General features: G+C 43.1%; 1 long non-coding RNA gene across 1 annotated transcript; it reads left to right on the forward strand.

The window, feature by feature from the left end:
• The first annotated feature begins 2,612 nt into the window (after positions 1–2,612).
• LOC137308148 (uncharacterized) lies at positions 2,613–58,930 on the forward strand. Its single transcript, XR_010959427.1, has 3 exons — positions 2,613–3,129; positions 11,485–11,580; positions 57,879–58,930. It is a non-coding gene; the product is annotated as an uncharacterized lncRNA (long non-coding RNA).
• Positions 58,931–72,089: the final 13,159 nt, after the last annotated feature.

A 72,089-nucleotide genomic window follows, 5' to 3' on the forward strand; every position in this document is an offset into this window, starting at 1 on the left:
AACAGCGTATTTAATGATATATTAACCCACCATTTAACCAGAATGTCCATTTAACAGTGTATGTAATGATATATAAACCCACCATTTACCCACACTGTCCATTTAACAGTGTGTTTAATGATATATAAACCCACCATTTACCCATACTGTCCATTTAACGGTGTAATTATTGATATATAAACCCACCAATAACACACACTTTCCATTTAAAAGTGTATAGCATGATATATCAACCCACCAATTACACACACTGTCCATTTAAGACTGTTTTAATGATATATGAACCAACCATTCAACCACACTGTCCATTTAACATGTATTTAATGATATATAAACCCACCATTTGCACACCCTGTCCATTTAACAGTGTATTTAATGATATATGAACCCACCATTTACCCACACTGTCCATTTAACATTGTATTTAATGATAAACAAACCCACAATCTATTGACATTGTCCATTTAACAGTGTATTTAATGATTTATAAAGTATCCATTTACCCGCACTGTCCATTTAACATTGTATTTCATGATATATGAACCTACCATTTACACACACTGTCAATTTAAAAATGTATTTAATGATGTATGAACCCACCATTTTACCAGACTGTCCATACAACAGTGTATTTAATGATATATGAACCAACCATTTAACCATACAGTCCATCTAACATGGTATTTAATGATATATAAACCCACCATTTAACCAGACTGTCCATTTAACAGTGTATTTAATGATATATGAACCCACCATTTAACCAGACTGTCCATTTAACAGTGTATTTAATGATATATGAAACCACCATTTAAGCAGACTGTCCATTTAACAGTGTAATTAATGATATATGAACCCACCATTTGTTCGCACTGTCCATTTAATAGTGTATTTAATGATATATGAACCATCCAATTAACCACACTGTCCATTTAACAGTGTATTTAATGATATTTCAACCCAAAATTTACCCACACTGTCCATTTAAAAGTCTATTTCATGACATATAAACCCACCATTTAACCAGACTGTCCATTTAACAGTGTAATTATTGATATAAAACCCACCAATAACACACACTTTCCTTTTAAAAGTGTTTATAATGATATATGAACCCACCAATTACACACACTGTCCATTTAACAATGTATTTAATGATAAATCAACCAACAATCCATTGACATTGTCCATTTAACAGTTTATGTCCAATTAACAGTTGATTTAATGATATATAACCCACCATTTACACACACTGTCCGCTTAACGGTGTATTTAATGATTTATAAAGTGACCATTTCCCCGCACTGTCAATTTAGCAGAGTATTTAATGATATATGAACTCAACATTTAACCAGACCGTCCATATCACAGTGTATTTAATGATATATAAACATACCATTTACACACACTGTCCATTTAACAGTGTATTTAATGATATATAAACCCACCATTTAACCAGACTGTCCATTTAACAGTGTATTTAATGATATATAAACCCACCATTTACACACCCTGTCCATTTAACAGTGTATTTAATGATATATGAACCCACCTTTTACCCACACTGTCCATTTAACATTGTATTTAATGATAAATAAACCCACAATCTATTGACATTGTCCATTTCACAGTGTATTTAATGATATATAAACCCACCATTGACACGCACTGACCATTTAATAGTGTATTTCATGATTTATAAAGTGTCCATTTCCAAGCACTGTCCATTTTACATTGTATTTCATGATATATGATCCTACCATTTGCACACACTGTCAATTTAAAAATGTATTTAATGATGTATGAACCCACCATTTTACCAGACTGTCCATATGACAGTGTATTTAATGAAATATAAATCAACCATTTACACACACTGTCCATTTAACAGTGTATTTAATGATATATAAACCTACCATTTACACACACTGTCCATTTAACAGTGCATTTAATGATATATAAACCTACCATTTACACACACTGTCCATTTAACAGTGTATTTAATGATATATGAACCAACCATTTAACCACACAGTCCATCTAACATGGTATTTAATGATATATAAACCCACAAGTTATCGCCATTGTCCATTTAACAGTGTATTTAATGATATATGAACACACATTTTAACAACACTGTCCATTTAACAGTGTATTTAATGATATATGAACCCACCATTTAACCAGACTGTCCATTTAACAGTGTATTTAATGATATATGAACCCACCATTTGTTCGCACTGTCCATTTAATAGTGTATTTAATGATATATGAACCATCCAATTAACCAGACTGTCCGTTTAACAGTGTATTTAATGATTTATAAAGTGTCCATTTCCCCGCACTGTCCATTTAACAGTGTATTTAATGATATATGAACCCACCATTTACCCACACGGTCCATTTAACAGAGTATTTAATGATATATAAACACATCATTTACCCACACGGTCCATTTAACAGAGTATTTAATGATATATAAACCCATCATTTACCCACACTGTTCATTTAACAGTGTATTTAATGAAATATAAACCCATCATTTAGCCACTCTGTCCATTTAACAGCTTATTTAATGATATATAAACACATCATTTACCCATACTGTCCATTCCCCCAGTGATTGAGCTGATTGATGCTCAGACATAGTTTAATTCGGCGGTATAATGGTTAATATCCTCACTTTCAGAAACAGCCTCTCCTCAGCTCACTGACGAAACACTGGCTCTTGGCCGCAGGGTTGAAAGCGCCAACATCAGAAAATTGATGGGACTCAAGTAAACAATGTCCCTGATGCAAATGTAGCAATTTATTTCTGAACAATTATCTATTTTACTGAAATTCCCAGGAACAAGAAGAGAAAAAGTACATTTAGAACCAACTTTGTTCACAATTTCTGAAACAAATGAGGAACGTCTGTGTTGAAATGCACCCTGATGTCTGGCAGCAGCTTTCACAATGGGCGGTGCTCTGAGTCTCACATAACAAGGATCGGATCAAATTCCCAAGTTGTGAACTGCTGAAATAAAGCAAAGAACTTGTACTCGATTGATTACAATGAAATAACAAGGATATAATTGGCAAAATCTGCACGGACATTGAGAGACGGAAAATCCTTGCGGGATCAAGGTAAGCTTAATGTAGTGTCAATTTGTTTTATTAATTAACTTTTTCTGCCCCTTCCTCATTTGTAAAGCCGATTTCCTGCGGTCAGATATGTTCCCCGGCGTACGGAACTCTCTATTCCTCGCGGACGGAACAATTCACTGATTGTTCGCTCAGACACTGACTGAAGTCCGGCTATTTTACATTGGGAATTTCAGGGCTTCTCCCTTCATGGTCCCCACCAAACTCACCCAGACACAATTTAACGCGGTTCTGGGAAAGAAAGCAGGAACACGAACTCTGGAGATCTGCACCATCCTCGTCCAGCGGTGCCTCCTCCCCATGTTAGAATTTGATATTCGGTAGACAGGGGTGGGAAACTTTCCTTTCTCACTCTTTAAGCATTGATGTGTAACTGTAATACTTGCTCTTTTTACTCACTCAACAGTTTTGTGCCGGTTGCACTTTTATTGAACTGATCAAAGACTGATCGAACACACAGTTCAGCTCAGTAAAGGGTTAACTCTTTCGCAATGGCCGATTATCGCTCTCTGCCTGACACCTGGAAAATCAGCATATGGTTACCCGAGGGGTCGGAATGAACGCGATCCAATGACAGGATAGGAGCAACATCGGAGACAAAACGTATTCCTGATTAATTATAATCAATTAGTTTGATTCCAATTAATAGGAGAATGGAGCAGGGACGTCTGTTTTTGCTAAAATATGTTAGCGAGGGTGTTATTTGTTAAACTGGCTCAACTGAAGAAAGGCCGTTCCCTTCAGATAGAAACAAACTTCACGAATGTTTTAAAGGGATACCGGTTCAGGGCGGAAACCATCTTTCACACAGATGGGTGGTTTCTGATCGTTAATCATGGTAATTTGAGTAGTTACTTTTAATATCAACAGGGAGGAGGGCCACAGCACTGAGTGGAATAAATGAAACTTTTGCAGCAGGAACAGAAGATTTATGAAATAGTGAAAAGTTATGAGCAGGAAAACGGAAGGATGTTTTGAAGAAGTAACTCGATATTAAAAATTGAAAACGTGAAAGGGTCAACATTCCAATGAATTTGAGTTCAGATTGTGTGTTATGTCTGTGAATCTACAAAATATTCAAAACACGTTTGGAAAGTCAGAATCATGAGAGATGTGATCTAGTATCTATAAGTCAGGGCCTGGGTTTTCACAGAACACAGTGAAATGTTCCTGGTTATCACATTTTGAGGAGAGAGGACGCCAGTATGAATAAATGGTTCCATGACAGAGGTGGAAAAACATCAACAAACTTTCAGGGCCCCAGCACTAATCTTGATATAAACAGTAACGACTGAAATTACCAACAGGTAGGAGTGTCAATCACTAATCTTTATATAGAAAGGTAACTACTGAAATTACAAACAGGTCGGAGGGTCCATCACTAATCTTTATATAAAAAGTAACAACTCAAATTACCAACAGGCACGAAGGCCCAAAACAAATCTTTATATGAAAAATAATCACTCAAATTACCAACAGGGAGGGGGGTCCATCACTAAACTTTATATAAAAAGTAAATACAGAAATTACCAAAAGGCAGGAGGGTCCATCATTAATCTTTATACAAAAAGTAACATGCCAAATTACCAACAGGTATGAGGGTCCAAGCACTAATCTTCACATAAAATGTTACAAATCAAATTACCAACAAGGAGGAGGGTGCATCACTAATCTTTATATGAGAAGTAACCTCTGCAATTACCAACAGGCAGGAAACCCATCACAAATTTTATATAAATCACTAATTTTATATTAAAATGTAACCACTCAAATTACCAGCAGGTATGAGGGTCCAAGCACTAATGTTTCTATAAAAAGTAACTTCTGAAATTACTAACAGGTAGGAGGGTCCATCCCAAATCTTTACATGAACATTTACAACTCAAATTACCAACAGGTAGGATGCTCCGTCACTAATTTTAAATAAAGAAGTAACCACTGAAATTACCAACGGGTTGAAGGGTCCATCGCTAATCTTTATATAAAAAGTAACTCCTGAAATTACCACCAGGGAGGAGGGTCTATCATTAATCTTTATATAAAAAGTAACTACTGAAATTTCGAGGAGGTAGGAGGTTCCATCACTAAACTTTAACTAAAAAAAAACCTACTGAAATTACCACAAGGTAGGAGTGTCCATCACTCATCTTCATAAAAATGTAACAATTCAAATTACCAACAGGAAGGAGGGTCCAGCAATAATCTTTATATGAAAAGTAACTACTAAAATTACGTACAGTTCGGAGGGTCCATCACTAAAGCTTACAAAAATAAATAACTACTGAAATTACCAACAGGCAGATGGCCCCATCACTAATCTTTATATAAAAAGTAACAACTCAAATTACCAACCGAGAGGAGGGTCGATCACTAATCTTGAAATAATAATTAACTATTGAAATTACCACCCGGTAGGAGGGTGCATCACTAATCTTTATATCAAAAGTAACTACTGAAGTTACCAACAGAGAGGAGGCGCCATCACTAATTTTATATAAAAAATAACGACTGAAATAATCAATACGAAGGAGGGTCCATCACTAATCTTTACATGAAAAGTAACTAAAAAAATTATCAACAGGAAGAAGGGTCCATCACTAATCTTTAAAAAAAAAAAGAATCGTCTGAAATTGCCAACAGGTAGGATGGTCCATCACAAATTTTTATTCAAAAATAACTGCTGAAATTACCACCAGGTAGGAACGTCCATCATTAATCGTTATATAAAAAGTAACCACTGAAATGACCAGCGGGTATGAAGGTCCTATCACTCATCTTAACATAAAAAAAACTGCTGAATTTACCAACAGGCAGGATGTCCCATCACTAATCTTTAACTAATAAAAAAAATAACTATTGAAATTACCAGAAGGTAGGAGTGTCCATCACAAATCTTTATAAAAAAGTAACAATTCAAATTACCAACAGGGAGGAGGTTCCATCAATAATCTTTATATAAAAAGTAACCACTGAAATTACCGAGAGGCATGAGGCCCATCACTAATTTAACAGAGAAAAAGTGACAACTCAAATTAGCAACAGGTAGGAGGGTCCATCACAAATCGTTATCAAAAAAGGAACTGCTGAAATTACCAACAGGGAGGAGGGTACGTCACTTATGCTTACATAATAAGTAACTACTGTAATTACCACCAGGTGGGAAGGTCCATCACTAATCTTTACAAAAAGAACCACTGAAATTACCATCAGGTAGGAGTGTCCATCACTAATCTTTACATAAAAATATAGCGGCTGAAATTACCAAAAGGTAGGAGGAACCCATTACTAAACTTTATATAAAAAGTAACTACTGAAATTACCACCAAGCAGGAGGCCCATCACTAAATTTTTATAAAAATGTAACGACTGAAATTACCAACAGGTCGGAGGGTCCATCATTAATCTTTACATAAAAAAGTAACAACTGAAATCACTACCAGGAAGTAGTGTCCATCATTAATCTTTATAAAAGAAAAATAAACTACTGAATTTACCAACAGGTAGGAGGCCGCATCACGAATCTTGATTTTAAAAAAGTAAATCCTGAAATTACCAACAGGTCGGAGGGTCCATCACTCACCTTTACGTAAAAAAGTAACGACTGAAATTCCCAACAAGTCGGAGGTCCCATCCCTTATCCTCACCGAAAAAAATAACGACTGAAACTACCACCAGGTGGCAGTGTCCATCAGAAATCTTGACGTGAAAGGAAACTACTGAATTTACCATCAGGGTTGAGAGTCCATCACTAATGTTTTGTTCAAAAGTAACTACTTAAATTCACACCAGGCAGTCGGGTCCAACGCTATTTTTTATATAAAAAGCAGCTACTGAAATTACCAACAGGCAGGAGGGTCCATCAATAATCTTTACAAAAAAAGATAAACTACTGAAATTACCAACAGGTAGGAGGGTCCTCTCTAATCTTTGTATAAGAAGTAACAAGTGAAATCACGAAAAGGCAGTGGGCCCCATCACTAATTTTATGTAAATAAGTAACTAATGAAATTACCAACAGGGAGGTTGGTCCGTCAATAATCTTTATATAAAACGTAACAACTCAAATTACCAACAGGGAGGAGGGGCCATCATTTATCTTTATATAAAAAGTAAATACTGAAATTACCACCAGGTAGGAGGGTCCATCACTTATGATAATACAAAAAGTAACTACTGAAATTACCAGTAATTATGAGGGTTCCATCACTAATCTTTACCTTAAAAATGAACCACTGAAATCACCACCAGTTAGGATTGTCGGTCACTAATCTTGATATAGAAGTAACTACTGAAATGATCAACGGTTAGGAGGGTCCATCACTAATACTTACATGAAAATTAACCGCACAAATTATCTACAGGGAGAAGGGTCCATCACTAATCTTTATGTAAAAAGTAACCACTGAAGTTACCAACATGGAGGAGGGTCCATCACTAATTTCATTTGAAAAAGTAACGACTGAAATTACCCACAGGTGTGGGCGGGGGTTCATCATTAATCTTTATATAAAAAGAAACCACTGAAATTACAAAAGGGAGAAAGGTCCATCACGAATCTTAATATAAAAAGTAACAGCTCAAATTACCAACAGGAAGGAGTGTCCATCACTAATCTTTATATGAAAAGTAAACACTGAAATTACCAACAGGCAGGAGGGACCATCACGAATCTTTATATAAAAAGGAACGAGTCAAATTACCAGCAGGTATGAGGGTCCCATCACTAACCTTTATATAAAAAAGTAACCACTGAAATTACCAAAAGGCAGGAGGCCCCGTCACTAATCTTTACATAAAAACTAACCACTGAAATTACCAAAAGGCAGGAGGCCCCGTCACAAATCTTTACATAAAAACTAACCACTGAAATTACCAAAAGGCAGGAGGCCCCATCACTAATCTTCACATAAAAACTAACCACTGAAATTACCAAAAGGCAGGAGGCCCCGTCACAAATCTTTACATAAAAACTAACCACTGAAATTACCAAAAGGCAGGAGGCCCTGTCACTAATCTTTACATAAAAGTAACGACTGAAATTATCAAAAGGCAGGAGACCACATCACTAATATTTACCTAAAAAAGTAACTGTTGAAATTACCAACAGGTAAGAGGGTCCATCACTAATCTATATATAAAGAGTAAGCACTGAAATTCCCAACGGTCAGGACGCCCCATCACTAATTTTATATAAAAAGGTGACAACTGAAATTACCCGCAGGTAGGAAGGGTCATCACTACTCTTTATATAAAAAGTTACAACTCAAATTGCCAAAAGGGAAGAGGGTCCGTCACCAATGTTTATAAAAAAAGAAAGTACTGAAATTACCAACAAGTATGAGAGTCCATTTCCAATCTTTGTATAAAAAGTAATTACTTTTTTTTAATTCGTTCACGGGATGTGGGCGTCGCTGGCAAGGCCAGCATTTATTGCCCATCCCCAATTGCCCTCGAGAAGGTGGTGGTGAGCCGCCTTCTTGAACCGCTGCAGTCCGTGTGGTGACGGTTAACCCACAGTGCTGTTAGGAAGGGAGTTCCAGGATTTTGACCCAGCGACGATGAAGGAACGGCGATATATTTCCAAGTCGGGATGGTGTGTGACTTGGAGGGGAACGTGCAGGTGGTGTTGTACCCATGTGCCTGCTGCTCTTGTCCTTCTAGGTGGTAGAGGTCGCGGGTTTGGCAGGTGCTGTCGAAGAAGCCTTGGCGAGTTGCTGCAGTGCATCCTGTGGATGGTACACACTGCAGCCACAGTGCGCCGGTGGTGAAGGGAGTGAATGTTTAGGGTGATGGATGGGGTGCCAATCAAGCGGGCTGCTTTATCTTGGATGGTGAAATTACCAACGTAAAAAAGTAACGACTGAAATTACCAACCAACAGGAGGTCCCATCCCTTATCCTCACCGAAAAAATAACTACTGAAACTACCACCAGGTGGCAGTGTCCATCAGAAATCTTGACATGAAAGGAAACTACTGAATTTACCATCAGGGTTGAGAGTCCATCACTAATCTTTTGTTCAAAAGTAACTATTTAAATTCACACCAGGGAGTCGGGTCCAACGCTATTTTTTATATAAAAAGCAGCGACTGAAATTACCAACAGGCAGGAGGGTCCATCACTCATCTTGAGATAAAAACTAACCACTGAAATTACCAACAGGCAGGAGGGTCAACCACAAATCTTTATATGAAAAGCAACGACTGAATTTACAAAAGGGAGGAAGGTCCATCACTAATCTTTTTAAATAAAGTTATTACTGGAATTAGCAACAGGTAGGCGGGTCCATCAATTATATTTATAGAGAAAGTAACCACTGAAATTACGACCAGGTCGGAGGGTTCATCACTAATCTTTATATAAAAAGCAACTACTGAATTTACAACAGGTAGGAAGGTTCTTCACTAATCTTTTTTAAAAAAGTAATACTGGAATTTCCAACAGCTAGGGGGTCCATCACTAATCTTGGTAAAAGAAAAAAACTACTGAAATTTCCAACAGAGAGGAGGGTCCATCACTTATCTTCATATGAAAAGTAACTACTGAAATTACCACCAGGTGGGAGTGTCCATCGCGAATCTTTATATATAATGTAACTACTGAAATTACCACGAGGCAGGAGGAACAATCACTCATCTTTGTACCAAAAGTAACAACTGAAATTACCAACAGGCGGGAGGTCCCATTACAAAACTCCAGCCAAAAATATAACTACTGAAATTACCACCAATTAGGAGTGTCCATCACTAATCTCAATATAAAAAGAAACTACTGAAATTACCAACAGGTAGGAGGCTCCATCACTCATCTTTTTAAATAAAGTAACTGCTGGAATTACCAACAGCTCGGCGGGTCCATCATTAATCTTTGTAAAAGAAAAAAATACTAAAATTACCAAAAGGGAGGAGGGGCCATCACTGATTTTTATAAAATAAACGTAACTACTGAAATTAACACTAGTCAGGAGTGTCCATGACTAATCTTTATATAAAAAGTAACGATTGAAATTACCACCAAGCAGGATTGTCCATCACTAATCTTTATATAAAAAGTAACGACTGAAATTACCAATAGGGAGGAGGTCCCATCACTAATCTTTACATGAAAAGTAACTACACAAATTAGCAATAGGGAGGAGGGTCCAACATTAATCTTTAGATAAATGGTAAACACTGACATTACCAAAAGGGAGGAAGCTCCATCACTAATCTTTATATAAAAAGTAACTGCACAAGTTAATCTTGTGTTTGATTACACTAATGTAATTCGTGTAGGAGTAAATGTAATTTTTGTTTCTGTTGTCCGTTTATTACACGAGTGTCAGCGTGACTGACACAATCGATAACTGCATCTTACAAGGTATCAAACTAGGTTGCACATTTAAGCTAGAGAATAACTTCAACTATAGTTTGAAGAAATTACAGAACGAGTTTAATCTCTTTTACATTTCCACAGTGTGACTGATAGTTTGATTGGTTGCTCTTGCCTTTGCGCACACACAGCGAGGCACACACAATGTGGAATCATGATTGTAAAACAGCCGTCAAATCTACAACTTGTATATTTGTGGTGTTTTCTGAGATTGTAAGACCCCTAAAAATAATACAAAAATAAATGTGCAGCACCTGTTTAAAGTTACACGATTCATAACATTATACATTCGTGTTAATATTAGTAGAACGGTGTAAAATTCCTCACCTCCTACAGTGCTCATTATTCAGGTGCTGATACCATGAGAGATATGATAAATATATTCAAATAGAAGCACCAACCAAAACACATCTCCATGATCACACGGGCAATGTCACTACGCATAGAGAGCAGAGAAATCACACCCAGTTCGATATTGTGTATGTAGATAGATATCAGGTTCATAAAACACCAGAATTTAATATCAAAACTCAACAAACAAAAATATTCAAACAAATCTGTGAATAAGAAAATACAATAGCGCCAGACTGGGTAATACCGAGTGAAGGTAATTCATCACCTCGCTCTAGTTTGCCCTCCAGAATATTCACGACCTCAGGAATAAGTCGGGGTGCTGGCCTGCACTGTGAGTAAATCTTACCAATTGGTGCTCCCAGTGCAGAATCTCGGCCGTCTTGAACTGGGTTGTGGAGATCAGCGGGGCTCATTGGGTTTCACTGGGCAGCAGTCTGTGCCGCACCTGATGTGGAGAGTTGATCCGAACAGTCGGGAAATTCTCGATTCCAGAGCTAACAGCTGTTGTACTGTTGGGCGAGGAGGGATTTGGTATCACGTTTAACGAGGCGACGTTTTATCCCTCTCATTTTAATATTTCAGTCTAACCCTCCGATTAATATATTTATTACAGAGCATCAGAAACTTGGAACGCCTGTTACCACCATGGCTGAAGGTCCAAATAGGGGAGAAGATCCAACATCATCAAAAAGAATGAGAATAGACACCGGTAGGTTCAGAACAATCTTTAAATATCAATTGTGTCCTGAAAAAGGGTCCAAATCACGAGCAAGAACCTGCAGCTCACACAGGAAGAGGAAACCGAGCAGATACTATGTAGATGGAGGGAAGTGAGTGACCATCGAGAGGGGCAGTGCAGTCACAGGTGGAGTGACCTCATTATTGGAACTGTCCAATAGATACCTGGTGTTCGGGACGATAAGAGGGATAGAAAGAGTGACTCAGGATGGTCCTCCTGAGTAACAATGTGAAACCAGGGAGCAGTGCGGGGCAGCCCGAGTGGTGGAGGGGTGAGAGGCAGGTGGGGCACAGGAATTGGAGAGCGATAGTGCTGGGAGATTTTCTAGTCAGGGGTACAGGGAGACTCTTCTGAAGCCCTGAGCATGTCGCAAATGTTAAGCTGCCTCCCTAGTGCCATAAAGAACAACATTCTGGAACAGATGGGACCGTCTCTGGGGAGTAAAGAATAGCATAATATATTCATGGTAGGAAGTACAAACACGGATAGAACTAGGTTTATACAGGGAATATTAAGATTTAAGCTCTATACTGAAAAACAAGGCCACAATTTGGTGATCTCTGGATTGCTTTGCACTGGGACACTTAAGGAGGAAAATATGAGGCAGGTCAATGTGCGACTGCAGGGCTGGAGCAGGAGGGAAGGGTTCATGTTCTTGGGACACTCGGGTGAGTTCAGGACGAAGGAAAGGGACAAACAACAATGGTTTGACAGACTGGGTACATGGAGCAGTGGGAGGGTTTCACCTGATGGGACTGGAGTGTGTGAAATATCTCGATCTGAGACTAGAGAGTGGAAATAATAAAACTGTTGAAGCAGGAACAGAAAATTTATGAAATAGTGAAAAGTTATTAGCAGGAAAATTGAAGGAGGTTTTGAAGTAGTGACAAAAGAAGTAACTTGATATTAAAAGCGAAGAAAAACGATAACGGGTCAACATTCCAATGAATTGGAGTTCAGATTGTGTGTTATTTCTGTGAATCTACAAAACATTCAAAACACGTTTGGAAAATCAGAATCATGAGAGATGTGATGTAGTGTCTGTACAACAGGGCCTTGGTTTTCACAGGACAGGGTGAAATGTTTCTAGTTATAACGTTTTGAGGGGAGAGGAGGCCAGAATTAATAAATGTTTCTATGACAGAGCTGGAACAACAACATCAACAAATTTGCATTCATATAGCAACTAAACGGGGTAAAATGACCAAGGCACTCCAGAGGAGCGATTATCAATTTGACACCAAGTCGCATAATGAGGTATGAGGATGGGTGATCAATAGCTTGGTCAAAGAGGTAGGTTTTAAGGAGCGTCTTAAAGGAGACGAGAGAGGCGGAGAGGTTTAGAACAGAAGGAAGTTCCAGGGAGCTATTTGAAGGTAGAATCAATATGTACTCAGTTATGCAATAGGAAGGGAAATATCACAATTGTTGATGGGTTTTGCAGGCCAGCAAGCAGTGGAGATGAGATAGAGGAAACTGGGGGGAAATAGTTGTGGTGGAAGACGATTTGGGGAGATACAAAGTATTTCCCTTAGTTTCTAAAAATGTTGGCGGAAGTTACATTTTGTTGCAACAGAGGAGGCTGAAGATCCAACGTTGGAGATAACAGTAGAGAAGGATTTGGATCTGAATTTAATAGCCGAGGTGGATATGTCACTGGGCCCAGAGATAACGCACCCGAGGGTGTTAAAAGAAGTCAGTGAGGAGATTGGAGGGACTTTGATCATAATTTTTCAACCCGCAAAATTTTGATAACACAATTGTTATCAAAAATATCCAGATGGACTGAAGGAGACCAAGTAAAGTCTCTGTTAAAATAGGAAGGGAGGGGTCAACTCGTCAACGAGAGACCAATTAGTCCACTCAATTGTGGGCAAACTGCTCGAAGCAGTAATTTCAGTTCGTATTAGTGAACTTTTATGATTCGAGGAAGGCTGGAACGGATACATTTTAGACATTTAACATTTAATTAGACTAATTCGATACAGATTTGTTGAGACGTGACTATATAGGTCAATGGATTGTAACACATGCGGTATATATGGGTTTTCAGAAGGTATTTGATAGCGTGGCTCACAGGAGGCGTCAGCCGTTTGGTATTAGAGGAAATGGAGCCGCCCGGATGGAAGATCGATAATGTGTTTAGTTTTCTCCATTGTTGTTCACAGACCGAACACTGCGATCACTGAGTTCTTGACAAAGTGCGACGGTTACCAACTGATCCAGTTGACGCAATTCTAAATGAACGGAGTGAAAATAATGACAGTCACTCAGCTACATCCTGGAAATACTGACACTCACGCAGAATCTTCCTTTAAATACTGACACTCACACAGGAACATCCTGGAAATACTGACACTCACTCAGTAACAACGTGTATAAACTGACACTCGCGAAGGAACATCCGGTAAATACAGACACATTCAGGAACATCGTGTAAAAACTGACACTCACTCTGGAACACCCTGTAAATACTAACGCTCACCCAGGAACATCCTTTAAATACTGAAACTCGCTCAGGAACATCCTGTAAATACGAACATTCACTCAGGAACATCCTGTAAATACAAACATTCACTCAGGAACATCCTGTAAATACTGACACTCACTCAGGAACATCCTTCAATTACTGACACTCACTCAGGAACATCCTGTATTTACTGACACTGAATTGGCAAACCCGAAATGCCCACTTACATATGAAGAGTTACTCGGAGGCCCCCTAATTGCATCTCCCACCCGGAATACCCTGTGTAGCTGTACATGCTTAGCAGGCGACCCCGTGATCCCATCTCCCATCCTGCAAAACCCACATTAATATACAGACTTACTCGGAGACCGGTAATTATATCCTCCATCTCAGAAATTTCACCTAGATGTAAAGACTTTCAAGGAGACCCTCTGATTATATTTTACAATCCGGAAGCCACGTATAGATGCAGACATGTACCAGGATACCCCGTAATTTCATCTCCCATCCAGGAAACCCAATGGGGTTATCGGAATTTTCCAGCAGAACCCGTAATTACATCTCCCATCCTGGAAACCCATCTAGATATGGAGACTTATGGGGGGTTCCTGCAATTACATTTACTATGCCGGAAAATCGTCTAGATATAAACACTTAACGGGAGATTCTATAATTGCATATCAATTCATGAAAATCCGATATAGATTTAGATAATTACCAAGAGAGCCCCGCAATTATATCTCATTTCCAGAAATCTCATATAAATATGGGTAAGTAACAGGAGCTCCCTTAATTGCACGCCCCAACTCCCATCCAGAAAACCCCTTCTGAATATCGAGACTTCCCAGTAAGCATCGTAATTAGATCTTACGTCCGTAAAATTCCATAAACACATGCAGGCTTATCAGGAACTCCAGGAGAAGTGAAGATGGGGCAATGAACGACGAGAACAGTAATACAGTGAAAGATAGTTCAAAAACTAATAGCTGGATATAGAGACTGATCAACAATAGCATCATCAGCGATGAGCAGACAGGAAGCGGGAACAACAGTCGTACAGTTAAACACCATAATTAATAACTGGATATAAAACTTACCAGGGACACCGAGAGCAGTTAGGCGGGCACAGTAAATGACTGGAACGTTCATAAAGTGCGTTATGGTGTGTAGAACTAATAGCTAGATATCGAGAATTTCCAGTGACACCGAGAGCAGTTAGGCGGGCACAATAAATGACTAGAAAAGTAATACATTGAATCATGGTTTATAGAATTAATAGCGAGATAAAGAGAATTACCAGCGACACCAATAGAAGGGGATGGAATGGTAAATGACAAGAACAGTAATTTGTGAAACACGCGTTATACAATTAATAGCTGGATATCGAGTCGGACCAGAAGCAGAAACAGCAGCGAGGAGGGGATGGTAAATTCCCAGAACAGTAATACAATGAAACATGATGTACGGAACCATTCTAGTAAATCTCTTCTGCATCCTCTTTAAGGCCTTTGCATTTTTCCTAAAGTGCCGTGCCCAGAATTGGGCACAATACTCCAGTAGTGGCCGAACCTGTGTTTTATGAAGGTACATCATGACTTCCATACTTTGTACTCTGTGTCTCTATTTATAAAGTCCAGGAGCCCGTATGCTTTTTAAAACGCATCTTCAACCTTCCCTGCCACCTTCAAAGATTTGTGCACATATACCCCCAGATCTCTCTGATCTGGAACGGCTTTTAGAATTGTGCCCTTCCATTCATACTGCCTCCCTTCGTTCTTTCCAAAAAATTGTATCACTTCGCACTTCTCTGCGTTAAATTCCAACTGTCCCGTGTCCGCACAGTCCACCAAGCTGTCTATATCCTCTTGAAGTCTATTACTATCCTCCTCACTGTTCACGACACCTCCAAGTTTTGTTTCATCTGCAAATTTTGAAATTCTGCCCGACACACCCAAGTGCAAGTCATTAACATATATCAAAAAAGCTGTGGTCCCAGTACCGACCACTGGGGAACACCACTGTACAGCCCTCCAGTCCAAAAAAAAATCGTTCACCATTATTCTCTTTCTGCTGTCACTTAGTGAATCCCTGCTGCCCCATTAATCCCATGGGGCTTCAACATTGATGACAGCCTATTATGCAACACTTTGTCAAACGCCTTTTGGAAGTCCATATACCCAACATCAACCGCATTGCCCTTATCAAACCTCTCGGTTACCTCATCAAATAACTCAATCAAGTTCGTTAAACACGATTGTCCTTTAACAATTCCGTGCTGGCTTTCCTTAATTAATCCCCACTTGATCAAGTGACGGTTAATATCGTCCCGGATTAGCTGCCAGTCTATTCTCTCTTTGCCCCTCTCATTTCCATTTCCACTTCCACTCTGAACTTTTAACATTCAGCCTGATTCTCACTTGCATTATCAACCTGACATCTGTCATACGCCCCCTTTTTTCCCTGCTTCATTTAACTCACTATTTCTTCGTCATCAAGGGAGATCTGGCCTTAGTTTCCCTACCTTTCCCCCTCGTGGGAATGTATCTAGACTGTACCTGATTCATCTCCACTTGAAAGGCTACCCATTATTCAATTACAGTTTTGCCTGCCACTCTTTGATTCCAATTTACCCGGGCAGAACCGTTCTCATCCCCCTGAAATTCGCCCTCCACCAATTGAGCATTTTGCTCTCGAGTACTCCTCTGAGTTACCCATTTATAAACAGGGCCGGACCCTGAACACGGCCGGACCCTGAACACGGCCGGACCCTGAACACGGGCCTCACTCTGAACACGGGCCGCACTCTGAACATGGGCTGCACTCTGAACCGGGCCGCACCCTGAACACAGACCCCACTCTGAACACAAAAACACTCAGAAGCAGAACACACTCTGAATAAAGTCTCCACACTGAACACATACCCCATTCTGAAAACAGACCCCACACGGATCGCAGATTCCACTCACAACACAGACCACATTCAGAACACAGACCACACTCCGAACACAAAGCCCTCTCTGAACACAGACCCAATTATGAACACAGACCCACTCTGAACACAGACCCGACTCTGAAGATTTCTCTGTTCGTATAGAAAGAGGTTTATTGTACATCTGGACGATGCTGTTCCTCTCTCCTCATTTTTCCTTCACCCCCGTGGCTCCACCCACCTTTTGAACATTACATATGTCATTTACATTCCCCTCTCCTCTTCATCCCCGAATTCTCCTCTCCTCCACTTTACTTCTTTCTGTAAATATTCATTAAATCTGCTTTTTATTTCCCCATTTCACCTGCCTGTCCCAGTAACTTAAACATTTTGGTCATTTTCCAATTCAATTCCTTCCTTTGTATCCCAAGCAACAAAGCCACCTCATCGACAGAACATTCAGCCCTGGGACTAAAGATTTCAGATAAAGTTGCTATGTGGAGCTCAGACCCGTGTATATTTCGCTTCAGTATTGAAAGATATCCTTAATAGTCCCTGAATTGATAAAGTTGCTCTAAGGTGCCTTTCGAGTGCCTTCAAAAACATGCTTAAAACCTGTTTAATACCTGTTCCCTCAAAATTATTTTCTCCGCCTATCTCCTTACCACGCACTGCCTCTGCATCACATTTTGCGAGATGTTGAATTCTTTGCAAAGTAATCTCCGATATCTATTTACAAACAAAGCCTGACACTGAGCACAGACCGAAACTGAACATTGTCCCCACTCTGAAAACTATCCCCACGCTGGGAACACAGGAAGCGGGGTGGGAGACGGTGTAATCAATGTAGCTATCACAGCCGGTGTTCTAAATAATTCCCTGAATTGGCAGCGTTGCTCTGTGGTGCCGATCATGTGCACGCAAAAGGAAGCCTATTTCTTCAAAAGGCTTTTCCTCCATTTTCTCTTTAACCCGCTCTCTCTCTCTCTCTCCCACATTCTGCGTGCAATCGAATTCCTCATAAAGTAATCTGAGGTATCTATTCATGAACAAAGCCTCACACTGAATACCGACCACCACTGCATTAGGGCCATAATCTGAACAGAGACACCTCTCTGAACACAGACTCCATTCTGAAGATGTCTTTGTTAGTGTACAGGGAACTTTTTTGTACATCTGGACGGTGCTGTTCCTCTCCCCTCATTTCTCCTTCATCCCCCGTGGCTTCACCCCGCTTTGTATCATTACTTATGTCCTTTAGATTTCCCCCTCCTCTTCTTCATCGAACCTTCCTCTCCTCCATTTTATTTCTTTCTCTGAGTATGCTGTAAATCTGCTTGTTATTTCCACCATTTTATTTGCTTTTCTCTGTAAATATGACACTTTGGTCAGTTTTTAACTTAATTCCTTAATCTGGTTCCTAATAACATCGAAAGAATATATCGAGATTGCTCAGGGGGAAGGAGGAATTCTGTTTAGTTCAAGGCGCAATTCTCACAAAATTGTATCCAGAACAAACTATAAGACACCGCCCTGTGTCACATGAGGGGAAAACAATGAACATTCAATCCTGGGGCGTAAATTGCTGAGATAAAACTATTGTGCGAAGATGAGGCCTAAAAATATTTAGTGCCAGTAATGTAAAGATGTCCTTCATATGTCCTGAATTGTAAAGTGGCTCGAACGTGTCAACAAGTGCCTTCAAAAGCTGTTTAAAACCAATTTCTTCAGACAGCTTTGCCTCCATCTTTCTCTTTAAGACGCACTTTCTCTCACTTTATGCAAGCAGATGAGTCCTTTATAAATTAGTCTGAGGTATCAATTTAAAAACAAAGCCTGACAATGAACACAGATCCGACACTGAACACAGACTCCTCTCAGAACAAAGAAAACAATCTGAACACAGACACCACTCTCAACACAGACAACACTGTACACAGGACACCACTCTGAACACATACACCCCACTCTGAACACAGACACCACTCTGAACACAGACACCACTCTGAACACAGGACACACTCTGAACACAGGCCGCACTTTGAACACAGACACCACTCTGAACACATACACCCCACTCTGAACACAGGACACCACTCTGAACACAGACACCACTCTGAACACAGGACATACTCTGAACACAGGCCGCACTTTGAACACAGACACCACTCTGAACACAGACAACACTCTGAACACAGACAACACTCTGAACACAGGACACACTCTGAACACAGACACCACTCTGAACACATACACCCCACTCTGAACACAGGACACCACTCTGAACACAGACACCACTCTGAACACAGACAACACTCTGAACACAGACAACACTCTGAACACAGAGACCACTCTGAACACATACACACCACTCTGAACACTGTCACCACTCAGAACACAGACCACACAATGAGCACGAACCCCACTCTGAGCACGGACCCAACTCTGAGCACGGACCCCAAACTAAACACAGACCCCACGGCGAACACATTCCCCACTCTGAACACAGAGACACTCTGAGGCAGATCCCACTCTGAATAAAGTCCCCACACTGAACACAGACCCCATTCTGAAAACAGACCCCACACTGATCGCAGATTCCACTCTGAAGACAGACCACACTCAGAAAACAGACCTCACTCTGAACACAGACACAATTCTGAACACAGACCCACTCTGAACACAGACCCCACTCTGAAGATTTCTGTGTTCGTATAGAAAGAACGTTATTGTACATCTGGACGACGCTGTTCCTCTCTCCTCATTTCTCCTTCACCCCCGTGGCTCCACCCACATTTGGAACATTACATAGGTCATTTTCATTCCTCCTTCCTCTTCATCCCCCAATTCTCCTCTCCTCCACTTTAGTTCTTTCTGTAAATCTTCGTTAAATCTGCTTTTTATTTTCCCCATTTTACCTGCCTGACTCAGTAACCGAACAATTTTGGTCATTTTCCAAATGAACTGCTTACTTTGCATTCAAAGAACAAAGCCACCTCATCGACAGAATATATTTTCATACGGGGCAGAGATTGCTCAGGGGGAAGGAGGAATTCCGTTTAGTTAAATGCTTAATTCTCACAAAATTATATCCAGAACAAACTATAAGACACCGCCCTGTGTCACATGGGGGAACACTTTGAACATTCACCCCGGGAACTAAATACCCGAGATAAAATTACTGTAAGGAGTTCAGGCCTTGAAATATTTAGTGCCACGAATGAAAAGATGCCCTTAATATATCCTGAATTGTAAAGAGGCTGTAAGGTGTCTGCAAGTGCCTTCAAAAGCTGCTTTAAAACCAATGTGTTCAGAGAGCTTTGCCTCCATCTATCTCTCTAAGCTGCACTCTCTCACACAGTATGCACGCAGTTGAATCCTTCATAAATTATTCTGAGTTATCGATTGATATACAAAGCCTGACACTGAACACAGACCCCACACGGAACACCTCAATCCTCTCACAACACAGACCACACTCTGAACACAGACCCCACTCTGCACACAGACCCCACTCTGAACACAGACCCCACTCTGAACAAAGACAGCACTCTGAACACAGGCCCAACTCTGAACACAGAGCTCACTCTGAAAAAAGACACCACTCTGAACACAGACCTCACTCTGAACAAAAACCCCACTCTGAACACAGACCCCACTCTGAACAGAGAGCTCACTCTGAACACAGGCCCCACTTTGAATACAGACCTCACTCTGAACACAGACCCCACGCTGAACACAGACCTCACTCTGAAAAAAGCCACCACTCTGAACACAGGCCCCACTCTGAACACAGACCCCACATTGGACACAGACCCCATTCTGAAGATTTCTGTGTTAGTGCAGACAGAGCTTTATTGTACATCTGGATGATGCTGTTCCTCTCTCCTCACTTCTCCTTCAATCCCGTGGCTCCACCCACCTTTGGAACATTCCAGATCTCATTTACATTCTCCTCTCCTTTTCATCCCCGAATTCTCCTCTCCTCCACTTTAGTTCTTTCTGTAAATCTTCTTTCAATCTGCTTTTTATTTTCCCCATTTTACCAGCCTGACCCAGTAACTGAAATATTTTGGTCATTTTACAAATTAATTGCTTGCTTTGCATATAATGGAACAAAGCCACGTCATCAACAGAATACGTTTTCATAAGGGACACAGATTGCTCAGGGGCAACGGAGGTATCTGTTTTGTAGAAGTTCGAATTCAAACAATGTTCTGTCCAAAACAAACTGTGAGACAGGACTTTGTGTCACACGAGGAGAAACGTTCCCAGCATTCAACCCTGGGATCTACAGATCTCAGGTAGAATTGTTATGTTTTGCTCAGACCCGAACATATTTCGTGCCAGTAATAAAATAAATCCTCAATAGTCCCTGAACTGATAACGTTGTTCGAAGGTGCCATTCAAGTGCCATCAAAAATCTATTTAAATCCTGTTTCTTCAAACTTATTTACTCTGCCTATCTCCTTACCCCGCACTGTCTGTCCCTCACATTCTCACATTCTTTGTAAAGCAATCTCCGATATCTATTTACAAGCAATGAATACAGACCGAAACTGTATAAGGGCCATATTCTGAACACAGGCCCCAAAGTGAAGATGTGTTTTGATAGTGCACAGGAAACTTTATTGCACATCTGGACGATGCTGTTCCTCTCCCCTCACTTCTCCTTCACCCCGCCCCACCGTCTTGGCTCGACCCATCTTTGTAACATTAGTTATGTCATTTACATTTCCCCTTCCTCTTCCTCATCGAATCTTCCTCTCCTCCACTTTACTTCTTTCTCTAAGTATGCTGTAAATTTGCTTTTATTTCCCCCATTTTAGTTGCTTTCCTCTATAAACATAACACTTTGGTCAGTTTTCAACTTAATTCCATACTTCGGATTACTAGCAACAAAGCCACTTGATGGAAAGAATATATTTCCATACGGGACAGAGATTACTCAGGGGGAAGGAGGAATTCTGTTCAGTTAAAGGCTTAATTCTCATAAAATTGTGTTGACAACAAATTATGAGACTCGGGCCTGTGTCACAGGAGGGGAACACTATTAACATTCACCCCTGGAAGCTAAATAAAGAGATAAAATTACAGTGCGGAGTTCAGGCCTCAACATATTTAGTGCCAGGAATGAAAATATGCCCTTAAAATGTCCTTAATTGTAAAGAGGGTCTAAGGTGTCTGCAAGTGCCTTCAAAAGCTGTTTTGAAACCCATTTGTTCAAAGAGCTTTGCCTCCATCTATCTCTTTAAGCCGCACTTGTTCACACATTCTGCAAGCAGTCGAATCCTTTTTAAATTAGTCTGAGGTATCTATTTATAAACAAAGCCTGACACTGAACACAGATCCGACACGGAACACAGACTCCTCTCAGAACAAAGACACCACTCTCTACACAGACCAAAGTCGGAACACAGACCCCACTCTGAACAAAGACACCAATCTGAACACAGGCCCCACTCTGAATACATACTGCCCACTCTGAACACAGACCCCACTCTGAATACATACTGCCCAGTCTGAACACAGGACCCACTCTGAACATAGAGTCTAATCAACACATCGTCATCAGACTGTACGCAAATCCCAGTCTGAACACAGGCCCCACTCTGAAGATTCCTGTGTTCGTGTCGACAGAGCTTTATTTTACATCTGGACGATACTTTCATCTCTCCCCACTTCTCCTTCAACCCCCGTGGCTCCACCCACGTTTGGAACATTACTTATGTCATTGACATTGCCCAGACCTCTTCATTCCGAATTCTCCTCTCCTTCATTTTAATTCTTTCTGCAAAACTTCTTTAAATCTGCTTTTTATTTTCCCCATTTTACCTGCCTGACTCAGTAACTGTAACATTTTGGTCAATTTCTAACTGAATTCTTTAAATTGCATACCAAGGAACAAAGCCACGTCATCGACAGAATATATTTTCATGCGGGACAGAGATTGCTCAGGGGGAACGGAGCTATCTGTCTTGTTGAATTTCGAATTCAATCAATATTCTGTCCGAAACTGTGAGGCAGGACCTTGTGTCACATGAGGAGAAACACTCTGAACATTCACCCCTGAGACCTACAGATCTCAGTTAGAATTGATGTGTTTTTCTCAGACCCGAACATGTCTCGTGCCAGTAATGAAAGACATCCTCAATAGACCTTGAACTGATAAAGTTGTTCTAAGATACATTCAAGTGCCGACAAAAACCTATTGAAAACCAGTTTCTTCCATGTTATTTTCTCCACCTATCTCCTTAACACGCACTATCCCTGCCACACACTCTGCGCGCTGTTGAATTCTTTGTAAAGCAATCCCCGATATCTATTCAAAATCAAATTCTGACACATGAATACAGATCGAAACTAAACATTGTCCCCACTCTGAAAACCATCCCCACTCTGGGAACACAAAGCCCACAGGAAGCGGGGTGGGAGACGGTGTAATCAAGGTCGCTGTGAGAGCCGGTGTTCTTTATAAGTCCCTGAATTGGCAGCGTTGCTCTGTGGTGCCGCTCACGTACAAGCAAATGAAAACCTATTTCTTCAAAACGCTTTTCCTGCATTTTCTCTTTAACCCGCAAACTCTCCCACGTTCTGCGTGCAGTCGAATTCTTTGTCAAGTAATCTGAGGTATCTATTTGTAAACAAAGTCTGACACTGAATACTGACCACCACTGCATAAGGGCCATACTGTGAATAGAGGCCCCTCTCTTAACACAGATTCCATTCTGAAGATGTCTTTGTTAGTGTACAGGATACTTTAGTGAAAATCTGGACGGTGCTGTTCCTCTCCTTCACCCCGCACCACCCCTTGGCTCGACCCATCTTTGTTTCATTACATATTTCATTTACATTTGCCCCTCGTCTTCGTCATTGATACTTCCTCTCCTCCTCTTTACTTCTTTCTCTAAGTATGTGGTAAACCTGCTTTTAATTTTCTCAATTTTAATTGCTTTTCTCTGTAAATATAATACTTTGGTCAGTTTTCAACTTAATTCCTTACTTTGGATTCCTTGCAACAAAGCCACCTCATCGACAGAATATATTTCCATACGGGACAAAGCTTGCTCAGGGGGAGGGAGGAATTCTGTTCAGTAAAAGGCGTAATTCTGACAAAATTGTATCGAGAACAATCTTTGAGACACTGCCCTGTGTCACAGGAGGGGAACACTGTGAACATTCACCCCTGGGAACTAAATACCCGAGATAATATTACTGTGCGGACTTCAGGCCTTGAACTCTTCAGTGCCATTAATGTAAAGGTGTCCTTAATATATGCTGAATTGGTAAAGAGGCTGTAAGTTGTCTGCAAGTGCCTTCAAAAGCTGCTTGCACACCAATTTGTTCAGAGAGCTTTGCCTCCATCTATCGCTTCAAGCTGCACTCTCTCACATAGTATGCAGGCAGTTGAATCCTTTATAAATTATTCTGAGTTGTTGATTGATAAACAAAAACTGACAGTGAACACAGATCACACACGGAACAGAGACTCCACTCAGAACACAGACTCCACTCTGAACACAGACCAAAGTCGGTACACAGGCCCATCTCTGAACACAGGCTCAACTCGGAACACAGACCCCACTCTGAACACAGACCTCACTCTGAACACAGACCGAACTCTGAACACAGACCCCACTCTGAACACAGGCACCACTCTGAACAAAGACACCACTCTGAACACAGACACCACTCTCAACACAGACACCACTCTGAACACAGACCTCACTCTGAACACAGACCGAACTCTGAACACAGACCCCACTCTGAACACAGGCGCCACTCTGAACAAAGACACCACTCTGAACACAGGCACCACTCTGAACAAAGACACCACTCTGAACAAAGACACCACTCTGAACAAAGACCCCACTCTGAACACAGGCACCACTCTGAACACAGACACCACTCTGAACACAGACACCACTCTGAACACAGACCGAACTCTGAACACAGACCGAACTCTGAACACAGACCTCACTCTGAACACAGACCGAACTCTGAACACAGACCCCACTCTGAACACAGACACCACTCTGAACACAGACCTCACTCTGAACACAGACCGAACTCTGAACACAGACCCCACTCTGAACACAGGCACCACTCTGAACACAGACACCACTCTGAACACAGACACCACTCTAAACACAGACCTCACTCTGAACACAGACCGAACTCTGAACACAGACCCCACTCTGAACACAGACACCACTCTGAACACAGACCTCACTCTGAACACAGACCGAACTCTGAACACAGACCCCACTCTGAACACAGGCACCACTCTGAACACAGGCCCCACTGTTAATATGGACCACACTCTGAACACATACACCCCACTGTGAACACAGACCACACTGTGAACACAGACCCCACTGTGAACACAGACACAACTCTGAAGAAAGACAGCTCTCTGAACACAGACCCCACTCTGAACACAGACCCCACTCTGAACACAGTCACCACTCTGAACACAGACCCCACTCTGAACGCAGGCACCACTCTGAACACAGACCTCACTCTGAACACAAATCCCACTCTGAACACAGACCCAACTCCGCACACAAACCCGACGCTGAACACTAACCCCACTCTGAACACATTCACCCCACTCTGGGGACTGTGTTCAGAGTGGGGCCTGTGTTCAGAGTGGGGTCTGTGCACAGACCCCACTCTGAACACAGGCCCCACTCTGAACACAGACACCACTCTGAACACTAGCCCCACTGTTAACATGGACCCCACTCTGAACATATACACCCCACTGTGAACACAGACCACACTGTGAACACAGACCACACTGTGAACACAGACCCCACTGTGAACACAGACACCACTCTGAATACAGACACCACTCTGAAGAAAGACAGCACTCTGAACACAGACCCCACTCTGAATACAGTCCCCACTCTGAACACAGACCCCACTCTGAAAAAAGATACAACTCTAAACAAAGAACACGCTGCACAAAGACCCCACTTTGAACACAAACCCCACTCCGGACACAGACCCCACTCTGAAGATTCCCGTTTTAATGTTGACGGAACTTTATTGTACATGTGGACGATGCTGTACCTCTCTCCTCACTTCTCCTTCACCCCCGTGGCTCCACCCAACTTTGGAACATTATGTATGTCAATTAAATTCCCCCTCCTCTTCATTCCGAATTCTCCTCTCCTCCACTTTCGTTATTTCTTCAAATCTTCTTTAAATCTGCTTTTTATTTTCTCCATTTCACCAGCCTGACTCAGTAATTGAAACAGTTTGGTCCTTTTCCAACTGAATTGCTTACATTGCATACCAAGGAACAAAGCCACCTCGTCAACAGAATACGTTTTCGTAAGGGACACAGTTTTCTCAGGGGCAACGGAGATATCTGTTTTGTTGAATTTCGAATTCAACCAATATTCTGTCCGAAACAAACTGTGAGGCAGGACCTTGTGTCACATGAGGAGAAACACTCTTAGCATTCAACCCTGAGACTTAAAGATCTCAGGTCAAATTGCTATTTGGAGTCCAGAGCCTAACATGTTTCGTGCCAGTAATGAAAGATGTCCTTATTAGTCCCGGAAATGGTAAAGTTGCTCTCAGGTGCCACTCAAGTGCCTTCAAAAAAACGGTTCAAACCATTTTTCTTCCAAGGTATTTCCCCATCTATCTCTTTCAGCCGCACTCTCTTTCTCTCTCTCTCTCTCTCTCTCACCTTCTGTACGCAGTTGAATTCTTTGTTTCGCAATCTGAGATATCTATTTACAGACAAAGCCTGACACTGAACACAGACCCCACTCTGAACACAATCCCCGCAAAAACAGAGACACCACTCTGAACACTGCCCCTACTCTGAACACTGCCCCCCTCTGAACACTGCCCCCACTCTGAACACTGCCCCCGCTCTGAACACTGCCCCCACTATGGACTCGGAACCCACTCTGGACACGGACCCCACTCTGGGCACGAACCCCACACTGAACACGGACGCCACTATGAACACGGACACCACTCTGCGCATGGAGCCCAATCTGAACACATATGCCACAGTGAACGCAGTCCCCACTCTGAACATAGAAATACTCTGGCATAGAACCCATTCTGAGACAGAACCCACTCTGACACAGAACACACACTGAAAACAGACCCACGCTGACACAGAACCCACTCTGAACAAAGACCCCACTCTGACACAGAACAAACTCTGAGACATAACCAAGTATGAGACAGACCCCACTCTGACCCAGAACACACTCAGAGACATAACCCACTCTTAGGCAGAACTCACTCTGACACAGAACACACTCTGAGACAGAAGCCACTCTGACACAGAAGCCACTCTGAAAACAGACCCACTCTGACACAGAACACAGTCTGAGACATAATCCACTCTGAGACATAATCCACTCTGAGACAGAACCCACTTTGACACAGAACCCACTCTGACATCGAACACACTCTGAAAACAGACCCACTCTGAGACAGAAGCCACTCTGACACAGAACCCACTCTGACACAGAACACATTCTGAAAACAGACCCACTCTGACACAGGTGCCACTATGAACAAAGACCCCACTCTGAAGATTCCTGTGTTAGTGTAGACAGAGCTTTATTGCACATCTGGACGATGCTGTTCCTCTCTCCTCACTTCTCCGTTACCCCCGTGGCTCCACCCACCTTTCGAACATTAAATATTTCTTTGACATTCTCCTCTCCTTTTCATCCCCGAATTCTCCTCTCCTCCACTTTAGTTCTTTCTGTAAATCTTTTAAAATCTGCTTTTCATTTCCCCCATTTTACCAGCCTGACCCAGTAAATGAAATATTTTGGTCATTTTCCAAATGAATTGATTACTTTGCATACAAAGGAACAAAGTCACCTCATCAACAGAATGAGTTTTCATAAGGGACACAGATTGCTCAGGGGCAACGGAGGTATCTGTTTTGTTGAAGTTTGAATTCAACCAATATTCTGTCCAAAACAAACTGTGAGACAAGACTTTGTGTCACATGAGGAGAAACATTCCGAACACTCACCCATGAGACCTACAGATCTCAGGTAGGATTGTTATGTTTTGCTCACACCCGAACATATTTCGTGCCAGTAATGAAAGACATCCTCAATAGTCCCTGAACTGATAAAGTTGTTCTAAGGTGCCATTCAAGTGCCGTCAAAAACCTATTTAAAACCTGTTTCTTAAATGTTATTTTCTCCACCTATCGCCTTACCCCGCACTGTCTCTCCCTCACACTCTGCGCGCTGTTGAATTCTTGGCATAGTAATCTCCGATATCTATTTAAAAACAAAGCCTGACACTGAACAGTGTCCCCACTCTGAAAAATGTCCCCACTCTGTGAACACAGAGCCCACAGGAAGCGGGGTGGTCGGCGGTGTTATCAATGTAGCTGTGAGAGCCGGTATTTTTAAAATTCCCTGAATTTTCAGCGTTGCTCTGTGGTGCCGATCATGTGGACGCAAAAGAAAACCTATTTCTTCAAAAGGCTTTTCCTCCATTTTCTCTTTAACCCGCACTCTCTCACACAATCTGCGTGCATTCGAATTCTTTGTAAAGTGATCTGAGGTCTCTATTTGCAAACAAAGCCTGACACTGAATACCAACCACCACTGCATAAGGACCAGACTCTGAACACAGACCACTCACTGAACACAGACCCCAATCTGAATACAGGCTCCACTCTGAGCACAGACCCCACTCTCTACACGGACCCGACTCAGAGCACAGACACCATTCTGAAGATGTCTTTGTTCGTGTACAGGAAACTTTATTGTACATCTGGACGATGCTGTTCCTCTCCCCTCACTTCTCCTTCACCCCCCATGGCTTCACACACTATTGTAACATGACATATTTCATTTACATTTCCCCTCATCTCCGTCATCGAATCTTCGTCTCCTCCACTTCATTTCTTTCTCTAAGTATGCTGTAAATCTGCTTTTTATTTTTACCATTTTAGTTTCTGTTCTCTATAAATATAAGACTTTGGTCAGTTTTTAACTTAATTCCTTATTTTGGATTCCGAGCATCAAAGCCACTTCATCGACAGAATATATTTTCATAAGGGACAGAAAGTAATGAGGGTGAAGGAAGAATTATGTTTTGTTGAAGGCGCAATTCTCACAAAATTGTATCCAGAACAAACAATGAGACACCGCCCTTTGTCACATGAGGGGAACACTATGAACATTCACCCCCGGGACCTCAATACCTGAGATAAAAGTAAAGTGCAGAGTTAAAATATTTAGTGCCGTTAATGTAAAGATGCCCTTAATAAGTCCTTAATTGGTAAAGAGTCTGTAAGTCCTGTATTGGTTCAGAGACCACACTCTGAACACAGGCCCCACTCCGAAAATTTCTATGTGAGTGTTGACGGAGCTTTATTGTACATCTGTTCGGTGCTGTTCCTCTCTCCTCACATCTCCTTCACCACCGTGGCTCAACTCACCTTTAATACATTACTTATGTCATTTACATTCCCCCTTCCTCTTCATTGCCCAAAACTCCTCTTCTCCACTTTAGTTCTTTCTGCAAATCATCTTTAAATCGACATTTTTATTTTTCCCATTTTACTTGCCTGACTCAGTATCTAAAATATTTTGTTCATTTTCCCCACTCTGGACACAGACCCCACTCTGGACACAGACCCCACTCTGGACACAGACCTCACTCTGCACACAGACCCCACTGTGAAAATTCTTGTGTTAGTGTTGATGTCGCTTTATTGTACATCTGGAAAATGCTGTTCTTCTCTCCTCTCTTCTCCTTCAACCCCCGTGCTTCACCCACCTTTGCTACACGACTTATGTCATTTACATTCACCCCTCCTCTTCATTCCGACATCTCCTCTCCTCCACTTTTGTTCTTTCTGCAAATCTTCTTTAAATCTGCGTTTTATTTTTCCCATTTTACCTGCCTGACTCAGTAACTGAAACATATTGGTCATTCTCCAACTGCATTCATTACTTTGCATACCAAGGAACAACGCCACGTCATCGACAGAGTATATTTTCATCGTGGACACAGACTGCTCAGGGGGAACGGAGCTATCTGTTTTGCTGAATTTCGAATTGAACCAATATTCTGTCCGAAACAAACTGTGAGGCAGGACGTTGTGTCACATGAGGAGAAACACTCTGAACATTCACCACTGAGACTTAACGATCTCAGGTCAAATTGCTATTTGTTGTTCAGAGTCTAACATATTTCATGCCAGTAATGAAAGATTTCCTTATTAGTCCCGGAACTGGTAAAGTTGCTCTGAGTGGCCAATCAAGAGCCGTCAAAAACTGTTCAAAACCTTTTTTCTTCCAAGGTGTTTCCTCCATCTTTCTCTTTAACCCGCACTCTCTCTCTCTCTCTCACCTTCTGCACGCATTTGAATTCATTGTAAAGCAATCTGAGAGATCTATTCACAAGCAAAACCTGACACTGTACACAGTCCCCACTCTGAACACAGACCTACTCTGACATAGAACCCACTCTGAGACAGAACACACACTGAGACAGACCCCGCTCTGACACAGATCCCACTCTGAGACATAACCCACTCTGAGACAGACCCCACTCTGACACAGAACCCACTGTGACACAGAACCCACTCTGAGACATAACCCACCATGATACTGAAACCACTCCGTCACAGAACACACTCTGAAAACAGACCCACTCCGACACAGAACCCACTCTAGCATCGAACCCACTCTGAAAACAGACCCACTCTGACACAGAACCCAATCTGACACAGAACCCACTCTGACACAGAAGCCACTCTGACATAGAACCCACTCTGAACAGAGACCCCACTCTGAACACAGTCCCCACTCTGAACACAGACCCCACTCTGAACAAAGACCCCACTCTGAACACAGACCCCACTCTGAACGCAGACTCCACTCTGAACAAAGACCCCACTCTGAACACAGAGCCCACTCTGAAAAAAGACCCCACTCTGAACACAGACCCCACTCTGAACACAGAGCCCACTCTGAACACAGACACCACTCTGAACACAGACACCACTCTAAACAAAGAACCCGCTCTGAAGATTTCTGTGTTAGTGTTGACGGAGCTTTATTGTACATCTGTTCCGAAGAAAAAAAAACTAGCATGCTCAATCTTTGCTCAGAGCTAAAATTCTCCAGCTCTGGCAACATCCTCGCAAATCTCTTCTGTCCCCTCTCTCGTGCAATCACATCTTTACTGTAATGTGGTGAGCAGAACTGTAGCAAGTACTCAAGCTGTGGCCTTACCAATGTTTTATGCTGTTCTAGCATAACCTCCCTGTTCTTGTATTCTATGCCTCGGCTAATAAAGGAAAGTATCCCGTATGCATTTTGAACCATCTGATCTACCTGCCCTGCTACCTTCAGGGATCTGTGGACATGCATTCCAAGGTCCGTTGGTTCCTCTCCTCCTCTCAGTACCCCTCCCCCCATTTATTGTGTAATCCCTTGCCTTGTTTGCCTTTCCCAAATGCATTTCCTCACACTTCTCTGCATTGAATTCCATTTGCCACTTTTCTGCCCACCTGACCAGTCCATTGATATCGTCCGGAAGTCTACAGCGTTCCTCCTCACGATCAACCACACGGCCAATGTTTGTATCATCTGCAAACTTCTTGGTCAAGCTTCCCACATTCAAGGCCAAATCAATAATATATACCACAAAAAGCAAGAGACCTGCTACTGAGCCTTGCGGGACCCGAATGGAAACAGCCTTCCAGTCGCAAAAACAACCGTCAACCACGGCATGAAAAACTCAGGTTAAATGCAGAGTAAAGCTCCTTCTACACTGTCCCTTCAACACTCCCAGTGCAGGTACAACAGAGGTTAGATACAGAGTAAAGCTCCATCAACACTCTCCCATGCTCTGTGTGTGGGTGTCAGTCCCACACCGGGTGAGATCAACGAACAGAGGCCGGGATGTGCCTGGGCCTTCCACAGAGATCACTGCCTCCCCCATTCTCGGTAATTCCACCTCCCTGTGATGCTGTGATCCTGATTCTCTATCTCTCTCTGTCATTCTACCCTCTCTCTGACCAATCTCTATCACTCGCTCTGTCTCCGTCTCTCCCTCGCTCTGTCTGTCTCTCCCCTGTTTCTCTATCTCTGACTTTCTCTCTCTCTCTCTCTCTTGTCCCTCTGTCGGTTTCTCTCACTCTCCCCCTTTTCTTTCTCTATCTTCTCCTCTTTTTTCGTTAGCTTCTTGTGCTCTCCTTCTCTTCCTCTTGTCTCTGTCTCATCCCCTCTTCCCTCTCCCAGTCTCTCTCTCTCTCTCTTTCTCACCTAACTGTTTCTCTCTCTCTCTCCCACTCTCTCTCCCTCTACATTCTATGTCTCCTTTTACTTTCTCTCTTTCTTTCTTTCTCACCCTACTCTCTGCCTGTCTGTCTGTCTCTCTCCCAATCGCCCTACCTCTACTCTGTCTGTCTCTCTCTACTCTCCCTATTTCTCTTGCCCTGTACTATCTCTCCCTGTACCTTCTCTACCTCCTTTTACTCTGTCTTTTTCTCTATTTCTCGCACTACTCTCTCTCCCTCTACCTTCTCTGTCTCCATTTAATCTCTTTCTTTCTCTCTTTATTACTCCACTCTATCACCCGCTACCTTCTCTGTCTCCTTTTACTCTCTCTCTCTTTCTCACCCGACTCTCTCTCTCTCTCTCTCGCTAGCTCTCCTAGTCGCTTACCTCTGCTCTCTCTCTCTCTCTACTCTCCCCATTTGTCTTGCCCTCTACTCTCTCTCTCTCTCTCTCTGCACCCTCCTCTCGGTGATAATAAACTAATTGGAAAAATATCTAGAGCGGAAATGAGGACACACTTTTCACTGAGGTTTATTATAATTTAGAATGATCTGAAAGAGCGGTGGAACCACATTCCATTGGAACTTTCAAAAGGCAATTGGACATGTCCTTGAAGAGGACTAATTTGCAGGGTTGTTGGGAAAAAGCTGGAGTGTGGGACTAAATTGGGCAGTTCTTTCAATGAGACAACACAGGTATTTAGGGCCGAATGTGTGGTAACATTCCAGGACTTCGTTGACTTTACAGCCCAGAAACAGGCCTTTCAGCCCAACAGTTCCATGCCAGTGTTTATGCTCCAAACGAGCCCCCTCCCCTCCTTCTTCGTCTAACCCTATCAACATGTCCTTCTATTCCTTTCCTATCTCATTGAAACATATAAAATAGAATATAAGATCTGAGGGGGCTTGACAGGATAGATGCTGAGAGATTGTTTTCCCTGGCTGGAGAGTGTAGAACGAGGGGGAAGAGTCTTCGGATCAGGGGTCGGCCATTCCGACTGAGATGAGGAGGAATTCCTTCACTCAGAGGTTTGCGAATCTTTGGAATTCTTTCCCCCAGAGAGCTGTGGATGCTCAGTCGTTGAGTATACTCAAGGCTGGGAATGATAGAATTTTGTACTCTAAGGGAATCAAGGGGTTTGGGGATCGAGAAGGAAAGTGGAGTTGAGGCAGAAGATCAGCCATGATCTGATTGAATGGCGGAGCAGGCTCGAGGGACCATGGACCTAATCCTGCTCCCATTTCTTATGTTCTTGTGATCTTACTCACCCATGTGTTTATCTCGCTTCCACTTAAATCCATCTTTGCTATTCGTCTCAACTATTTGTTGTGGTAGCAAGTTTCACGTTCTCAGCACCATCTGGGTAAAGAAATTTCTCCTGCATTCATCATTCGATTCAATTCGATTTATTAATGAATATCCTATAACAATGACCCTGAGTTCTGGTCTCCCGGCAAGTGGAAACATCTTATCTACGTCTACCCTATCAAGCATATCATTAATCTTAAAGACCTCTATCACGTCACTCCTCAGTCTTCTCTATTCTAGAGAAAAGAGCCCCAGCTTGTTCTCTCTTTCCTGACATGTGTAACCTCTCAGTTCTTTGAAATTGTTTCAGAAAACTGTCCGAGATGCACTCTAGAAATATATTGTCCTTATGTCCCAGTCTTGGTGAAAATTAAAATCTCCCTTCATAACTGCTTTGCCCTAGCTACAGGCTCCTCTGATCTCCATATCTCTGTGTCGGGTCAATACTCTCTGTTTGAAGTATTTGCTTCATTAATTGAATGCATTTCATGCCCCAGTTCACCTCAGTTGGTTGTGATCTCCAGTGTGATCGAGCCGTCTACGGGTTCAGGCTCTGAACAGCAACTTGATTCTCTGATCTGGGACTGACAGCACACCCATTTTAAACAGACACAGAATGATCAGGGACTGACAGCACATCCTTTTTAAACAGACACAGAATGATTCGGGACTGACAGCACATCCCTTTTAAACAGACACAGAATGATCTGGGACTGACAGCACATCCCTTTTAAACAGACACAGAATGATCTGAGACTGACAGCACACCCCTTTTTAAACAGACACAGAATGATCTGGGACTGATAGCACACATCTTTTAAACAGACACAGAATGATCAGGGACTGACAGCACACCCATTTTAAACAGACACAGAATGATCTGGGACTGACAGCACACCCCTTTTTAAACAGACACAGAATGATCTGGGACTGATAGCACACATCTTTTAAACAGACACAGAATGATCCGGGACTGACAGCACACCCCGTTTAAACAGACACAGAATGATCCGGGACTGACAGCACACCCCTTTTAAACAGACACAGAATGATCCGGGACTGACAGCACACCCCGTTTAAACAGACACAGAATGATCCGGGACTGACAGCACACCCCGTTTAAACAGACACAGAATGATCCGGGACTGACAGCACACCCATTTTAAACAGACACAGAATGATCCGGGACTGACAGCACACCCATTTTAAACAGACACAGAATGATCCGGGACTGACTGCACACCCATTTTAAACAGACACAGAATGATCCGGGACTGATAGCACACCTATTTTAAACAGACACAGAATGATCCGGGACTGATAGCACACCCATTTTAAACAGACACAGAATGATCCGGGACTGACAGCACCAACATAAAAATACTTTTTCAGTGCCCTAAGCAACTGAGCTAATCGACCACTTCCTAGATGAGCTGTTGGAAATTTCAGTTTACTTTGCAACGTTTGCGTTCCCGGGAAACAAATCCTCTGCAGCTGCCTATCAAAGGAACTGCTGGAGGGTCGTAATTTATGAAGATATACAACATAGGCATGAAACATCTGTACTCTCTGCAACAATGAATAACGTAGGGCTGAAACATGAGTAATCTCTGCAACAATGTATAACATAGGCATGAAACATCTGTACTCTGCAACAATGAATAACGGAGGGCTGAAACATTTGTTATCTCTGCAACAACGTGTAGCACAGGCCTGAAACATCTCCAATCTCTGTAACATTGTATAACTTAGGCCTGAAACATCTCTAAACTCTGTAACATTGTATAACATAGGCCTGAAACATCTCCAATCTCTGTAACATTATATAACTTAGGCCTGAAACATCTCTAAACTCTGTAACATTGTATAACATAGGCCTGAAACATCTCTGATATTGATGCAGCGCGAAATCTGACCTTTAATATCTCAACTAGTCTGGTCTCTCTTCCACCCGCCCCACTCGGGCAGTCAGCAGCATGATTACCGAGAGCAACACTTTCATCATACACAAACATATACAGTCACATGCACACACATACAAACACATATAGGCACATACATTCACATAAAGGCACATCCTCACACATAAAGTCGCAGATACACACACACATACACACGCACATGCAAATACACATCCATACAGGCACATACACACATATACATGCATATACATACATATAAAGGCACAGACACACACATAAGGGCACAAAACAAACATAACATTCATATATAAAGGCACATACATACATACACACACACACACATACAGGCACACTCACACAAATAAAGGCACATACACACACATACGAGAACATACACACATATATACACATACACACACATAAAGCAACATACACACATAGATATACACAAACAGAAAGGCACACACACACAAATACTCTTACATACTCATTCAGGCAAATACACACACATAAAGGCACATACACATACATACGCACATAGAGGCACATACACATACATCAAGGCACATACACAGACATACACATACACAAACATAAAGGCATAGAATCATAGAAAGTTAAAGCACAGAAGGAGGTCATTCGGCCCACTGCGTCCGCACCAGCCGATAAAGAGCTATCCAGCTTAATCCCACTTTACAGCACTTGGTCCGTAGCCCTGTAGGTTGCGGCACTTCAAGTGCTCATCCAAGAGCTTTTTAAATGAGTTGAGAGTTTCTGCCTCTACCACCCTTTCAGGCAGTGAGTTCCAGACCCCCACCCACCCTCTAGGTGAAATCTTTTGTCCTCAACTTCCCTATAGTCCTTCTACCAATTACTTTAAATTTATGTCCCCTGGCACTGATATCTCTGCTAGGAGAAACAGGTAATCTCTATCCACTCTATCCAGTCCCATCATTATATTATATACCTCAATTAAATCTCCCGTCAGCCTCCTTTGTTCCAAAGAAAACAACCCAACCTAGCCAATCTTTTCTCACAGCTAAAATTCTCCAGCCCTTGCAATGTCCTCGTAAATCTCCTCTGTACCCTCTGGAGTGCAATCACATCTTTCCTTTAATGTGAGACCAGAACTGTATGCAGTATTCAAGCTGTGGCCTAACCAATGATTTATACAGTTCTAGTATAACCACCCTGCTCTTATATTCTATGCCTCGGCTAATAAAGGAATGTATTCCATATGCCTTTTTAAGAACCTTATCTACCTGTCCTGCTCCATTCAGGGATGTGTGGATACGCACTCCAAGGTCCCTTTGTTTCCCTACACCTCTCAATATCCTCCCATTTATTGTTCATTCCCTTGCCTTGTTTGCCTTTCCCAAATGCATGATCTGCAGGGACTCAGGAGAGGTCCCGGCAGATTGGAAAACTGCTAATGTAACACCGTTATTTAAAAAGGGTAGTAGGCAGAAGGCTGGAAATTATAGGCCAGTTAGCTTAACATCTGTGGTGGGTAAAATTTTGGAGTCTATTATTAAGGAGACAGTAACGGAACATTTAGATAAGCATAATTTAATAGGACAAAGTCAGCATGGCTTTATGAAGGGAAAGTCATGTCTGACAAATTTGCTTGAGTTCGTTGAGGATATAACGTACAGGGTGGATAAAGGGGAACCAGTGGACGTAGTGTATTTAGACTTCCAGAAGGCATTCGACAAGGTGCCACATAAAAGATTATTACTTAAGATAAAAAATCACGGGATTGGGGGTAACATTCTGGCATGGGTGGAGGATTGGTTATCGAACAGGAAGCAGAGAGTTGGGATAAATGGTTCATTTTCGGACTGGCAACCAGTAACCAGTGGTGTTCCACAGAGGTCGGTGCTGGGTCCCCAACTCTTTACAATCTATATTAACGATTTGGAGGAGGGGACCGAGTGCAACATATCAAAATTTGCAGATGATACAAAGATGGGAGGGAAAGTAGAGAGTGAGGAGGACATAAAAAACCTGCAAGGGGATATAGACAGGCTGGGTGAGTGGGCGGAGATTTGGCAGATGCAATATAATATTGGAAAATGCGAGGTTATGCACTTTGGCAGGAAAAATCAGAGAGCAAGTTATTTTCTTAATGGCGAGAGACTGGAAAGTACTGCAGTACAAAGGGATCTGGGGGTCCTAGTGCAAGAAAATCAAAAAGTTGGTATGCAGGTGCAGCAGGTGATCAAGAAAGCCAACGGAATGTTGGCTTTTATTGCTAGGGGGATAGAATATAAAAACAAGGAGGTATTGCTGCAGTTATATAGGGTATTGGTGAGACCGCACCTGGAATACTGCATACAGTTTTGGTCTCCATACTTAAGAAAAGACATACTTGCTCTCGAGGCAGTACAAAGAAGGTTCACTCGGTTAATCCCGGGGATGAGGGGGCGGACATATGAGGAGAGGTTGAGTAGATTGGGACTCTACTCATTGGAGTTCAGAAGAATGAGAGGCGATCTTATTGAAACATATAAGATTGTGAAGGGTCTTGATCGGGTGGATGCAGTAAGGATGTTCCCAAAGATGGGTGAAACTAGAACTCGGGGGCATAATCTTAGAATAAGGGGCTGCTCTTTCAAAACTGAGATGAGGAGAAACTTCTTCACTCAGAGGGTAGTAGGTCTGTGGAATTTGCTGCCCCAGGAAGCTGTGGAAGCTACATCATTAGATAAATTTAAAACAGAAATAGACAGTTTTCTAGAAGTAAAGGGAATTAGGGGTTATGGGGAGCGGACAGGAAATTGGACATGAAGCTGAGTTCGGATCGGTCAATGCCCTGTGGGTGGCGGAGAGGGCCCAGGGGCTGTGTGGCCGGGTCCTGCTCCTACTTCTTGTGTTCTTTAGATTTGTGGTTGGGATCAGATCAGCCATGATCTTATTGAATGGCGGAGCAGGCTCGAGGGGCCGATTGGCCTACTCCTGCTCCAATTTCTTATGTTCTTATGTTCTTATGTTCTCACACTTCTCTGGATGGAATTCGATTCTCCACTTTTCTGCCCACCTGACCAGTCCATTAATATCTTCCTCCAGTCCACAGCTTTCCTCCTCACTGACAATTACACGGCCAATTTTTGTATCACATGTAAACTCCTTGATCAAGCCCCTCACATTCAAGTTCAAACCATTAATAGATACCACAAAAAGCAACGGTCCTGGTATTGAGCCTTGTGGAACCCCACTGAAAACAGCCTTCCGGTCGCAAAAACACCCGTCGACAATTACCCTTTACTTCCTGCGACTGAGCCAATTTTGGATCCAATCAATCACTCTCCCTTGCATCACATGGGCTTGTACTTTTTGACCAGTCTGCCATGTGGGACCTGGTCAAAAGCCTTGCTAAAATCCATGCACACGAGATCAAACGCGTTACCCTCATTGACCCTCCTTGTTACCTGCTCAAAAAATTCAGTCAAGTTAGTCAGGCACGAACCTCCCTTAACAAATCCATGCTGACTGTTCTTGATTAATCCGTGCCTTTCTGAATGACGGTTTACCTTATCCCTCAGAATCAATTCAAATAATTTGCCCACCACCGAGGTAAGACTGACTGGATATATTACTCTATCTATCTCTTTCTCCCTTTTTAAACAATGGTACAACGTTAGCAGTCCTCCAATCCTCCGGCACACACCTGTAGCTAGGGAGGGTTGGAAAATGATGGTCAGAACCTCCGCTATTGCCTTCCTTGTTTATCTTAACAGCCTGGGATACATTTCATACGGGCCTAGTGTTTTATCTAATATAAAAGATGCTGATCTCCTTAATATTTGCTCTATCACTATGTTTATCCCATCCAATATTTCACAATCCTCCTCCTTATCTTCAATTCCTGCATCATTCCTCTCCTTTGTGAAGACAGAAGCAAAGTATTCATTAAGAACCATACCCACATTTTCCACCTCCACACATCGGTTATCGAATAGCCCGTACCTTTTCTTTAGTTATCCTCTTGCTGTTTATGTATTCAAAAAATATTTTTCAGTTTTACCTAATTTTAATTGCCAGTATTTTATTTTGCTTTCCTAATTTCCTTTTTAATTTCACCTATTTAATTTAATTTTATTTTCTATACTCCACCTGGCTTTCTGCAGTATTGAGCTCTTGGTGTCTGTCATAAGCTTCTCTTTTTTGCTTTATCTTACCCTGGATGCTTCTTCTCATCCAGGAGGCTCAAGAGTTGACAGTCCCACGCTTTATCTTTGTGGCAACACGTTTACTCTGAAACCCTTGAATCTCCCCTTTTAATGGCTCCGACTGCTCTGACACTGATTTACCTTCAAGTAGCTGTTTCCATTCCACTTTTGCTCAATCACTTCTCAGCTTAGTAAAATTGGCCTTAACCCAATTTTGAACTTTAACTCCTGTTCTATCTCTCCTCCACCCTACTTCATCTCACCCTATCAGCATCCCCTTCTATTAATTTCTCCCTCGTGTGCTTATATAGAGATTTAAAAGGGTTTTTGGTGTCCTTGTAGATGAATCATAGAAAGTTAGCATGCAGGTACGACAATCAATTAGGAAGGCAAATGGCATGTTAGCCTTTATTGCAAGGGGGTTGGGTTAAAAAAGGAAGGAAGACTTGCTGCAATTATACACGGCACTGGTGAGATCACACCTGGAGTACTGTGTACAGTTTTGGTCTCCTTACCTAAGGAAAGACAACGTTGCCTGAGAGGAGGTGAAACGAAGGTTCACAAGGTTAATTCCTGCTCCCTAGATTCATCTCTGTTTGTGGAAATACGCTTGGCAGAATAGCAGGTATTGCTTGCCAGCTGTTCAAAAATTGCAGATCAAATTTGAAAATGAACAAACAGATTCAGTTACAGAGACGGACTGTCAAAAATAAGGAAAAACAAGGTCCAGAAGATTTAGAGAGAGAAGCAAAACAGAGGCATGGATAATTCCTGGATAAAGAAGATTGTGTATATGTCACTTAAAGATGGAAGGTAATAAAATGAGTTCAGGAATCGAGGCTGGGTGAGAAGTGGGGGCCGTGGTGCGGCACAACTTAGAACCAAAAGCAGGCTTCCCTCTCGAGCAATGGCAAAGTCTTCCAGGACTCCAGGCCACTGGTGGGCCTTGCACATCCTGAGCAGCTCATTTGCGAACTAAGGGTGCAGAAGATGTGATCAGCTCATGCAATGTGTTCAGAGTACAGGCTGGGTTCAGTGTGAAATTGCTTGTGTTGGGATAGTCCTGTTACATCAGGGATCTTAACTTACAACGAAGACACGGACAGAGAGAGAAAGTAAGTAAATGACAGACAGATAGGAAACAGTGACAGGTGGAAATAAGAGAGAGAGAGACTTAGAGAGAGCGAGAGAGAGAAGAGAGGTTAGGAGAGAGAGAATGAGGCAGAGAGATAGAAAGGAGGGAGGGAAGATATAGCAGCAGAGATGGAAAGGAAGAGAATGAGGCAGAGATAGAAAGAGGAGAGAGAGACAGGAAATCGACAGAAGTGGCGAGAAACAATGAGGCAGAGAGAAGAAAGAGGGACGACACAGATGGAGTGAGGGGGAATGAGAGCGAGGCATAGAATCATAGAATCATAAAAGTTTACAACATGGAAACAGGCCCTTCGGCCCAACATGTCCATGTCGCCCAGTTTATACCACTAAGCTGGTCCCAATTGCCTGCACTTGGCCCATATCCCTCTCTACCCATCTTACCCATGTAACTGTCCAAATGCTTTTTAAAGGACAAAATTGTACCTGCCTCTACTACTGCCTCTGGCAGCTCGTTCCAGACACTCACCACCCTTTGAGTGAAAAAATTGCCCCTCTGGACCCTTTTGTATCTCTCCCCTCTCACCTTAAATCTATGCCCCCTCGTTATAGACTCCCCTACCGTTGGGAAAAGATTTTGACTATCGACCTTATCTATGCCCCTCATTATTTTATCGACTTCGATAAGATCACCCCGAAACCTCCGACTCTCCAGGGAAAAAAGTCTCAGTCGATCCAACCTCTCCCAAATGTCAAACCATCAAGTCCCGGTAGCATCCTCGTAAATCTATTCTGCACTCTTTCGAGTTTAATAATATCCTTTCTATAATAGGGTGACCAGAACTGTACACAGTAAAATCACCGCGGTAGGATTCGAACCAACAATCGTCTGATCGTATTATAATTCACCCCGACGTCAGACGCCTTACCTATTAGGCCACACGGTCCGTTGAGGCAAGAAGAGGGAACGTGAGATAGATAAGAGAGGAAGGCAGGAAGTGTAAGAGAGACGAGGCAGAGTGAAATTAGCGAGAGGTCGAGAGAGAGGGATTGAGAGAAAGAAAAGAGAGTCCCCGTAAAGGTGAATGAAAGAGAGAGAATGAGGCAGTGAGTGACAGGGCCAGAGATAAAGAATCAGAGGCAGAGATAGATGAAGCATAGAGAGAAATAAAATAAGTCAAAGAGGGAAAAAGTGAGAGAAAACGAGACCGAGGGATTTGGCAGAGGCAGGGAGAGAGAGAGACAGAAGGTGGAACATATTTCATCCCTGCTTTCTTACACAGTTAAATATTTCTGATATTTTTATTCTTCTATATTAAGAGCATTGTTGGGTTATAATCACAGATTTTGAACCCATAACATTTTGTTCAGTAAGTATTGATTTTGAGACAGTTGCTGATGTCAGAGCAGGTTCATCCAGAAGCATCGAGTTAGACTGCCAGCGACACATGGGTCTCTGGTCAATCGCCCCCTGCATTAACACATCAAACTCTTCCAGGTCAGATAGAGAGTAAAGCTCCCTTTACACTGTCCCCATCAAATACTCCCACGGCAGGAACAGCACGAATTGGATAAAAAATAAAGATCCCTCTACACTGTCCCATCAAACATTCCCATGGCAGGTACAGCACGGGTTAGATTCAGAGTAAAGCTCCCGCTTCAATGTCCGATCAAGCAATCTGATGGGCCTGATGCAATGTGTGTCTCCTTCCAATCTGCCTGAAAAAACCCGTTCAAGTGAGATATCTTGAACCTTGAATGGTCAGAGTGCTGACACTTTGGGCCACCTGTCTTATCTCAGTAACTTTCTAAATGTGTTATGAGGCACTTTCAGAAATTCCCTGCTCTGGTCTCCGCTTCCCATTACCTCCTATTCCCACATCTTCCCCCAGCCTCATAAAACCACTGAACACCCCATCCTCGGACACAATGATCCTAAAGAGAAACAAGACACGGATATGAAGCTGTGATCAATGCAGTGAGATTTATTTCTGAGTAAAGCCCATTATTCAGACAGCAGTAATACAGGGTCAGGGGTTGTGGGACCTACACAATCAAACAGAGCCAGCTCCCCGTGAACGAAGGTTTCATTCAGTGAGAACTTGGAGAGCTCGGGCTGGTGAGAATCCATCACTGGATCTTTCACTCGTTCGGTCCACAGCATTGGAACCCAACGCCGCAGAATATCGGCAGTGTCTCCCCGTTTGTGTTACAGGGGCCTTCACGACACATTGCTCCAAACAAGCTGCAGGTGTCGACGTGACCTAAAATCCAAAATGAAGAGTTAATTAATTGACCGTTCTGGACATAGAGGGAAGGAGAACAATGAGAAAACATGAAGCTGAGTCTGTCCGTGTTACTGGGACTCACTCTGGACCACACATGAACCTCAGCTCATTTGTACTTCATTAAACCTCCCCGACCTGCAGAGACTCACTCTTTGTTCTCAAGGGCAGCCCAATCGTTTTTTCCACAGAATTGAGCCCACCGTTCGCGCTTTCTGAGACTAGAGACAAAGAAAAGAAAGATCTAACAATTCCATGGCGCCTTTCCCGTTAACACAAGGGCCCAAAGAGTTTCACAGACAAAGGATTATTTCTGAAGTACCGACACTGTTTTGTAACCAAATTGCTCACAGCAAAGTCCCACAAACAGCAAATGAGATTTGACAGTGTGGGGAGTTTCTGGTGATGTTAGTTGAGAGAGTGATGTTGGTCCAAGAAACCAGGAGAACTCCCAGCTCTTCAAATAATGTCACCAAGTGTTTCCTGACCCATGAACAGGTAGACAGGGTCTCCGTTTAACGATTCATTCAAAAGATGACACCTCCAACAGTGCTGCACTCCCCCAGTGCTGGGCTGTATGTACTGGAGTGGAACATCAGCCCATAACTTGTTCACTCAACTCCCAACTGAGGCAAACTGACACCCGGCTCCTGAAAATTGATAGTTTCACCCCTTGACTCGTCCACTTATTTAGTGTCCTCATATCCTGATCTCTATGAAGGCTGCAGAATTATTAGTATTTAAAAACCTATTTTGAAACCCTTTTGATCCAATCCCCTCCCCTCATGTTATGAAAATCTGACTCATGTCTTGGGATCGGTTCCTCAGACGCCTCCAGTATCACTCCCAATTCACCATTCTTTGTCTGTGGGTATGAGCAGTGAGTGTGGGGGAAAGGGGCTGAAATAGTTCCAGATCCCGTCCACATTCTCACCCTTTGTAGCAGGCAGCACTGATCGGGAGCAGGAGCTGTGAGATTCCCACTCCACAGTACCTGGGTACCGAGGCCAATTACAGTCTCCCAAACAGGTCAATGCCCCGGTTGAGATCCGGTGACTCGGCACTGGCCAGTAATTTGTGCTTTAATTCCTGGTCTGTTTGGATCCTCACACAACACCCACCATTCCCACTCCCCGCTCAGGTACCGACTAAACAATCGGGGGATTTACCTGTTGAACTGGTTCAGATTAAATTCTTCAGTCATTCTTAAAATTTTACAATCGTGATCATTTAACCAATCGAACAGTGAGATTCAGTCAGAGAATAAAATAGTTTAAACACAATGAAACTGTCTGAACACTTGGTGCTGAGATCGGAGAAATTTACCTCCGAAACCATTGTAACCATCACAAGATTGAGCAGTGATGGACTGAGTCAGCACCAGGACTACAAATGCCAAGAACAGAACTTTCATCATCTTCCGCTGAGTTCCTCAGCGTCAGGATCAGTCGGCAGGAGTACTCGCGTTCTGTATCTAGACTCAGAGAGTTTGCTGTATTTATAATCACGTATATGGGGAGTGACTCTCTGAAAATATCCAGGGAAAGGAATTTCCCTTCTGTGTGATGGTGGATCAGTTGGCAGCTTGCCTTAGTTGGCAGTTCTCTATCTTTCAGATCACAAGGTTGTGTTTTTGGTCCCACTTCAGGTTTTAAAACATGAGCTCATCTGACAGGATGTGCCAGGAACACAAGCAGGACATTTAACCCTTAACTCCACCCCAAGTATTGCATTCACATGAGCTCTAAATCAGACCCCTCCTTACTGCCCGCTCTCCGTGCACTTTAATATGCCAACTAGACTGATGTCTCTTGCGCCGAGCCCCTCTCGGGCAGTGATGGACTGAGTTAGAACCAGGACACCAACTACCGAGAGAAGCGCTTTTATCAGTTCTGGCACAGAGAGTTTGCTGCATTTTATCATCACACACACGGGGACTGACCGCTGTCTGATAATATCCTGAGAAATGTTATTTCCCTTCTCTATTACTGCTGATTAGTTGGCAGGTGGACTAAGTTGGCAGTTCTCGATCTTTCAGATAACAAGGTTGTGAGCTTGGGCCCACATAAAAGGCTTAACACGTGAGTTCAGGTGACAGGATGTGCCAGGTAGACGAACATGGCTTTTAACCCATCAACTCCAACCGCACTATTCTCTCCACATTAAACCGAACCCCTCGCTCCATCTCGCTCCACTTGCTGTTTAATATTTCGCAGTCTGATTTCACTTCCAAGGTTAAACAGACACAGAATGATCCGAGACTGACAGCACATCCCTTTTAACAGACACAGAATGATTCGAGACTGTCAGCACATCGCTTTTGAACAGACACAGAATGATCCGGGACTGACAACAACACCCTTTCAAATAGACACAGACCCAGAATGATCCGGGACTGACAACAAAACCCTTTCAAACAGACACAGATCCAGAATGATCCGGGACTGACAACAACACCCTTTTTAACAGACACAGACCCAGAATAATCCTGGACTGACATCACATACCTTTGAGAGAAAGCGAAACTGAATAAATACGGCATGAAACTCACGGGTATGAAAGAGACACACTGAATTAATACTGCGAGATATTGCAGGGTGTGTGCGATAGAGAGACAATGAATTAACACTGCAGGGTATTCCATAGTGTGCGCGGGAGATACACTGAATTGATGCTGTTGGATATTCCAGGGCTTGTGAGAGAAACACACTGTATCAATACTGCAGGATATTCCAGGGTGTGTGCGAGAGAGAGACACTGAATTAATACTGCACGATATTCCAGGGTGTGTGCGAGAGAGAGACACTGAATTAATACTGCACGATATTCCAGGGTGTGTGCGAGAGAGAGACACTGAATTAATACTGCACGATATTCCAGGGTGTGTGCGAGAGGGAGACACTGAATTAATACTGCACGATATTCCAGGGTGTGTGCGAGAGAGAGACACTGAATTAATACTGCACGATATTCCAGGGTGTGTGCGAGAGAGAGACACTGAATTAATACTGCACGATATTCCATGGTGTGTGCGAGAGGGAGACACTGAATTAATACTGCACGATATTCCAGGGCTTGTGAGAGAAACACACTGTATCAATACTGCAGGATATTCCAGGGTGTGTGCGAGAGGGAGACACTGAATTAATACTGCACGATATTCCATGGTGTGTGCGAGAGGGAGACACTGAATTTCTACTGCAGGATATTTCAGGGTGTGTGGGAGAGAGAGTGACTCTGAATTACTACTGCAGGGTATTCCAGGGTGTGTGCGAGAGAGACACACTGAGTTTCTACTGCAGGATATTCCAGGGTGTGTGGGAGAGATAGAGACTCTGAATTACTACTGCAGGGTATTCCAGGGTATGTAAGAGTGAAACACTGAATCAATACTGTAGGATATTCCAGGATGTGCGGGAGAGGGACACTGAATTAATACTGCAGGATATTCCAGCGTGTGTGTGTGAGAAAGATAAAGAACTATTATGCTGGACATTCCAGGGTCCGTGAGAGAGACACTGAATCAATACTGCAGGATATTCCAGGGTGAGAGGGAGAGAGACGTTGAACTAATGCTGTATGATATTCCAGGGCATGTGCGAGAGAGAGAGAGAGACACTGAATTAATACTGCAGGATATTCTAGGGTGTGCGAGATAGACAGTGAATTAAAACTGCAGGATAATCCAGGGTGTGCGTGAGAAGCACTGAATTAATATTGCAGGAGAATCCAGGGGGTGTGCGAGAGAGATTCACTGAATTAATACTGCAGGATATTCCAGGGTGTGTGTGAGAGCGAGGCACTGAATTAATACTGCAGGACCTTCCAGGGTGGACGGAAGAGACATTGAACTAATACTCAGGGATATTCCAGGATGCTAGAGACAGACAATGAAGTAATACTGTTGGATATTGCAGGGTATGTGCGAGAGAGAGAGAGAGAGACTGAATTAATACTGCAGGATATTCCAGGATGTGCGGGAGAGACACTGAATTAATACTGCTGGACATTCCAGGGTTCGTGCGAGAGACGGACTTTGAGTTAATACCACAGGATATTCCATGGCGTGTTAGCGAGACACTGAACTAATACCGTAGGATATTGCAGAGGGTGTGCGAGAGAGAGAAAAATCGAATTAATACCGTAGGATATTGCAGGGTGTGTGAGAGAGACACTGTATTAATACTGAAGAATATTCCATATTGTGCCGGAGAGAGACACTGAATTAATACTGCATGATATTCCAGGTTGTGTGAGAGGGACACAGAATCAATACTGCAGAACATTCCAGGGTATGTGAGAGAGAGACACTGAATTAATACTGCAGGATATTTCGGGGTGTGAGAGATAGAGCCACTGAATTAATACTGTAGGATATTGCAGGGCATGTGCGAGAGACGGACCTCCGCTCTAAATTAATATTGCAGGATATTCCAGTGTATGTGAGAGAGACACTGAATTAATACTGCCGGATATTCCAGGGTATGTGAGAGAGTCACACTGAATCAATGATGCAGTATATTACAGGGTGTGTGCGAGAGAGAGACACTGAATTAATGCTGCAGGATATTCCAGAATATGCAAGAGACACTAAATAAAACTGCAGGATATTTCAAGGCGTGCGAGAGAGAGACACTGAATTAATACTGCAGGATATTCCAGGGTGTTCGAATGAGAGAAACTGAACTAATTCTGCAGGATATTGCAGGGAATGTGAAAGAGAGTAAGAGAGAGAAGCTGAATTAATACTGCAGGTTATTCCAGGGTGTGCGAAAGAGGAACTGAATCAATACAGCAGGATGTGTGAGACAGAAACTGAATTAATACTGCAGGATATTCCAGGGCAAGAGAGAGAAACACTGGATTAATACTGCAGGATATTCCAGGGAGTGTGTTTGAGAGAAACACTGAAGTAGTACTGCTGGACATTCCAGGGTGTGAGTGACAGAGACAGTGAACTAATACTGTAGGATAGTTCAGGGCATGTGCGAGAGGGATAGAGAGTCAGTAAATTAACACTACAGGATATTCCAGGGTGTGTGAGCGACACACCGAATTCATACTGCTGGATATTCCAGGGTGTGTGCGAGAGAGCGACACTGAGCTAATACTGCTGGATAATCCATGGGTGTGCGAAAGAGATTCATTGAATTAATAATGCAGGATATTCCAGGGTCTGTGTGTGAGAGAGAGAGACTGAATTAAGACGGTAGGATCTTGCAGGCCATGTGCGAGAGTGAGAGCGAGATCTGAATTCATACTGTAGGATATTCCAGGATGTGCGAGAGACACACTGAATTAATACTGCAGGATATTACTGGGCATGTGCCAGAGAGAGAGATTGAGATCTGAATTAATACTGCAGGATATTCCAGAGTGTGCGTAATAGACGTTGAATTAAAATTGCAGGATAATCCATGGTTTGCGAGAGAGAGACACGAAAGTAATATTCCAGGATATGTGAGAGAGATGCACTGAATCAATACTGCAGGATATTCCAGGGTGGGTGCAAGAGAGAGAAATATTGATTCGATAGTGCAGGATATTCCAGGGTGAGCAGGAGAGCGACACTCAATTAATACTGCAGGATATTGCAGGGCATGTGCGAGAGAGAGAGGGAGACTGAGTTAATACTGCAGGAAATTCCAGTGCGTTTGCGAGAGAGATTCACTGAATTAATACTGCAGGATATTCCAGGTTGTGTGAGAGGGACACTGAATTAACACTGCAGGATATTCCACAGTGTGTGTGTGAGAGAGGCACTGAACTACTAATGCAGGATATTTCAGGGTGTGTGAGAGAGAAACTGAAGCAATACTGCAGAATATTCCAGGGAATGTGAAAGAGAGAGAGACACTGAACTAATACTGTCCGATAATGCATGGCATCTGCGAGAGAGAGAGAGAGAGACTGAATTAATACGGTAGGATATTCCAGGGTGTGCGGCAGAGACACTGAATTAATACTGCTGGATATTCCAGGGTATGTGCGAGAGAGCGACACTGAGTTAATACTGTAGGATAATCCTGGGGGTGTACGAGAGACATTTACTGAAATAATACTGCAGGATGTTCCAGGGTGTGTGAGAGAGACACTGAATTGATACTGCAGGATATTCCAGGTTGTGTGAGAGAGTCACATCGAATTAATACTGCAGTGTATCCCAGGGTATGTGAGAGAGACAAATTGAATTAATACTAAAGGATATTGCAGGATATGCGAGCGATAGAGAGGCTGGATTAATACTGCACGATATTCCAGGGTGTGTGAGAGAGAGACTGAATTAATACTGCAGGATATTGCAGCGCATTTGCGAGAGAATGAGAGAGACTGAGTTAATACTGAAGGAAATTCCAGTGCGTGTGCGAGAGAGATTCATTGAATTAATACTGCAGGATATTCCGGTGTGTGTGTGAGAGACTCTGAATTAACACTGCAGGATATTCCAGTGTGTGTGTGTGTGTGTGTGTAAGAGAGATACTGAAGTAAAATTGCAGGATATTCCAGGGTGTGTGTGTGAGAGAGGCACTGAACTACTAATGCAGGATATTCCAGGTGTGTGAGAGCGACACACTGAATTAATACTGCAAGATATCCCAGGGTGTGTATGAGAGAGAGACTGAAATAATACTGTAGGATATTCCAGGGTGTGTGAGAGAGAGACACTGAACTAATACTGTTGGATGTTGCAGGGCATGTGAGAGACAGGGAAATAAAAACTTAATTAATATTGCAGGATATTCTAGGGTGTGTGCGAGAGAGCAACACTGAGTGAATACTGCAGGATAATCCTGTGGGTGTACGAGAGAGATTCACTGAAATAATACTGCAGGATATTCCAAGGTGTGTGAGCGAGACACTGGATTAATACTGCAGGATATTCCAGGTTGTGTGAGAGAGAGACACTAAATTAATACTGCAGGACATTCCATTGTGTGTGAGAGACACACTGAATTAATACTGCAGGATATTCCATGTTGTGGGTGAGCGACACTCAATTAATACTGCGGGATATTGCAGGGCATGTGCGAGAGAGAGAGAGGGAGACTGAGTTAATACTGCAGGAAATTCCAGTGCGTTTGCGAGAGAGATTCACTGAATTAATACTGCAGGATATTCCAGGTTGTGTGAGAAGGACACTGAATTAACACTGCAGGATATTCCACAGTGTGTGTGTGAGAGAGGCACTGAACTACTAATGCAGGATATTTCAGGTGTGTGAGAGAGAAACTGAATCAATACTGCAGGATATTCCAGGGAATGTGAGAGAAACAATGAATTAATACTGTAGCATATTGCAGGGCACGTGCGAAAGAGACAGAGAGAGAAATAGAGAGATAGAGAGAGAGAGAGAGAGAGAGAGGGAGAGAGAGAGATCTGACTTAATACTACAGGATACTCCAGGTTATGCGAGATAAACAGTGAATTAATATTGCAGGATAATCCAAGCTGTGCGAGAGAGAGACACAACATTTAAACTGCAAGATAATCCAGAGTGTGTGAAAGTGACACTGAATTAATACTGCAGGACATTCCATGGCTTGCGAGAGAGAGACACTTAATTATTACATGCAGGATATTCCAGTGTGTGTGAGAGGGAACACTGAATTAATACGGCAGGATATTCCAGGGTGTGTGCGGGAGAGAAAAACTGAATTAATACTGCTGGATATTCCATGGTGTGTGATAGAGAAACACTGAATTAATACTGGAAGTTATTCCGGGATGTGTGCGACAGAGAGAGACTGCATTAAAACTGCAGGATATTCCAGGGTGTGCGATATAGACACACTGAATCAATACTGCACGTTATTCCAGGATGTGTGCGAGGGAGAGGCACTGAATTAATACTGCAGGATATTCCAGGGTGTATGCGCGAGAAAGACACTGAATGAATACTTCCGGACATTCTAGGGTGTGTGCGAGGGAGCGACACTGAAGTAACACTGTATGATGACAGCGGGTGTGTGTGAGAGAGACTGAATTAATATTGCAGGACATTCCAGGTTGTGTAAGAGAGAGACTGAATTAAAACTGCAGGATATTCCAGTGTGTGCGCGAGAGAGACATTGAATTAATACTGCAGAATATCCCAGTTTGTGCGATAGAGAGACAGTGAATTAATACTGCAGGATAATCCAGGGTGTGTGACAGAGACACTGAATTAATACTCTCGGATATTACAGGGTGTGTTTGTGGGATAGATATCGAATTAATGCTTCTGGATATTCCGGGTTGTGGGTGTGAGAGAAACACTGAATTAATACTACAGGATAGTTCAGGGTATGTGAGAAAGAGATACTGAATTGATACTGCAAGATATTTCAGGGTATGTGAGAGAGCGAGAGACGCTGAATTAATGCGGCAGGATATCCCATGGTGTGCGAGAGAGAGACACTGAATTAATAATGCAGGATATTCCAGGATGTGCGAGAGACGCACTGAATGAATACTGCAGGATAATCCAGGGGGTGTGCGAGAGAGTTTCACTGAATTAATACTGCAGGATATTCCAGGGTGTGTGAGGGAGACACTGATTTAATACTGCAGGTTATTGCAGGGCATGTGCGAGAGAGAGAGACCTGAATTAATACTGCAGGACATTCCAAGGTGTGAGAGATAGAGAGTGAATTAATACTGCAGGATATTCCAGGACGGGAGAGACACTGAATTAATACTGCACGGTATGTCAGAGTGTAAGAGAGAGATAACATAGAAATATAGAAAATACAGATAAATTACGACACAGAAGGAGGCCATTCGGCCTATTGTGTCTGTCGATCCAAAAAGCGCAATCGAGCCTAATCCCACTTCCCAGCACTTGGTCCGTAGCCTTGTAGGTTATGGCACTTCATGTGCATATCAAGAGCGTGAGGTACTGAATTAACACGCCTTTGATGGAGGGAATCGATGTTTAAGGTGGTGGAAGGGCTGCCGACCGAGCGGGCTGCTTTGTCCTGGATTGTGTCGAGCTCCTTGAGCGTTGCTGGAGCTGTACCCAACCAGGTAAGTTCACATTCCGGACTTCTGCCTTGTAGTTGGTGAAGAGGCTTTCGGGAGTCTTCGTCGGGGGTTTTGGTGAGGATGAGATGAAGTCGTTTATTCCCTCTTGTTGGTTCTCTAAAACGTGCAAGAAGTCCAGTCTGTTTGCTGTCTCTTTCAGGGCTCGGCCATCCAGAGTATATTGTGTGTCCTCACTACCCTCAGTGCTTCATCCAAGTGTTGTTCAACATGGAGGGGGACTGATTCATCAGCTAAGGGAGGGCGGAAGGTGGTAATCAGAAGGAGCTTTCTTTGTCCATGTTTGACCTGAAACGAATGTGGATTGTTGAGAGAGGGGTGCAGATGCTGACTGGAGATAGAGAGAAACAGATGTTGACTGGAGATAGAGGGTTGAAGATGTTGACCGGAGATAGAGGGGTGCAGATATTGACTGGAGATAGAGGGGTGCAGATGTTGATCGGAGATAGATGGTTGAAGATGCTGACTGGAGATGAAGGGCGCAGATTTTGACTGGAGATAGATGGCTGAAGATGCTGACTGGAGCTAGGGGGTGCAGATGTTGACCGGAGATAGAGGGGTGCAGATATTGACTGGAGCTAGGGGGTGCAGATGTTGACCGGAGATAGAGGGGTGCAGATATTGACTGGAGCTAGGGGGTGCTGATGTTGACCGGAGATAGAGGGGTGCAGATGTTGACCGGAGATAGAGGGGTGCAGATATTAACTGGAGATGGAGGGTTGAAGATGCTGACTGGAGATCGAGGAGTGCAGATGTTGACTGGATATAGTGGGTTGCAGATACTCACTGGAGATAGAGGATTGCAGATGTTGACTGGTGTTTGAGGGTAAAGAAGAAGAAAGAAGTTGCATTTCAATTGCGCCATTTTACAAACTCAGAACGTCCCAAATCTCTTCACAGACAATGATGTATTTTTGAAGTGCAGTTACTGTTGGAATGTAGGAAATGCGGCAGCCAATTTGCGCACAGAAAGATCCCGCAAACAGCAATGAGATCAATGACCAGATAATCTTTTTTTAGTGATGTTGGTTGGTTAATTTTAGGCCCCAGGACACGGGGGAGAGCTCCCCTGCTCACCTTCCAATATGTTCACCAGAGAAAGCAGACGCAGCCTCGGTTTAACATCTCATCCAAATGTCGGCACTTCAGACAGTGCAGCGCTCCTTCAGTACTGCCCTCTGACCTTGCAGCGCTCCCTCAGTACTGATCCTCCGAAAGTGCAGCAATCCTTCAGTACTGACCCTCTGACCTTGCAGCCCTCCCTCAGTACTGACCCTCCGACAGTGCAGCACTCATTCAGTACTAACCCTCCGAACGTGCAGCACTCCCTCAGTACTGCCCCTCCGACAGTGGAACCATCCCCAAGTACCGACCGTACGACAGTGCAGCGCTCCCTCAGTACTGACCCTCCGAAAGTGCAGCACTCCTTCAGTATTGCCCATCCGACCGTGCAGCATTCCCTCAGTCCTGACCCTCCGACAGTGCAGCGCTCCCTCAGTACTGACCCACCAAAAGAGCAGCACTCCCACAGTACTGACCTTCCGACAATGCAGATTTCTCTCAGTGCTGACCCTCCGATAGTGCAGTACTCCCTCAGTACTGGCACCGGGAAGTCTCAGCTTGCGTTCTGGGTCTCGAGTCTCTGGAGTGTATGCGTCTCGAGCCCACGACTCTCTGACTCAGAGCCGAGAGTGCTACCTTACGGAGGACGTTGCAGGCCCGACTGGGCTGGGTGCACCTGTCTGATGCCACGGTCGTATTTCAGAGGGCAGTTAAGAGTCAACCATGTTCTGTGAGACTGGAGTCAGAGTTTGAGGGAAAGGTTGAGTGTCAGGAACAAAATGTTCCGAACAGCTCTTTATACCCCTCGAGAAACTGGAATACACCTGAGAGTGATTCTGAGTCTCAAAAATCTTCTTAATGGGAAGAGAATCTTCTGAACTCCTCAGAAGGTGGGTAGGTGGGAGTGAGCGTTATAGGGAGAGGGTGGGCAGATGGGGCGATGGTATAGAGCAAGCGGATTGATAAGTGGGAGTGAGGGATATGGAGGGAGGATGGGTAAGTCGGAGTGAAGGATATGGTCAGGGAGCGTAGATGCGAGTGATGGCTGTGTCAGTGGGATTGAAGGATTATGGGGTGAAGGTGGGTAGGTGAGATTGGGGGATATGGGGGGAAGATATGTCGGTAGGGATTGAGGGATATGGTGAGAAGGTTAGTAGGTAGGGTTGGGTGATCTGGGGAGTAGTTGGTTTTAAGGAGCGTCTTCATGGAGGAGAGATAGGCAGAGAGGTTTAGGGAGGGAATTCAAGATTTGAGGCAGCTGATAACCCCCACGGGATATTGGCAACACTCAGAACTGACCCGTGAAACAATTTCCTGTGGAACCCGGACTCAAGCGAAAGACAGAACCTTCTGAGGTGAACAGAAGGAGTTTTGTAATGACAGGGCTGACCAACATCAACACTTCCACCGATTAAGTAGAATGGGCCTATACTTTCTGGAGGCTAGAAGAATGAGAGGTGAGCTCATTGAAACATACAAGATTCGGACGATTCTTGATCGGGTAGATGCTGAGAGACTATTCCCCCTGGCTGGAGAGTCTAGAACTAGGGGGCATTGTTTCAGGATAAGGGGTCGGCCATTCAAGACTGAGATGAGGAGGAATTTCTTCACTCAGAGGGTTTTGAATCTTTGGAATTCTCTACCCCAGAGGGCTGTAGTTGCTGAGTCAATGTCTATATTGAGCCTGAGATTGATAGAATTTTGGACTCGAGGGGAATCAATGGACATGGGGATCAGGCGGGAAAGTGGAGTTGTGGTCGAAGATCAGCCATAATCTTATTGAATGGCGGAGCAGGCTCGAGGTTCCACATGGCCTACTCCTGCTCCTATTTCTTATATTCTTATGTTCTTCCTCCCTCATGTGTTTATCGAACGTCCCCTTATATGCATCTCTGTGAGTTTCCTCAACTGCTCCTTTCTAATTCTCACCACTCTCTGGGTGAAGAAGTTTCTCCTGAATTCACTATTCGATTTATTAGTGACGAACATATGTTCATGACCCCTGGTTCTGCTCTCACCCGCAAATGGAAACATCTTTTCTACGTCCACCCTATCAAACCCGTCATTAATCTTAAATACTTCTATCAGGTTGTTTTGCGGACTGCAGGGTGCTGTACAGTGGTGTTCCTCAGGGGTCAGTGCTGGCACCACTGCTTTTCTTGATATATATGAATGACTTGGACTTGGGTGTACAGGGCACAATATCAATATTTGCAGATGACACAAAACTTGGAAGGGTAGCACACAATGAGGAGGATAGTGATAGACTTCAAGGGGATATAGACAGGCTGGTGGCGTGGAAACACGTGGCAGATGAAATTAAACCCAGAAAAATGAGAAGTGATACATTTCGGTAGGAAGAACGAGGACAGGCAAAATAAACTCGAGGGCACAACTCTAAAAGGGTCCAGGAACAGAGAGATCTGGGGGTTTGGATGCACAAATCGTTGAAGGTGGCAGGGCAGATTCAGAAAGCGGTTTAAAAAAGCATATGGTATCCTGGGCTTTATAAATAATGGCATAGAGTACAAAAGCATGGAAGTCATGGTGAACATTTATAAAACACTGATTTTGCCACAACTGGAATATTTTGTCCAGTTCTGGGTATTGCACTTTAGGAAAGACGTGAAGGCCTTAGATAGGGTGCAAGAGAGTTTTAGTAGAATGATTCCATGGATTCGGGACTTTAGTTACGTGGATAGACTGGAGAAGCCTGGGTTGTTCTCCCTGAAACAGAGACGATTGTGTGGAGATTTGATCAAGGTATTCAAAATCATGAAGGGCCGAGACAGAGTAAATAGAGATAAACTGATCCCATTGGCGGAAGGGTCAAGAACCAGAGGACACAGATTTCAGCTGATTGGCAAAAGAACCAAAGGTGACATGAGGAAAATCTTTTTTACATCGAGTGTTTAGGATCTGGAATGCACTGCCCGATGGGGTGGTGGAGGCAGATTCAATCATGGCCTTCAAAATGGAACTGGGTAATTACTTGAAAATAAAAAAAGCAGGGCTAAGGGGATAGGGCGGGGGAATGGGACTAGCTGGATTGCACTTGCACGGAGCTGGCGTGGAGTCCATGGGTCGAATGGTCTCCTTCCGTGCTGTAACCTTTCTATTATTCTATGATTCTCTGAGTTCCCCTCAGTTGGTTGTGATCTCCAGTGTGACCGAGTCGTCTAAGTGTTCACGTTGTGAACAGCAACTTGAGTCTTTGATCCGTCAATTTACATTAACGATTTGGAGTCGGGAATCGGAAGTACAATTTCAAAACTTGTGGATGACACAAAATTGGGAGGTGTAGTTTATAGAAAGGAAGCCTGTGTCAAAATGAAAGAAGTCATCAATAATCTTACTGAATGGTGTGTAATTGGCAAATTAATTTTAATATAGATAAGTGTGAGGTGATGCATTTTGATGGGTAGATTATTGAGGCCACATATTGCTTGGAAAATAAGAGTCTAAATGGAGCACTGGAGCAAAGGGGGTCTATGGATTCAGATACACAAATTACTGAAAGTAGCGACACAGGTTAATAGGGCGATAAAAAAGCAAACCAAGCATTGGGTTTCATTTCTAGAGGGATAGAATTGTAAATCAGAGAAGTTATGTTAAATTTGTATGTAACCTTGGTTAGACCACACTTGGAGTACTGTGCACAGTTCTGGTCTAAATATTATTAAATGGTGTAGAGGCAATGGAGAGTGTGCAAAAAAGTTTCAAGAATGATCCCAGGACTGAGGGTATATAATAATCAGGAAAGACTAAACAGGCTGAGCCTCTTTTCTCTAGAAAAGAGAAGGCTGAGGGGTGATCTAATCTTTAAGGTAATGAAAGATTTTGGTGGGGTAGACGTGGAGAAAATGTTTCCCATTGTGGTCGAGTCCATAACTAGAGGTCATCAATATAAGATAGTCACTAATAAATCCAATAGGGAATTCAGGAGTAAATTCTTTACCCAAAGAGTGTTAAGAATGTGGAACGCGCTGCCACAAGCAGTAATTGAGGCAAATAGCATAGATGCATTTCAGAGGAAGCTCGATAAGCACATCAGGGAGAAAGGAATAGAAGGATATGCTGATAGGGTTAGAAAAAGTTGGGGGGGAATAGGTTCGTTTGGAGCATAAACGCCGAATGGCCTGTTTCTCTGCTGGAGACTCGATAATATTGGAGGGGTTTGTATTATTTTAATGATTGCTGAGATTTTTTTCCCAATTTTATTAATTCCCGACAAATTTAATATATCTAAACGCGCGATACATTCTCTGCCGCAATTATACACATAATACAGGGCACGTGTCGAGAAAAGCGCAAGAAACCCGCCATTTATTTATTAAACGGCGAGAGTGCAAATATTCGCACTGAGCGCCAGATCTGTATCGCACCTGTTAGCCGAAGGTACGGGACAACGTCCGCCTTTATTTTATATTTAACATAAAATGAAAGTCAGAAAATAACAATCTCACCCAGCAGAATTTAGAAAATGTTCGTATTTTACAGGACAGGGAGAGGCCACTCGGTAAATGACGTTCAATCTTTGAGCTCTGTGCTGTTTTAAGTGTGGAGTTTAATGTGACCAATTTGGCTTTTATTTTATTCCTTCACTTTCTATTTTCCGGGCGGACTGTGAAAGGGGTTCGGTTTGGCGGCAAAACATTTAAATGAATGATCTGAACATTGTTTATTCTGATTGTAGATTTCTCGGAGAAACAGCAGGAGTTCATTTATCAGTTAACTGATAATTCGGAAGCTGAAGTGGCAACTTCCGAAATGAAGAGAGAAGGCAATAAATAAACAACATCAACAAAGTGAAAGGAAGAGAGAGATAGAATCGGAGTGTTTATTCACTGCTCCGGATCTAAGATTATTTGCTGACCACTGGTTATATGTGATCGCGTGGTTTAATGGATAAGGCGTCTGACTTCTGTTTGATGTATTAGTAGATTGTAGGTTCGAGTCCTGTTGCAGTTGTTTTACACACTGAGTGAAAACGTGTCTTCCAGGTCCTGAAACTATTTCACACCCGACCATTTCTAACAGTGCCTGAAGTGATGCAACGAAAATACATTAAAAAACCGACCCAAAAAACACCGCAATTACATTTATGGAACGCCACAGCCCGACCCCAATCGATTCACATACAATGAATTATATCTTAACTATCAGAGAAGGTACAGCACAGGCAGAGGTCATTTGGCCCATCGTACCTGTGCCGCCTCTTTGAAAGAGCGATCCAATTAATCCCATTCTATTCCCCTGTTCTTTTCCCAGAGCTCTGCAAATGTTCAGTGACGGAGTTGATCAATTGTCTCTGTGACGCAATCGATCAGCGCGTTGGGCCATGAATTAAAAATGTTGTTGGTGATTCGAGCCCCTCCAGGGACGGGTCTTTCGAGTTTATTTGTAACATCCACAGTCTGACAATTTCACCTTTGCAATGTGCCTTTTGGCTGTAACATTGTGCTGAGCACAGGTGCACGTCTTAAGTTCCTCTACCTCCCGCCCCATTAACACACTGGTCACCAGCACCTACATTCCTGTGATCTCCTCTACCTCCCGCCCCATTAACACACTGATCACCGGCACCTGCAGTCCCGGGATCTCCTCTACCTCCCGCCCCATTAACACACTGATCACCGGCACCTACAATCCCGGGATCTCCTCTACCTCCCGCCGATTAACACACTGGTCACCGGCACCTACAATCCAGGTCATCTCTTTATGAAATAAATGTTTGCCTTTTTCCTATTTGATGTCCAGTTATGGTTCATTTGATTTTCCTGGGTTTGGATTGTGACCGTACCAATTTAATGGCAGTGAGCTGATATTGCCAATCGGGCTCAGCATTCTCTGGCGAGCAGTTACCTGCCCTATAAGTTCCGCTGATAACCTGATATCTGACGAATTTCCTTTCCATGTTCCATTACATCTATGCTTTTCTTTTTAGGGTTCAAACGAGGGTGCACAAAGTTAAACACAAAGCAATTTGTCAACATACACGTCTGGTCAGTAAACGCAAGAGCACGCAGACAGAATCCCAATGGACAAAAGCCCTTCTCATTCACTCCCACTGGAAAAAATCCTAAAAGACCAAAACCTTTCCTAATCTCTCCCATTGCATAGAATCACAAAGAGAAAAAAACCCTTCTCATTCCAAGCCATTATAGAGAGTGCGGTGCCCAGAACTGAACACAGTACTTGAAATGAGGTCTAACCAGAGCTCTGGAAAACTGTGACAAAACTTCCACTCCTTTATATTCCAGTTCCCTTGAGATAAAAATCAAAATTTAATCTCCATGTTACCGTATATTTGTAGTGAATTCTGTACTTGGACCCCTAAATCTCTCTCCTCCCCCACAGTTCTTAGCTTCTTCTTAATTAGTAAAAACACTGATCTATCTTTTTAAGGTTCAAAGTGGATGACCTCAAACTTTCCCACGTTGAACTCCATCTGCCACTGTTTTGCCCACTCACTTAATCTATCAATGTCCCTTTGAAACTTTCTGTTCCCATCTATACTGTTTACTGTGCCACCTAACTTCTTGTCGTCAGCATACTTGGATATAAGGCTCTCTGCATAAGAACATAACAAATAGGAGCAGGAGTAGGCCATACGGCCCCTCGAGCCGGCTCCGCCATTCAATCAGATCTTGGGGGATCTTGGACCTCAACTCCACTTTCCCGCCCGATCCCCATATCCATGATTCCTCCAGATTTCAAAAATCTATCGATCTCCGCTTTGAATATATTGAACGATTGAGCGTCCACAGCCCTCTGGGGAAGAGAATTCCAAAGATTCCTAATCCTTTGAGTGAAGAAATTTTCCCTGAATGGCCGACACCTTATCTTGAGACCATGAGCTCGAGTTCGTGACTCTCCAGCCAGGGAAATCAGCTTCTCAGTATCTACCCTGTCAAGTCGTCTAAGAAATGTATATGTTTCAATGCGATCACCTCTAATTCTTTTAAACTCCGTCGAATATACGCCAATTTTACACAATATCTCCTGATGGTAAAATTGCAGCAAGACCTCCTTCCTCTTATATTCCAACGCCTTGTAATGAAGACTAACAAAACATTTGCGTTCCTCACTCTCATTGCACCCTCGGTAACTTAGTATTTCCAGTATATTGTCGTCTATTCCTTCTACAAGGAAAATAAATGAACGTTGAAAAGATTTCATTAATATCACGCCTGCTTATGTTTTGGAAACAACCCTCAGCTGAATTGAAACAAATTCGTTTGTCAACTTCGAGTTTCTGAAGGAAGCAAATTAGTACAAACACTGAATTGCGATGTCCGGGAATCGAACCCGGGTTTATGCTCATCACTATACCACCATCGCTGACTAGCAAAAATAATTAAATAGTTCCGAAACATCAGACCCTGAACAGGCACTGCAGGCTGTTGGATTCTGTTCCTCATTTAAACTGTGTCTGGATTTCCACATCGTTCACCTGAGGAAGGAGGTAGCCTCCGAAAGCTTGTGAATTTAAAATAAAATTGCTGGACTATAACTTGGTGTTGTAAAATTGTTTACAATCATTTAAACTGCTTTCTGACGGATCCTTTCACGCTCTGTTGCAGTTCCCGTTTCCGTCCAGTAGATGTCGCCAAACCCCAATCAATGGAAATTACACAAAAGCCAGTAATTCTTCACCTCATATCGGACTGAAGAGATGGTCGATACCTGCAATACTTTATCAGCTGTACGCACATTGTGCCGCAGCTCACATCAGCCATTGAGTAAAGTTAAATAATTACATTAAATCATCACGGAGACCTGAATACCAGCTGGACACAAATGGCAGCTTAATATTCAAGTCCATAAGAAAGGACAGGGAAATAGGGAAAGGAGGAGAAGTAGAAATATTACTATAGGGCAATATTACAGCAGTTGAAAGATAGAATATCAGTTAGGGTGAGGGAGCAGTGTAAACACTCTGAGAGACCCATGGTTCATGTCGTAGATGTGATATATTTGGATTTTCCGAAGGCCTTCGATAAGGTACCACACTTCAGACTCATGGCTTAAGTTTACAGCACGTGGAGTCAGGGGACAGGTGGCAGAATGGTTTGCAAGCTGGCAACAAAACAGAAAACTGAAAATAGAGGTTAAGGGTAGTTACTCAGACTGGCAAAAGGTGGGAAGTGGAGTTCCACAGGGATCGGTGTTGGGACCACTGTTGTTCACAATTTACATTAACAATTCGGGACTCGAGAATCGGAAGTACAATTTCTAAGTTTGTGGACGACACCAAATTGGCGGATGTGGTTAATAAAAAGGAAGAATGCATCAAAATGCAAGAGGATATTAATAAACTTGCAGAATGAAGAATAAGGAGGTCACATACTGCTTGAATAGTAAGAGTCTAATCGGGATAGAAGAGCAAAGGGATCTAGTGGTACAGATATACAAATTACTGAAAGTAGCGACGCAGCTTGATAAGGTCACAAAATGGCAAATCAAACATTAGGATTCATTTCCAGATTGATAGAATTGAAAAGCAATAAAGTTATGTTGAACTTGTATGGGACCTTGGTGAGACCATACTTGGAGTGTTGTGCACAGTTCTGGTCTGCAATTATAGAAAGGACTTAGAAGGTGCAAAAAAGATTCTCATGATACGAGAAATGAGAGGATATTCTTATTAGGAAATGCTGAACAGATTGGGGGTGTTTTCATTAGAATAGAGAAGGCTGAGGGGTGACCTGATAGAGGCCTTACAGTGGGGTTTCATGGGGTAGACATAGAGAAAATGTTTCCATTTGTCGGGAGTCCAAAACTAAAGGTAATAATGATGAAATTTTCGCTAATAAATCCAATAGGGAATTCGGGAAAAACTGCTTTACCCAGAAAGTGGTTAGAATGTGGAAAACGTTACCGCAAGGAATAGTTCAGACAAATAGCACAGGTGCAATTGAGGGGAAGCTGGAGAAACACATGAGGAAGAAAGGAATCGAAGGGTATTCTGATCGGGTTAGATGAAGTAGGGAAGGAGGAGCCTCGTGTGGAGCATAAATGCCGGAACAGACCAGTTGGGCCGAATGGCCTCTTTCTGTGCCGTAGTTTCGATGTAACTCGATGTAAAGGCTCTTTTCAGAGCCACCCAGTGTATCTGTGAAAGGGCTGGTTACTGTCTGAAGGGAGACGCTGATATCATGCTACCAGTGTTGCTTTGAGCTGCTTTTTTCTCGTTGCAGGCGAGATGAGGTATTAATGGGACTGGAGTCGGGGCACCGACCACATTCCGGTACTTTAAACGGTAAGTTATGGCCCCCAGTCCACACATCACCAGATTTCTTGTATTATTTAAACTACTTGCCATGCTGGGCTCGTAAAACATCACCAGAACTGCTCGACTAACCTTTCTATATCTGCGGGATTCAGCGCTTCGCTCCGTTTCTGCTCTATTTTGTTAGATTATTTACATAACGCATCAAACTCATAGGGGAATCAGTGAAATGTAACTCTGTACAGAAACAAATAACAGTGAACGGCCTGGTGCCCAGGAGATCAGAAGCATTACTCGCCTTTCGTCCTGTTAACAAGCAAACCGTGTTTACAGTCCACCGACCCGCTTCGGTTCCATATGGGGGAATAAACAGAGAAAGCGGGAGGGGAGGAGACAGAGTGACAGACAGGACAGATGGCAGACTCTAATCTTCCAGCTCCACCTCCAGTTATCCCCGACCGCCGATTTCTAACGATAATTGAACCGAAACACAACGCTCCGCACAAACCCTTACAGACTCGGGCTTCATATTCAAAGATTCCCAGAAACCCGGAGCTTTCAAATAAGCCCCGTTACAATGAAAAGTCAGTACCATTCCTGCCTAAACACAGTCCATTCAAGAACAGTCAACTCGGCTCCTCCATTTCAGTCTGCCCCCCTGTTCTATCTCCCCACGCATCCCCTCCCAGACTGGTTCAGCAGTTTACAAATACCTTACAAATATTTGGAGAATCTCATGTGTTGGGGTTTTAGTTATGACGCCGAGTTTCTCCGCGAGTGTTACGCTCTCACAGAGACTCTCACCCTGAATCTGTGAAAAAATTATCACCATGAACTGGGACTGGATCCGAACACATCCCCAGTTACAATGAGGCCTGGCCCCGACATCTCATTCTCTCTGTTTTATATCAGACAGTATCCCACCTTCATATCCGTACCAGAGAGAGAGAGACTGTCAGTCTTACTCTTCCGATCAGTGTGTTCATATCACGCTCAATAGCAGTATCCAACCTTCATATACTGCACCAGAGGGAGAGAGAGGGCGACCGACACGGTGAGAGAGCGCGGAGAGACACAGTGTCACAATATCAATTGCAGACTGACCTGTAAAGTTCCGTTTTTTTTCCAGAAAGATCTCATTGGAGAGACAGAAGGTGCAATCTAATCTCTCACTGATATTGTACCAGAGGCAGACACATTATTAATCCCACACTCAGGGACAGTGCAGAGCGCGACAAAAACAATGGGCCACATTGAATCCTCTGTTGCCTGTTGTACTATATTCGGTTTTGCAGCTCAAGGTCGTTCGGTACTAAACTAAATAAGCGCGCGTTTCACTCTGATCATATTAATCTGGGACTGTTGCTGTCAGATATTAAACCGACACGGTCCCAGAAAACACACAGACTCCGACTTTCCTCCAATGTTTCTGTAGGATTGGTTTTGAGAAATCCTCCCTTCAGTTTCTTCCTCAAGCGTCAGTTTTATCAGTAAAGGAGCCAAGAATGAACAGAACCCATTGGCTCATTCCACAGCCGCCTTCTTTATCTCTGAAAGACTACTTACCATTAAAAGATCCCGAGAGAAACAGCAGGGATGGAAACATATAGTTTCATAGTTGGAGATTGGAAAGTCAGTCTGGATTCCAGCGTCAGGCACTGGTGGAATCCCATCTGTTCCCCATTCTGGTGCCTGTTCCTGCACTGCCTGTGGACCCCATTCCCTCTGACCTTTCCCCCAGACCCACTTCCTTTGCTCAGACTCGGAAAAATTCCAATTGGGGAAAGTTTCCATCGATTTCTGGATTGGGAATTAAACCAGATATCTGCGCATGCGTGACTCAGCCCCGCCCCCAGCGCTGGTTGGTGGTGAGCAGAAGAGCGCATGCTCGCTGCCCTCCCCCAGCCCGGCCTGTGGGCGACATTCCCTCAGTGAGCGGAAGAAGATGGTTTAAAACAGGCGGGAATGGAGAGATCACGGCCCCCGGGGGAAGGGAGCAAAGAGCAGCCTCGTTACAGCAGCTCATCGCTCCGGGACCGTGTCCGCAGATGGGCTCAGAGATCGGCATTGAGTCCGGGGGAAGGGCAGGGGGAGTCCGGGGGATGTTTGTAAGAGGCGGAGTGGATCAGGAACTGGTCCCGGAACATGGAGTGAGAGGGGGGGCGGAAGGGAGAGGTCATTCTCGGGCTGTGTGTGGACAGGGTGTGTCCAGGAGAAGGGAGAGAGAATGGGAAGAAGCTGCTATTAAATTCATTGCTGTTTTCTCTCCCCAAACCAGGAGTGAATGGTTCTGGTTTAGTTCCAGTCTCCCCCTGTTTATTGTTATTGGACAGTGAAGATTGGAAACAGAGCCGGACAGTCAGGATGTGGGGAGTTATACAAAGAGCATCTATTGCAGGAATCAGGCGAGAAGTGTGAAGGAGACATTTTAAACAGCGGCTGTTTGCTTTCAGTTGAACGGTTAGTCCCCTGGGAGAGGGGATTAGAAACCTGACCTGTACAAAGATCCCTGCCCCATCCGGTAGTCCCATTCATGGATCAGTGCAGGGGTTGGGTCGTGTCTGGATATCACTAAATTGTTTTAAAATCGCCCAACACACCTGGTATTCAGAAGCTGAGTGCTGCAGTACTGCAGTGGAGTCAGACACTGACTCTGTTTGTATCACTGGTTTTCATTTGTGGATATTCAAAATAATTATTGACAGAGATATTAAACTGATCGCTTTTGTATTTTCTACCTCACCTGTTCTTGAGTTACAAGAGATTCGTTTCTTTCTACAGGCAAACACTTGAAGGATCCAGAATGAATGTGAAGTTTCCTCCCCCCGAGGCAAAGGAAGAGTGCAGCCAGCTCCTTCTCACACACAGTAGGTATATTATCACTCACAGAGCACAGAGACACAGACAGATCATCAGGTCCACAGTCTCAGACAGCAGAAGTAGTCAGTCCCACACTGATCCCAGGTTCCAGAGACACATTTTCAATCCAACAGTCAAACAGAGCAGGTGAGGCAGACGCTGTTTCCATTTCACCCGAACTCAGTCCCGCTGACAGGAAGATCCAAAAATCCCAGTCCAAAGTCACACTTTCAGTTTGTCAATTCAACATAATGGCAACATTATCCGTGAATTAAATACCAGATACCCCGAGATTACAATTGAATACAAGCCCAGAACTCTCACACACACGTGAGTTTAATACATGCAGTATCCATTCGAATAGCGGATCATGAGATACAAATTGCAAGTCCAAAACTCATGGACAGTATCAGATTGAGAAATGCTGTGACAGTGTAACCTGAGAAACAAATTAGATACCAGTTTATAATATACTCATAGTGTGAGATTTAATGATACAGTATCAATTCTATTAGTACAGACTGAGATACACATTACACAGGAGTCCAAAAATCTTATAAAATAAAATTTAATGATGCAGTATCAATTCCTTTAGTGCAGACTGATCTACACATTATATACCAATTCAAAAATATCACCATATCAGTTTGAAAGGTACATTATCATTCACAATATTACTCATAGATATACAGACTTAATCGTAGTCCAAAAAGCACACAAATTATTTGATTAAACCTCCAGCATCAAATCCTAAAGTGTATCCATATTCTCCAATTAAATAATGAGAAACACGATTCAAACATTAAGGTATGAAAGCTGCAGTATTGAACACCATAATGTAATCTGAGAGAATAATTATATACGGACACAGAATGAATCCCACACTCAAGTATGGTCCCAGAGATGATAGATACAGAATGAATCCCACACTCAAGTATGGTCCCAGAGATGATAGATACAGAATGAATCCCACACAGGCATCCAGTACCAAGGACTGACAGACACCGAGTTCATCCCACACTCTCATAAAGCACTAGAGACTGAGAGGTAAAGTATGAATCCCACACTCACACACAGTACCAGAGACTGACAGATACTGAATGAATCTCACACTCACACACAGTACCAGAAACTGACAGATACAGAATGAATCCCACACTCACACACAGTACCAGAGACTGACAGATACAGAATGAATCCCACACTCACACACAGTACCAGAGATTGGAAATGCAGAATGAATCTCACAATCATTATTAAGAGTACCAGATTACTAATTCAATCCCACACTAACATACAGTGTGAGAAACTGTATGTTTAAAATGAAGTCAACACCCACATACAGTACTGGCAACTGACAGACACAGAATGAATCCCACACAGTATCACGGACTGAGAGATAAAAAATGAATCTCAGTCACTGACATTAGTGCAGGCTGAGTTACAAATTAAGTACCAGTCCAAAAATCTCAGTGTCAGATTGAAAGATACAGTATCAATTCCATTCATGCAGACTGAGCTCCACATTATATACAAGTTCAAAAATGTCACCATATCTGTTTGGAAGATGCACTAAATCACAATTGTTTTCATATCGTAGCAGATTTAATAGTAGCCCAAAAATGCACTCGTTCTCTGATTATAACCTACAGCATCACATTTTAAAGGATATGATTATCTACCACTTAAATACTGGGAAAAATTATTTAGATATTAAAGATACAGTTTTGAATGCCATACTGTAAACAGATACAAATTTGATACAGATAAAGAATGAATCTCATACCCAGATCCAGTGCCTGAGACTGACATATAGAATGAATCTCACACTCACACAATGTACCAGTGATTGATAGATACAGAACAAATCCCACACTCACATACTGTATCAGAGACTGACAGATACAGAATTTATATCACGCATACAGTATCAGAGATTGATGTAAATTGAATGAATGTCTCACTCGCATACAGCATCAGAGACTGACAGATATGGAATGAATCCCAAATTCACACACAGTGCCAGGAACTGACAGGAACAGAATGAATCACAAAGTACCACAGTCAGACAGATACAGAATGAATCTCACAGTCACATTACTGCAGACTGAGTTACACATAACATGCCAGTCCAAAAATCTTATAGTGTCATATTGAAAGATAATGTATCAATTCCATTAGTGCAGACTGAGGCAAACATTATATAGCAGTCCAACAATGTCATACCACATCAGACTCAAAGATACAACATCAATTCCATTAGCATGCACTGAGCTACATGTTACACACCAGTCCAACAATCTCATACAGTATAAGACTAATAGATACAGTATCAATTCTATTAGTGCAGGCTGAGCTACATATTACATTCCAGTCCAAAAATCTCACACAGTGTCAGACTGAGATAGAGAATTAATTCCATTATTATAGACTGAGCTACACATTACATACCAGTCCAGTAATTTCACCGTGAACAGATTGAAAGGTACATTATCATTCACAATAGAGTTCAGAGATTAAGATGTAACACTACTCCAAAACTCACACACATTGTTTGATAAAAGAAAATCCATAACTGTATCAATATTTACAAATTAAACACTCGACAAAAAACTGTATATACTTTAAAGTATTAAAGATATAGTTTCAAATACAATAATTTAAACTGAAATAAGAATACAGAGTGAATCCAGACTTGCACATTGTCTCAGAGACTGAATTACAGAATGAATACCACACTGAGATAAAGTAGCAGAGAATGGCAGATACAGAATGTATCCCCCACATACACAGACAGTACCAGAGACTACAGATACAGAATTAATCCCACACTCACACACAGTACCAGAGACTGACAGATACAGAATGATTCCCTCACTCACACACAGTAGCAGAGACTGACAGATACAGAATAAACCCCACACTCGCATATTGTAACCGAGACTGACAGGAACAGAATGATTCCCTCACTCACACACAGTACCAGAGACTGACAGATACAGAATAAACCCCTCATTCATATACAGTATCAGAGACTGACAAATACAGAATAAACCGCAAACTCATGTACAGTATCGGAGACAGACAGATACAGAATAAAACCCACACCTGCTTACAGTATCAGAGACTGACAGATACAGAATAATCCCCACACTCATATACTGGACCAGAGACTGACAGAGAATAATCCCCACACTCATATACTGGACCAGAGACTGACAGAGAATAATCCCCACACTCATATACTGGACCAGTGACTGACAGGCACAGGATGAATCCCACACTCACACACAGTACCAGAGACTGAGGATACAGAATGAATCCCACATTCACACACAGTACCAGAGACTGACAGATGCAGAATGAATCCCACACTCACACACAGTACCAGAGACTGACAGATACAGAATGAATCCCACATTCACACACAGCACAGGAGACTGACAAATACAGAATGAATCCCACACTCATATACGGTACCGGAGACTGACAGAATACAGAATAAACCCCACTCTCATGTAGGGTACCGGAGACTGACAGAATACAGAATAAACCCCACTCTCATATACAGTACCGGAGACTGACAGAATACAGAATAAACCCCACTCTCATATACAGTACCAGAGACTGACCTCTACTGGACGTAATCGGGAACTGTAAAAGAGTGGAATAAATTCACATTTTCTGTCGTGGTTCCAGAAACAGGAAAATGTGCAATGTGAGGAAAGTTTCTGTCTGGAACTTTTACTCACCAGAAGAAGGAGAAAGCCTCCGAAAGCTTGTGATTTTCAAATAAAACTGTTGGACTATGACCTGGTGTTGTAAGATTCCTGACATTACTGCTGTTATAGAGGGCCTTGGTGAGACCACGTCTGGAGAATTGTGTGCAGTTTTGGTCTCCTTATCTGAGGAAGGATGTCCTTGACATGGAGGGAGTGCAACGAAGGTTCACCAGACTGATTCCTGGGATGGCATATCTGACGTATGAGGAGAGATTGGGTTGACTCGGCCAATATTCACTCGAGTTTCGAAGAATGAAAGGTGATCTCATCGAAACATATAAAAATCTAACAGGACGAGACAGACTAAATGTAGGGAGGATATTCCCAATGGCTGGGGAATCCAGAACCAGGGGTCACAGTCTCAGGATTTAGAACCGAGATGAGGAGAAATGTCCTCACTCGGAGGGTGATGAACCTGTGGAATTCTCTACCACAGAATGCAGTGGAGGCCAAGTCATTAGATGAATTCAAGAAGGAGATAGATATATATCTAAATGCTAAAGGGATCAAGGGATATGGGGAAACAGCGGGAACAGGGAACTGAGTTAAACGATCAGCAATGATCATTTTGAATGGCGGAGCAGACCCGAAGGGCCGAATGGCCCACTCTTGCTCCTGTTTTCTATGTTTCTATGTAACGTGGCATTACTCCCATCCGTCCAATCACAATCATTGCCTTCCCCCATCCCTCATTAGAATAGGGTTGTGGGACTGCCTATTTCATCCGAGCTCGGAACGGATTTGGATCATTTCTGGGTCAGAAATTGAGTTTGAAAATGCCTGATGACAAGAAAGCGGCTCCCAAGAAGGGCGCCAAGAAATCCTTCAGTAAAGCACCAGCCAAAGGCGGCAAGAAGTCGTAACTGAGACAGGAACAGAATAATTCCCTCGCTCACATCAAATAACAGACAAATATCATTCACTGATTCAGTAATCGCTGACACATTAATCAACACATCAGTCAGCTTCTGTTGTACAAATCTGGGTAAAATAATACAGACCGAGCAAGTGTTGTCGGAGGATGAGACTGTAAATAATATTGGGTGGAACACAACAGAATGCCTCTTGATTCCGATGATCAAACGTCCCTGATATTTCTGTATCCCACCCGTCCAGTTTAATGACAATTCTGATATTTTGTCTCATTCACCAGACAAACTGCAAATTTCACTCTATTGGAGATTAGCGACATCTGCTGTCCGGAAGCGAAAACTTCAACAGACCGATCTGGATCATTTGTATTTAACAAGTTATTGTTAGTTCTCGAATCGGAATCAAGTCCTTATTAAATTGATTCCTGACTCTCTTCAGAAAGTAACCAGCCCTTTCATAGATACAGTGGGTGGCTCTGAAAAGAGCCTTTGGGTTATCAGGTTAAGTCTTGGCCGCTTTACTTGCTCTTGGTGCTCACATGGCTGGTTTTCTTCGGCAGCAGCACGGCCTGGATATTAGGCAGCACCCCGCCCTGAGCGATGGTCACTCGTCCCAGGAGCTTGTTGAGCTCCTCGTCGTTGCGGATGGCCAGCTGCAGGTGTCTGGGGATGATGCGGGTCTTCTTGTTGTCCCGGCCGGCGTTGCCGGCCAGCTCGAGGATTTCAGCCGTCAGATACTCGAGCACTGCAGCCAGATAGACCGGGGCTCCGGCACCCACACGTTCAGCGTAGTTCCCCTTTCGCAGGTGCCTGTGAACACGGCCCACGGGGAACTGCAGTCCGGCCCGGGATGAGCGAGACTTGGCCTTGGCCCGAGCTTTACCGCCGGTTTTTCCTCTTCCAGACATTTCCCCAATCTCACAAACACTTTCACAAAGAATGAAGAAATCCTCCCGAACCCGCCCTTCTTATACCTTCTGGAGGAGTACAGTGGAGGCACTTGTGATTGGTCCACCTGCTCTCAATCTCATTGGGCTGTTTATTGAACCAATCAGAGAGCTGCTTTATTCACCAATTCGTAGCCAGCAATGAGAAAAGGGCCCGAAAATCCCGAACTGAAATGTTTTTGAAATTTAAAAAGCCCGCCAAAATATTTCCAACAAAAGAAGCGGATTTAGTAAATAATGTCGCGTACAGACAAAGATTGAAAAATCTCTCTCCTTTTACTCTGTTATTCCACATTTCCCGTCACAATTTCCAGAATCTTTTACAATCCGGCTTCATTCACCGTTCGCTTTCAATCGGGCGGGAATAAAGTCCCATTTTGTAACGGGAAAGATTCCAGCTCAATCTTTGTAAAAGTAACAAACCCCAGATTGTGGATTGATCCCTGTTCACAGGAGCTGCTGCGGGATCGAAACCGGAGCCGAGACTCCTGGCGTAAGAAGTGGATCAGTGAGAGAGCCTTTAGACTATTCTGTACTCGGTGTGAACACCCTTTCGGGATTGCTGCTTTACAAAGGATTGCGGTTCTGAAAGTGAGATTCCCGAATAATGAACAAACAAAAGTGGAAAGGAGAAAGAAATGACTGAAGTCCAATCCCCCGCCTTAAAACGGCTCTGACGGGGCAGATGCGGGGGAAGGGGTGGAATATGAGCGGGAATGAGAGGATCAGGGACACGTTTTGGTTATTGGGACGAAATAAAAAAGCGACACACAGATTATAGCGGGCAGTGAATACGAGAATCTTCCAGATTTCAAGAGAAATTACAAAAGCACAAGAACATATTAACAGGAGTTGACCATTCAGCCCCTCTTTCCTGCACCGCCATTTGATAAGATAATGGCTGATCAGTGATCTAACTCCATACACCTGCCTTTGTCCCATATCCCTTAATACCTTTGGTATCTATCTCAGATTTAAATTGAGCAATTGAGCTAATATCAATTGCCGTTATAGAGACAGTTAGTATCAAACTATCTACAGTAAAATGATTCCATACAGAGGTGTCGGTACAGCGTCTTCAGAGAGACTGTGGGTGGCTCTTAAAAGAGCCTTTGTGTTTAATTTTTTTTCAGTTGTTTGTGGAGTTTTACTTGGAGCTGGTGTATTTGGTCACCGCCTTTGTCCCTTCCGACACGGCGTGCTTGGCCAGTT

Source organism: Heptranchias perlo, unplaced genomic scaffold, assembly GCF_035084215.1.
Source record: "Heptranchias perlo isolate sHepPer1 unplaced genomic scaffold, sHepPer1.hap1 HAP1_SCAFFOLD_122, whole genome shotgun sequence".
In the NCBI taxonomy this organism is placed as follows: Eukaryota; Metazoa; Chordata; class Chondrichthyes; order Hexanchiformes; family Hexanchidae; genus Heptranchias; species Heptranchias perlo.